The 71,698-nt window shown below is 44.2% G+C and overlaps 3 protein-coding genes across 5 annotated transcripts; 1 reads left to right on the top strand and 2 right to left on the bottom strand.

The window, feature by feature from the left end:
- Positions 1-41,432: 41,432 nt before the first annotated feature.
- On the top strand, positions 41,433-46,810 carry LOC112232710 (lens fiber major intrinsic protein-like). Its single transcript, XM_024399906.1, has 4 exons — positions 41,433-42,301; positions 43,500-43,664; positions 44,096-44,176; positions 45,243-46,810. Exons 1-4 carry the CDS (start codon positions 41,942-41,944, stop codon positions 45,426-45,428), a joined length of 792 nt encoding a protein of 263 aa, XP_024255674.1. The 5' UTR covers positions 41,433-41,941; the 3' UTR covers positions 45,429-46,810.
- Positions 46,811-48,816: 2,006 nt separating this feature from the next.
- LOC112232711 (prostaglandin E synthase 3) lies at positions 48,817-52,476 on the bottom strand. The gene is made up of 8 exons (XM_024399907.2): positions 52,296-52,476; positions 50,876-50,989; positions 50,563-50,632; positions 50,310-50,408; positions 50,000-50,089; positions 49,843-49,914; positions 49,653-49,671; positions 48,817-49,472 (listed from the first exon to the last, which is right to left on the bottom strand). Coding segments are annotated over exons 1-8 (486 nt in total). The 5' UTR covers positions 52,298-52,476; the 3' UTR covers positions 48,817-49,452.
- Positions 52,477-56,620: 4,144 nt separating this feature from the next.
- Positions 56,621-71,209, bottom strand: LOC112232712 (nascent polypeptide-associated complex subunit alpha). 3 transcript variants are annotated; one of them, XM_024399908.2, is made up of 10 exons: positions 71,117-71,209; positions 70,088-70,156; positions 68,195-68,665; positions 64,289-64,333; positions 62,964-63,043; positions 58,135-58,212; positions 57,717-57,863; positions 57,270-57,401; positions 57,011-57,133; positions 56,621-56,825 (listed from the first exon to the last, which is right to left on the bottom strand). In XM_024399908.2, the coding sequence occupies exons 2-10, from the start codon at positions 70,152-70,154 to the stop codon at positions 56,811-56,813; spliced, it is 1,158 nt and encodes a 385-aa protein (XP_024255676.1). In that variant the 5' UTR covers positions 70,155-70,156; positions 71,117-71,209; the 3' UTR covers positions 56,621-56,810. The 3 variants fall into 3 exon arrangements, with proteins under 3 accessions (XP_024255676.1, XP_024255677.1, XP_024255678.1); XM_024399909.2 differs by lacking the exon at positions 64,289-64,333; XM_024399910.2 differs by lacking the exons at positions 64,289-64,333; positions 68,195-68,665 and having other exon boundaries at positions 71,117-71,205.
- Positions 71,210-71,698: the final 489 nt, after the last annotated feature.

Here is a 71,698-nt window from a genome sequence, read left to right as displayed (position 1 = left end):
GTATTTTATTTATTATTTCTGTAATTTAGCAGAAGTTCTTATCCAGAGCAACATACAGGAGTAATTAGGGTTAAGTGTCATGCTCAAGAGCACATCGACAGATTTTTCACCTACTCGGCTCTGGGATTTGAATCAGCGACCTGATTATCTCAGATTTATGTTTGGTCTAGTCTATGAGACAAGGCTGCAATGTGTCCCCCAAACGTGACCGCACGCCAACAGCACTGTGTGGGCATGCCGGAGTCCTGATGGTCGAGACCCCGAAAACAATCGCCTCTTTACTGGAATGTATCATCTTAGTTAGTTAATAGGCAATACTTTCTTCAGCCCTCTGTCATAGCCATGGGAAGATGTTTGGGAGTGGGGGTGGGGGACATTTTTCCCTGCGCTGCAGATGGCTATGTAAAAACTGTTGGTCGCTAAATCCGGCAAAATTAAGGACCTTGTAAAAATGGCTAACCTGGAGCTCGTCTGAGCGGTTGTCCGTGAATGCCCTCACCCGCTAGTACTTAATGCTGATTGTTAAGTTCTAGCCTTATTAGCCTTTAAAATTAAATTATCTATGACAATAATTACATACTGTAAGTTCTTTCCTAACACAGGGGTGTTAGGAAACTCCTTGTTTGCAGACCACATCAGGCCTACAAGTCACATTGTGCTGGCTTGCAAAGTGATGTGTAAATCCTAGTGAAATCCAGACAGAGTTAACATATCCAACAAGTGGAATTTTTTATCACACCCAACCTGCATTTAGAATGACTACTAGGGTAGGGAAGATTGAATACTACCTCGATCTTCTAAACTGGATATAACCATCCCACAAATGAGTGCAATAAGTCCACCTACTTACAGACTGGATTAGTTTAGAAAAATGTATGTTATTTATCTTTATGTAGCATAAAATTCATTAACCAATCAATGGTCATGCAAAAATACAGATAATAAAACAAACAATTCAGAAAATCACCTTGCAATAGAGCATGCTGGGAAATAGGACATATGGCTCTATGTAGAATCCTTCTTGCCTTCCAAAGAACCCTTCTTGCCTTCCAAAGAACCCTTCTTGCCTTCCAAAGAATCTTTCTTGCCTTCCAAAGAATCCTTCTTGCCTTCCAAAGAATCCTTCTTGCCTTCCAAAGAATCCTTCTTAGGATGTCATTTGGAAAGCAGCCCTGGCATTGAAAGATGATGAACTATTGTCCCTCCTCTGCAGGGGGAACCTGGCGTTGGCCTAAACTCAGTTGATAGAGGAGCTGGATCATGCTAGAGGTCTGGCCTAAACTCAGTTGACAGAGGAGGTGGGTCGTGCTAGAGGTCTGGCCTAAACTCAGTTGATAGAGGAGCTGGATCGTGCTAGAGGTCTGGCCTAAACTCAGTTGACAGAGGAGGTGGGTCGTGCTAGAGGTCTGGCCTAAACTCAGTTGATAGAGGAGTTGGATCGTGCTAGAGGTCTGGCCTAAACTCAATTGATAGAGGAGCTGGATCGTGCTAGAGGTCTGGCCTAAACTCAGTTGACAGAGGAGCTGGATCGTGCTAGAGGTCTGGCCTAAACTCAGTTGATAGAGGAGCTGGATCGTGCTAGAGGTCTGGCCTAAACTCAGTTGATAGAGGAGCTGGATCGTGCTAGAGGTCTGGCCTAAACTCAGTTGACAGAGGAGGTGGGTCGTGCTAGAGGTCTGGCCTACACTCAGTCTGACAGAGGAGGGTGGGTCGTGCTAGAGGTCTGGCCTACACTGAGTTGACAAAGGAGCTGGGTGACAGAGGAGCTGGGTTGTGCTAGAAGTCTGGCCTACACTGAGTTGACAGAGGAGCTGGATCGTGCTAGAGGTCTGGCCTAAACTCAGTTGACAGAGGAGCTGGGTCGTGCTAGAGGTCTGGCCTACACTGAGTTGACAGAGGAGGTGGGTCGTGCTAGAGGTCTGGCCTACACTGAGTTGACAGAGGAGGTGGGTCGTGCTAGAGGTCTGGCCTACACTGAGTTGACAGAGGAGGTGGGTCGTGCTAGAGGTCTGGCTGTCAAACCCTGAGATCCTGAGGAAGGCGTTCCACCAGCAGACGGGTCAGTATGTCTCAACACATGATGCAAATATTAAAGATTGTGTGTGTGTGTGTGCGTGTGCGTGTCTGTGTGTGTGTGTGTGTGTGCGTGTGCGTGTGCCCACTTTGAGATCATTCTAAGGGGATTTAGCCAGTGGTTCAATTCCTGGGGAATTGGGCTTGTTTCTTCTTCTTCTTCTTCTTCTTCTTCTTCGATATAATGGCGGTCCACAAACAAAAGTTAAATGTGCATGCCGCCACCTACTGTGCTGGAGTGTGTGGTCAATCACGTTTTACAACATTTCTAAATCCTCCTACCTAATAAAAAGAACCCTAATAACTTCTAATAGACCTTCCCCCATCCCCCAAAATCCCTTCCACCCCCCCAACCACGTCCAACCTCAATGACCCTACACTTCAATCTTTCCCTCACTTCAACATCCTTACAACAATATAACAACACAAGCTCCACCGTTTCATGGACCATACCCTCCAGACACAAACCACTCACATGCTGCCAACCAGAAATAATAATGAGTTCAATGTAGAATGTCCTAAGTGCAATCTAGCAAACACCACCTCTTTCTTCCTAATCTGACCTTTGAATCTTGGTCCACTGACCTTTCTTTGGAGGGCATGTAAATGCCGGCCCTTGTGCTCCGAGTCCCATCTCTTCTGCCACACATCTATCAAAATGGCTCTGATCTTACATTTGGCTTCAACTCTACCCAGTGGAACATTAATATCAATTATATCTCATTTCAAAGCTCTTTTAGCTAACTGGTCTGCAATTTCATTCCTTGCCCCACCCGAATGTGCTGGGACCCAGCAGAATCTCACTACTACACCCATTCTCTCAATTCTCCATAATAATATTAATACCTCTAATAGTAGATCACTCCTATTAGATTTACCAGGTGATAAACTATTCAATACAGACAGAGAATCTGAGCATAGTATAATTCTAACAGGTTGTACGTCCTCCACCCACTGGAGGGCAACTACTATCGCCAACAGTTCAACTGTGTATACTGACAGTTCATCTGTTTTCTACATATCTGCACATCAAATTCAGGAAGGTAAACACCTGCTCCTGTGCTCCACTATCTGGGTCATTGGATCCATCTGTGAAAAGCGGTAGAAAAAGCATAAAAACTTCTACCAATGTAAATGTCAACCAGTTTCCCTTTATCACTGACTTCTGACCAATCTTTCCCTTTCTCTACCAAGGTTAGATCAACAACAGGATCTGGGAGAAACCACGGCGGAACATCCCTGATCACCACAGAAGGGCCAACCTCCAACTCCCTCAAACCACTCTCACCAGCAAGCTTTCCAACCGTCCAACCAAAACCACTGCCTTGTCTACTAGTATATTCCCAACAGTCATCTAGAACAGTAGCAGTGGGATGCTCAACCTCACAGCTTTTCAACCCAATAAACGAATTACAATGTTTTATGCCTTATATCCAAAGGCATCTCCACTGCCTCCACTAGTAAGGCACATACATATGTTGATTTAATTGCACTTGTCAGCACTGCAAATGGTTTGTTTACATTTCTAGAATTGTGTCTAGGACGGAGGCCTACAGCGCCTTCTAGTGCTTGTGACAGGGACAACAGCTAATCCTTTTCCTTTCTCCTAACCTGCTACGTTAATTCACCTAACCTGCTGCGTTAACTATCCTAACCTGCTATGTAATCAAACCATTGACAGCATCCTGTCGGGCTGTATCACCGCCTGGTACGGCAACTGCACCACCCACAACCACAGGGCTCTCCAGAGGGTGGTGCGGTCGGCCCAATGCATCACCGGGGGCAAACTACCTGCTCTCCAGGACACCTACAGCATCCGATGTCACAGGAAGTCCAAAAAGATCATCAAGGACATCAACCAACTGAGCCACGGCCTGTTCACGCAGCTATCATCCAGAAGGCGAGGTCAGTACAGGTGCATCAAAGCTGGGACCAAGAGACTGCTTCTTTCTCAAGGCCATCACTAGCCGGCTTCCACTCGGTTACGCAACCCTGCACCTTAGAGGCTGCTGCCCTATATACATAGACTATATACATCATCGGCCACTTTAATAATGGAACACTATAGTAACTTTAATCATGTTTAAATAATGTTTACAAACTGCTTTACTCATGACATATTGTATTCTAATCTACTGTATTTTAGTCAATGCCACTCTGACATTGCTTGATCTAATATTTATATATTTCTTAATTCCTTTCTTTTACTTTTAGATGTGTGTATTGCTGTGATTGTTTATAGATACAACTGCACTGTTACATACTACTGCACCGTTGGAGCTAGGACACAAGCATTTCGCTACACCTGCAATAACATCTGCTAAATATGTGTATGTGACCAATAAAATTTGATTTGATCAGTGGCAACAAATTATCAGTATCACCACACCTGTCAAATTTTGTCTGAGGTTGCAACAATACCCAAGGGGGGGCGGGGCTTACTGAAGGGTCAAAATGACCAGTCCTTTATCAACATTTGGTTGTTCTTGTATTTCCACAACATTTCGTTAATAATAAACAAAACAATGGTTGGGTTAAGATCCTACCTGTTAATATGTGTTGCCTTTTTTTTGTGAAGGTAACAACTGTAGGCAAGTGCAATGGTAGAATTGAAGGCTACAGTTGAAGTCGGAAGTTTACATACACCTTAGCCAACTACATTTAAACTCAATTTTTTCACAATTCCTGACATTTAATCCAAGTTAAAATTAGGTCAGTTAGGATCACCACTTTATTTTAACAATGTTAAATGTCAGAATAATGGAAGAGAGAATTAGTTATTTCAGATTTTAATTCTTCATTACATTCCCAGTGGGTCAGCAGTTCACATACACTCAATTAGTATTTGGTAGCATTGCCTTTAAATTGTTTAACTTGGGTCAAACATTTCGGGTAGCCTTCCACAAGATTCCCACAATAAGTTGGGTGAATTTCGGCCCATTCCTCCTGACAGAGCTGGTGTAACTGAGTCAGGTTTGTAGGCCTCCTTGCTCACATACGCCTTTTCAGTTCTGCCAACAAATGTTCTATGGGATTGAGGTCAGCGCTTTGTGATGGCCACTCCAATACTTTGACATTGTTGTCCTTAAGCCATTTTGCCACAACTTTGGAAGTATTCTTGAGATATTTTTCCATTTGGAAGACCCATTTGCGACCAAGCTTTAACTTCCTGACTGATGCCTTAAGATGTTGCTTCAATATGTCCACATAATTTCCCTTCCTCATGATGCCATCTAATTTGTGAAGTGCACCAGTCCCTCCTGCAGCAAAGCACCCCCACAACATGATGCTGCCACCCCCGTGCTTCACAGTTGGGATGGTGTTCTTCGGCTTGCAAGCCTCCCCCTTTTTCCTCCAAACATAACAATGGTCATTATGGCCAAACAGTTCTATTTTTGTTTCATCAGACCAGAGGACATTTCTCCAAAAAGTATGATCTTTGTCCCCATGTGCAGTTGCAAACCGTAGTCTGGATTTTTAATGGCAGTTTTGGAGCAGTGGCTTTTTCCTTGCTGAGTGGCCTTTCAGGTTATGTCGATATAGGACTTGTTTTACTGTGGATATAGATACTTTTGTACCTGTTTCCTCCAGCATCTTCAAAAGGTCATTTGCTGTTGTTCTGGGATTGATTTGCACTTTTTGCACCAAAGTACATTCATCTCTAGGAGACAGAACGCGTCTCCTTCCTGAGCGGTGTGACGGTTGCGTGGTACCATGGTGTTTATAGTTGCACGCTATTGTTTGTACAGATGAACGTGGTACCTTCAGGGGTTTGGAAATTGCTCCAAAGGATGAACAAGACTTGTGGAGGTCTACAAACATTTTTCTGAGGTCTTGGCTGATTTCTTTTGATTTTTCTATGTTGTCAAGCAAAGAGGCACTGAGTTTGAAGGTAGGCCTTGAAATACCTCCACAGGTACACCTCCAATTGACTCAAATGATGTCAATTAGCCTATCAGAAGCTTCTGAAGCCAAGACATCATTTTCTGAAATGTTCCATGCTGTTTAAAGGCACAGTCAACTTAGTGTTTGTAAACTTCTGACCCACTGGAATAGTGAGGTGTATTAAGCTATAGGCTAGGTGTATTAAGATATAAGCTAGGTGTATTAAGCTATAAGCTAGGTGTATTAAGCTATAGACTAGGTGTATTAAGCTATAGGCTAGGTGCATTAAGCTATAAGCTAGGTGTATTAAGCTATATGCTAGGTGTATTCAGCTATAAACTAGGTGTATTAAGCTATAGACTAGGTGTATTAAGCTATAAGCTAGGTGTATTAAGCTATAGGCTAGGTGTATTAACCTATAGGCTAGGTGTATTAAGCTATAGGCTAGGTGCATTAAGCTATAAGCTAGGTGTATTAATCTATATGCTAGGTGTATTCAGCTATAAGCTAGGTGTATTAAGCTATAGACTAGGTGTATTAAGCTATAAGCTAGGTGTATTAAGCTATAGGCTAGGTGTATTAAGCTATAGGCTAGGTGTATTAAGCTATAGGCTAGGTGTATTAAGCTATAAGCTAGGTGTATTAAGCTATAAGCTAGGTGTATTAAGCTTATAAGCTAGGTGTATTAAGCTATATGCTAGGTGTATTAAGCTATAAGCTAGGTGTATTAAGCTTATAAGCTAGGTGTATTAAGCTATATGCTAGGTGTATTAAGCTATAAACTAGGTGTATTAAGCTATTAACTAGGTGTATTAAGCTATAGGCTAGGTGTATTAAGCTATAAGCTAGGTGTATTAAGATATAAGCTAGGTGTATTAAGCTATAAGCTAGGTGTATTAAGCTTATAAGCTAGGTGTATTAAGCTATAGGCTAGGTGTATTAAGCTATAAACTAGGTGTATTAAGCTATTAACTAGGTGTATTAAGCTATAGGCTAGGTGTATTAAGCACACTACATGACCAAAAGTATGTGGATACCTGCTTGCCAACAAGCTCATTCCAAAATCATGGGCATTAATATGGAGTTGGTCCCCCGTTTGCTGCTATAACAGCCTCCACTCTTCTATGAAGGCTTTCCACTAGATGTTGGAACATTGCTGCAGGGACTTGCTTCAATTCAGCCACAAGAGCATTAGTGAGGTCGGGCACTGATGTTGGGCGATTAAGCCTGGCTCGCAGTCGGTGTTCAAATTCATCCCAAAGGTGTTCGATGGGGTTGAGGTCAGAGTTCTGTGCAGGCCAGTCAAGTTATTCCACACCAATCTCGACAAACCATTTCTGTATGGACCTTGCTTTGTGCACGGGGGCATTGTCATACTGAAACAGGAAAGGGCCTTCCCCAAACTGTTGCCACAAAGTTGGAAGCACAGAATCATCTAGAATGTCATTCTATGCTGTAGCATTATGATTTCCCTTCACTGGAACCTAGCCAAACCATAAAAAACATCCCAGACCATTATTCCTCCTCCACCAAACATTGCAGTTGGCACTATACATTGGGGCAGGTAGCGTTCCCCCTGGCATCCGCCAAAACCAGATTTGTCCGTCGGACTGCCAGATGGTGAAGCGTGATTCATCACTCCAGAGAATGCATTTCCACTGCTCCAGAGTCTAATGGCGGCGAGCTTTATACCACTCCAGCCGACTCTTGGCATTGCACCAGGTGACCTTAGGCTTGTGTGCGGCTAATTGGACATGGAAACCCATTTCATGAAGGTCCCTTCGAATAGTTCCGTGCTTCTGCACTTCCTTTCTGTGAGCTTGTGTGGCCTATCACTTTGCAGCTGAGCCGTTGCTGCTCCTAAACATTTCAACTTCACAATAACAGCACTTACAGTTGACCAGGGAACCTCTAGCAGGGCATAAATTTGACAAACTGATTTGTTGGAAAGGTGGCATCCTATGAGGGTGCCACGTTGAAAGTCACTGAGCTCTTCAGTAAAGCCATTCTACTGCCAATGTTTGTCTATGGAGATTGCATGGCTGTGTGCTCGATTGTACACACCTGTCAGCAATGGGTGTGGCTGAAATAGCCAAATCCACTAATTTGAAGGGGTGTCCACATACTTTTGTATATGTAGTGTAGATTGTCTCAACAGTTCTGTCTTGTTCTTGGCTCTATAACATATTCTTTACTTGGAAAATTGTCATTTGTTTTCTGCATGTCTGGCATTTGCACAGTATTTCTCCCATAGTTCTCATAGCAATGTTTTTGAATGCTGTTTTATGTTGTTGCTTTAATTTGTTTAGGGATGATGGCATTGCGTTACTAACATAACAATAGATGGAGAATGATTTAATTGTATTTTTATTTAACTAGGCAAGTCAATTAAGAACAAATTCTTATGTACAATGACAGCCTACCAAGAGGCAAAAGGCCTCTTGCGGGGACGGGAGCTAGGATAAAAAATATATTTTTAGGACAAAACACACATCACGACAAGAGAGATATTACAACACTACATAAAGAGAGACCTAAGACAGCAACACTGCATGGCAGCAACACATGACAACACAGCATGGTAGCAACACAACATGACAACAACAAGGTAGCAAATGATAACCTTTTTGTTTGTCTAAATCCCTCCACTGTCCTGTTGAGGACTTACATCTTTTATCTTATTCTCATTACTGAGTCAGGGTGTTCATTTACATGACCGGAAGTGATTGTAACACAGTGGACTAATGACTGTTCTGAGGGGTGTACTTCAAAGTAGGATCAAGGATTTAGCCAGCTAACTTTAATAAGCAACCAGAAATAACTATTGCTTTTCTGCTTCATTTTAAAAAAAAGCTAAACTTAGACATGTGTTTTAGTTAGTTGAATCAATGAGACCATACCCATTTCAAGCTTATCTTTCTAAAAAATAAAAAGTTATACCAGAAAATGTATTCAAGTTAGCTGACTAGCTCCTTGACCCTCCTTTGTGGTATAGACCTCTGGTGTTTGTCTCTGTGTGATGCAAGGAACTAACATTGACCTCCTGACAATCTGCTCTTACAAATAACCTCTTTATAAGGGATTTATATTCACAGATTTATCTCAAGTATTCCCTATTCAGGCCCCTTTGGCTTCGGCTGGAACTAAATCAAAGCAACATAGCTGACACATTAATTGAAAGCATCTGCCTGAGAGGTAGATGAACATGCACCTAACTGGCAACAGAAGGCTTTTACAGTAACCAAAACCAACTGTGATTTCCTCATTCAGCAATGTGTCTTTGATTGAATTTAGCGAGAAGCAGTACTCTATGTAGGGAATATGGAGCCATTTAGGTCGGCGTGTTTAGTTCTTCATCAGATGTCCTTTATTCCTGTCTCTTCCAGCTCTGCTTCACCATGGCACAGTGGATACAGATGAAACAGCTGATCGCTTATCTGGCCACACAGACCCTCAACCATCTCTATCCCCCCTCCTTCCCCTTGAGGTGCTACCTGGCCAACTGGATCGAAGACCAGAGATGGTATGAGACAGACGAGCATGCAGGAATACATGTAGGCACGCACCCAAGCAAGCACATACAATGTGAATTTGCACAAATAAAACTGGAAAAGTGGATGCACAAACACATCCCAATCATCTTTCTCTCCCACCCATCCTCTCTCTCTCTCTCCTCCCTCCCCCATCCCTCCCTCCCACTCTCTCACCCACCTTCTCTCTCTATTACCTCCCTCTCTCTCACCCACCCTCTCTCTCCCTCTCCTCCCTCTCTCTCTAACCCACCCACCGACCCTCTCTCTCTTTCTCTCCTCCCTCCCTCCCTCTCTCACCCACCCTCTCTCTCCCTCTCCTCCCTCTCCTCCCTCTCCTCCCTCTCTCTCTAACCCACCCACCCACCCCTCTCTCTTTCTCTCCTCCCTCCCTCCCTCCCTCTCTCACCCACCCTCTCTCTCCCTCTCCTCCCTCTTTCACCCACCCTCTCTCCCTCTCCTCCCTCTCCTCCCTCTCCTCCCTCTCTCTCTAACCCACCCACCCACCCACCCTCTCTTTCTCTCTCTCCTCCCTCCCTCCCTCTCTCACCCACCCTCTCTCTCCTTCTCCTCCCTCTTTCTCTAACCCACCCACCCACCCACCCTCCCTCCCTCCCTCCCTCCCTTCCCTCCCTCCCTCCCTCCCTCCCTCCCTCTCCCACCCTCCCTCCCTCTCCCTCCCTTCCCTCCCTCACCCACCCTCTCTTTCCTCCCTAACCCACCCACCCACCCACCCCTCTCTCTTTCTTCCCTCCCTCCCTCCCTCCCTCCCTCCCTCCCTCCCTCCCTCCCTCCCTCCCTCCCTCCCTCCCTCCCTCCCTCCCTCCCTCCCTCCCTCCCTCCCTCCCTCTCTCCCTCTCCTCCCTCTCTCTCTAACCCACCCACCCACCCACCATCTTTCTCTCTCCCTTCCCTCCCTCCCTCCCTCCCTCCCTCCCTCCCTCCCTCCCTCCCTCCCTCCCTCCCTCCCTCCCTCCCTCCCTCCCTCCCTCCCTCCCTCTCTCTCTAACCCACCCACCCGCCCACCTCTCTCTCCCCTCCCTCCCTCCCTCCCTCCCCCCTCCCTCCCTCCCTCCCTCCCTCTCTCCTCCCTCCCCTCTCTCTCTCTCTCTCTCTCTCACCCACCCTCTCTCTCCCTCTCCTCCCTCTCTCTCTAACCCACCCACCCACCCTCTCTCTCTCTCTCAATTATATTTCAATTTAAGGGCTTTATTGGCATGGGAAACATATGTTAACATTGCAAAAGCAAGTGAACTTGATAAAAGCATCCCCCCCCCCCCTGGAGATGCAGCACATCTCCAGGAACATGGTAGGCTACAGTACAGTAGGGATATAGTAGAGCCTAAAGGGATTCTAAAGCCTGTTGGTTCCTGTACAGGAGCAGTATGCTTACTGTAGGGCAGGGCGTACAGGGCCTAACCAGGACTGATACAGGGCCTAACGAGGACTGATACAGGGCCTAACCAGGACTGGTACAGGGCCTAACCAGGACTGGTACAGGGCCTAACCAGAACTGTTACAGGACCTAACCAGGACTGGTACAGGACCTAACCAGGACTGGTACAGGACCTAACCAGGACTGGTACAGGGCCTAACCAGGACTGGTACATGACCTAACCAGGACTGTTACAGGACCTAACCAGGACTGGTACAGGACCTAGCCAGGACTGGTACAGGACCTAGCCAGGACTGGTACAGGACTTAACCAGGACCGGTACAGGGCCTAACCAGGACCGGTACAGGACCTAACCAGGACTGTTACAGGACCTAACCAGGACTGGTACAGGACCTAGCCAGGACTGGTACAGGACCTAGCCAGGACTGGTACAGGACTTAACCAGGACCGGTACAGGGCCTAACCAGGACCGGTACAAGGCCGACCAGGACCGGTACAGGGCCTAACCAGGACTGTTACAGGACCTAACCAGGACTGGTACAGGGCCAAACCAGGACTGGTACAGGACCTAACCAGGACTGTTACAGACTGTTAAACAGCCATCACTAACATTGAGTCAACCCATGTTTAAATGGCCAAAGAAGAGTCTTTCGTCTCATAATCTGATTAGCACATTTCTGTGAGCAACTTCCTTTTAGCTATCTATAGTTGTACAGAAAGCAGTAGGAGTAATGTACAGCAGACACAGAGATCACTCACCATTAGACTGTAGGCCTTCAAGTGTTTAAATAACTGTTTTTGTTCTGACTATTCCAGTCATAATGTTGGCGTGTTGATCAATAAATAACACAGCCATTTTGGAACACACCTCCAGTAAGAGCACATGTGCCACCTTCCGGAATATGGTATGTACTGCAACCATGTTTTTACCACGTCTGTCAGGTTCCTGTAATGTCATAAACTCAGCAAAAAAGAAACGTCCTGTCACTGTCAACTGCGTTTATTTTCAGCAAACTTAACATGTGTAAATATTTGTATGAACATAACAAGATTCAACAACTGAGACATAAACTGAACAAGTTCCACAGACATGTGACTAACAGAGATGGAATCATGTGTCCCTGAACAAAGGGGGGGTCAAAATCAAAAGTAACAGTCAGTATCTGATGTGGCCACCAGCTGCATTAACCACTGCAGTGCATCTCCTCCTCGTGGACTGCACCAGATTTGCCAGTTCTTGCTGTGAGATGTTACCCCACTCTTCCACCAAGGCACCTGCAAGTTCCCGGACATTTCTGGGGGGAATGGCCCTAGCCCTCACCCTCCGATCCAACAGGTTCCAGACGTGCTCAATAGGATTGAGATCCGGGCTTTTCGCTGGACATGGCAGAACACTGACATTCCTATCTTGCAGGAAATCACGCACAGAACGAGTAGTATGGCTGGTGGCATTTTCATGCTCAAATCGAATCCAATCAAATCAAATCAAATTTTATTTGTCACATACACATGGTTAGCAGATGTTAATGCGAGTGTAGCGAAATGCTTGTGCTTCTAGTTCGGACAATGCAGTAATAACCAACAAGTAATCTAACTAACAATTCCAAAACTACTGTCTTATACACAGTGTAAGGGGATAAAGAATATGTACATAAGGATATATGAATGAGTGATGGTACAGAGCAGCATAGGCAAGATACAGTAGATGGTATCGAGTACAGTATATACATATGAGATGAGTATGTAAACAGTGGCATAGTTAAAGTGGCTAGTGATACATGTATTACATAAGGATGCAGTTGATGATATAGAGTACAGTATATACGCATGCATATGAGATGAATAATGTAGGGTAAGTAACATTATATAAGGTAGGATTGTTTAAAGTGGCTAGTGATATATTTACATCATTTCCCATCAATTCCCATTATTAAAGTGGCTGGAGTTGAGTCAGTGTCAGTGTCAGTGTGTTGGCAGCAGCCACTCAATGTTAGTGGTGGCTGTTTAACAGTCTGATGGCCTTGAGATAGAAGCTGTTTTTCAGTCTCACGGTCCCAGCTTTGATGCACCTGTACTGACCTCTCCTTCTGGATGATAGCGGGGTGAACAGGCAGTGGCTCGGGTGGTTGATGTCCTTGATGATCTTTATGGCCTTCCTGTAACATCGGGTGGTGTAGGTGTCCTGGAGGGCAGATAGTTTGTCCCCGGTGATGCGTTGTGCAGACCTCACTACCCTCTGGAGAGCCTTACGGTTGTGGGCGGAGCAGTTGCCGTACCAGGCGGTGATACAGCCCGCCAGGATGCTCTCGATTGTGCATATGTAGAAGTTTGTGAGTGCTTTTGGTGACAAGCCGAATTTCTTCAGCCTCCTGAGGTTGAAGAGGCGCTGCTGCGCCTTCTTCACGATGCTGTCTGTGTGAGTGGACCAATTCAGTTTGTCTGTGATGTGTATGCCAAGGAACTTAAAACTTGCTACCCTCTCCACTACTGTTCCATCGATGTGGATAGGGGGGTGTTCCCTCTGCTGTTTCCTGAAGTCCACAATCATCTCCTTAGTTTTGTTGACGTTGAATGTGAGGATATTTTCCTGACACCACACTCCGAGGGCCCTCACCTCCTCCCTGTAGGCCGTCTCGTCGTTGTTGGTAATCAAGCCTACCACTGTTGTGACGATAAACGTGAATCCAACCATCACCCCTGGTGAGACAAAACCATGACTCGTCAGTGAAGAGCACTTTTTGCCAGTCCTGTCTGGTCCAGCGACAGTGGGTTTGTGCCCATAGGCGACATTGTTGCCGGTGATGTCTGGTGAGGACCTGTCTTACAACAGGCCTACAAGCCCTCAGTCCAGGATCTCTCAGCCTATTGCGGACAGTCTGAGCACTGATGGAGGGATTGTGTGTTCCTGGTGTAACTCGGGCAGTTGTTGTTGCCATCCTGTACCTGTCCCGCAGGTGTGATGTTCGGATGTACCAATCCTGTGCAGATGTTGTTACACGTGGTCTGCCACTGCGAGGATGATCAGCTGTCCGTCCTTTCTCCCTGTAGCGCTGTCTTAGGCGTCTCACAGTACGGACATTGCAAATTATTGCCCTGGCCACATCTGTAGTCCTCATGCCTCATGCCATTTTTACGAATTATCTTTGAAAGACAGGGTCCTGAAAAATGGACATTTATTTTTTTGCTGAGTTTATGTGCATGGATGGTTTTTTTAACCAACCAGATTTGGGAGAGATGTCCTTATGTAAATCCTTCCATGAATTTTCAGGTGTCATAAGGAAATGTAAGAATAAAGGATGTCCAATTCTTATGTACAATTATGAATTTGTGCTGAAAAAAATAAATAATTATAGTCATCTATCTTGTTCGGTTGTTTCCTCCTGTCTATAGTCTTCATAAAGTCATCTATCTTGTTCTGTCATTTCCTCCTGTCTATAGTCTTCATAAAGTCAACTATCTTGTTCTGTTGTTTCCTCCTGTCTATAGTCTTCATAAAGTCATCTATCTTGTTCTGTGTTTCCTCCTAGTCTCATCTATAGTCTTCATAAAGTCATCTATCTTGTTCTGTCATTTCCTCCTGTCTATAGTCTTCATAAAGTCATCTGTTGTTTTATCCTGTCTACTAGTCTTCATAAAGTCATCTATCTTGTTCTGTCCTGTCAGTTTCCTCCTGTCTATAGTCTTCATAAAGTCATCTATCTTGTTCTGTCATTTCCTCCTGTCTTAGTCTTCATAAAGTCATCTATCTTGTTCTATTTCCTCTTCTATAGTCTTCATAAAGTCATCTATCTTGTTCTGTCATTTCCTCCTGTCTATAGTCTTCATAAAGTCATCTATCTTGTTCTGTTGTTTCCTCCTGTCTATAGTCTTCATAAATCTATCTTGTTCATTTCCTCCTGTCTATAGTCTTTGTATCTTGTCATTTCCTCCTCATCTATAGTCTTCATAAAGTCATCTATCTTGTTCTGTCATTTCCTCCTGTCTATAGTCTTCATAAAGTCATCTATCTTGTTCTGTCATTTCCTCCTGTCTATAGTCTTCATAAAGTCATCTATCTTGTTCTGTCATCTTCTCATCTATCTTGTTCTGTCATTTCCTCCTAGTCTTCATAAAGTCATCTATCTTGTTCTGTCATTTCCTCCTGTCTATAGTCTTCATAAAGTCATCTATCTTGTTCTGTCTCCTGTATAGTCTTCATAAAGTCATCTATCTTGTTCTGTCATTTCCTCCTGTCTATAGTCTTCATAAAGTCATCTATCTTGTTCTGTCATTTCCTCCTGTCTATAGTCTTCATAAAGTCATCTATCTTGTTCTGTCATTTCCTCCTAGTCTATAGTCTTCAGTCTTCAAAGTCATCTATCTTGTTCTGTCATTTCCTCCTGTCTATAGTCTTCATAAAAGTCATCTATCTTGTTCTGTCATTTCCTCCTGTCTATAGTCTTCATAAAGTCATCTATCTTGTTCTGTTGTTTCCTCCTATCTAGTCTTCATAAAATCATCTATCTTGTTCTGTTATTTCCTCCTGTCTATAGTCTTCATAAAGTCATCTATCTTGTTCTGTCATTTCCTCCTATCTATACTCTTCATAAAGTCATCTATCTTGTTCTGTCATTTCCTCCTGTCTATAGTCTTCATAAAGTCATCTATCTTGTTCTGTCATTTCCTCCTGTCTATAGTCTTCATAAAGTCATCTATCTTGTTCTGTCATTTCCTCCTGTCTATAGTCTTCATAAAGTCATCTATCTTGTTCTGTCATTTTCCTTCTGTCATCTATCTTGTTCTGTCATTTCCTCCTGTCTATAGTCTTCATAAAGTCATCTATCTTGTTCTGTCATTTCCTCCTGTCTATAGTCTTCATCAAGTCATCTATCTTGTTCTGTCATTTCCTCCTATCTATAGTCTTCATCAAGTCATCTATCTTGTTCTGTCATTTCCTCCTATCTATACTCTTCATAAAGTCATCTATCTTGTTCTGTCATTTCCTCCTGTCTATAGTCTTCATAAAGTCATCTATCTTGTTCTGTCATTTCCTCCTGTCTATAGTCTTCATAAAGTCATCTATCTTGTTCTGTCATTTCCTCCTGTCTATAGTCTTCATAAAGTCATCTATCTTGTTCTGTCATTTCCTCCTGTCTATAGTCTTCATAAAGTCATCTATCTTGTTCTGTCATTTCCTCCTGTCTATAGTCTTCATAAAGTCATCTATCTTGTTCTGTCATTTCCTCCTATCTATAGTCTTCATAAAGTCATCTATCTTGTTCTGTCATTTCCTCCTATCTATAGTCTTCATAAAGTCATCTATCTTGTTCTGTCATTTCCTCCTGTCTATAGTCTTCATAAAGTCATCTATCTTGTTCTGTCATTTCCTCCTGTCTATAGTCTTCATAAAGTCATCTATCTTGTTCTGTCATTTCCTCCTGTCTATAGTCTTCATCAAGTCATCTATCTTGTTCTGTCGTTTCCTACAGTCTTCATAAAGTCATCTATCTTGTTCTGTCATTTCCTCCTATCTATAGTCTTCATAAAATCATCTATCTTGTTCTGTAATTTCCTCCTGTCTATAGTCTTCATAAAGTCATCTATCTTGTTCTGTCATTTCCTCCTGTCTATAGTCTTCATCAAGTCATCTATCTTGTTCTGTCGTTTCCTACAGTCTTCATAAAGTCATCTATCTTGTTCTGTCGTTTCCTACAGTCTTCATAAAGTCATCTATCTTGTTCTGTCATTTCCTCCTGTCTATAGTCTTCATAAAGTCATCTATCTTGTTCTGTTGTTTCCTCCTGTCTATAGTCTTCATAAAGTCATCTATCTTGTTCTGTTGTTTCCTCCTGTCTATAGTCTTCATAAAGTCATCTATCTTGTTCTGTTGTTTCCTCCTGTCTATAGTCTTCATAAAGTCATCTATCTTGTTCTGTTGTTTCCTCCTGTCTATAGTCTTCATAAAGTCATCTATCTTGTTCTGTCATTTCCTCCTATCTATACTCTTCATCAAGTCATCTATCTTGTTCTGTCATTTCCTCCTGTCTATAGTCTTCATAAAGTCATCTATCTTGTTCTGTCATTTCCTCCTGTCTATAGTCTTCATAAAGTCATCTATCTTGTTCTGTTGTTTCCTCCTGTCTATAGTCTTCATAAAGTCATCTATCTTGTTCTGTTGTTTCCTCCTGTCTATAGTCTTCATAAAGTCATCTATCTTGTTCTGTCATTTCCTCCTATCTATAGTCTTCATAAAGTCATCTATCTTGTTCTGTCGTTTCCTCCTGTCTATAGTCTTCATAAAGTCATCTATCTTGTTCTGTCATTTCCTCCTGTCTATAGTCTTCATAAAGTCATCTATCTTGTTCTGTCATTTCCTCCTGTCTATAGTCTTCATCAAGTCATCTATCTTGTTCTGTCGTTTCCTACAGTCTTCATCAAGTCATCTATCTTGTTCTGTCATTTCCTCCTGTCTATAGTCTTCATAAAGTCATCTATCTTGTTCTGTCATTTCCTCCTATCTATAGTCTTCATAAAGTCATCTATCTTGTTCTGTAATTTCCTCCTGTCTATAGTCTTCATAAAGTCATCTATCTTGTTCTGTCATTTCCTCCTGTCTATAGTCTTCATAAAGTCAACTATCTTGTTCTGTCATTTCCTCCTGTCTATAGTCTTCATAAAGTCAACTATCTTGTTCTGTCGTTTCCTACAGTCTTCATCAAGTCATCTATCTTGTTCTGTCATTTCCTCCTGTCTATAGTCTTCATAAAGTCATCTATCTTGTTCTGTCATTTCCTCCTGTCTATAGTCTTCATAAAGTCATCTATCTTGTTCTGTTGTTTCCTCCTATCTATAGTCTTCATAAAGTCATCTATCTTGTTCTGTTGTTTCCTCCTATCTATAGTCTTCATAAAATCATCTATCTTGTTCTGTTATTTCCTCCTGTCTATAGTCTTCATAAAGTCATCTATCTTGTTCTGTTGTTTCCTCCTATCTATAGTCTTCATAAAATCATCTATCTTGTTCTGTTATTTCCTCCTGTCTATAGTCTTCATAAAGTCATCTATCTTGTTCTGTCATTTCCTCCTATCTATACTCTTCATAAAGTCATCTATCTTGTTCTGTCATTTCCTCCTGTCTATAGTCTTCATAAAGTCATCTATCTTGTTCTGTCATTTCCTCCTGTCTATAGTCTTCATAAAGTCATCTATCTTGTTCTGTCATTTCCTCCTGTCTGTAGTCTTCATAAAGTCATCTATCTTGTTCTGTCATTTCCTCCTGTCTATAGTCTTCATAAAGTCATCTATCTTGTTCTGTCATTTCCTCCTGTCTGTTCTGTCATTTCCTCTTCAGTCTTCAAGTCATCTATCTTGTTCTGTCATTTCCTCCTATCTATAGTCTTCATAAAGTCATCTATCTTGTTCTGTCATTTCCTCCTATCTATAGTCTTCATAAAGTCATCTATCTTGTTCTGTCATTTCCTCCTGTCTATAGTCTTCATAAAGTCATCTATCTTGTTCTGTCATTTCCTCCTGTCTATAGTCTTCATAAAGTCATCTATCTTGTTCTGTCATTTCCTCCTGTCTATAGTCTTCATAAAGTCATCTATCTTGTTCTGTCATTTCCTCCTGTCTATAGTCTTCATAAAGTCATCTATCTTGTTCTGTCATTTCCTCCTGTCTATAGTCTTCATAAAGTCATCTATCTTGTTCTGTCGTTTCCTACAGTCTTCATAAAGTCATCTATCTTGTTCTGTCATTTCCTCCTGTCTATAGTCTTCATAAAGTCCTCTATCTTGTTCTGTCATTTCCTCCTATCTATAGTCTTCATAAAGTCCTCTATCTTGTTCTGTCATTTCCTCCTATCTATAGTCTTCATAAAGTCATCTATCTTGTTCTGTTGTTTCCTCCTATCTATAGTCTTCATAAAGTCCTCTATCTTGTTCTGTCATTTCCTCCTGTCTATAGTCTTCATAAAGTCCTCTATCTTGTTCTGTTATTTCCTCCTGTCTATAGTCTTCATCAAGTCATCTATCTTGTTCTGTCGTTTCCTACAGTCTTCATAAAGTCATCTATCTTGTTCTGTCATTTCCTCCTATCTATAGTCTTCATCAAGTCATCTATCTTGTTCTGTCATTTCCTCCTAGTCTTATAAAGTCTTCATCATTTCCTCCTATCTATAGTCTTCATAAAGTCATCTATCTTGTTCTGTTGTTTCCTCCTATCTATAGTCTTCATAAAGTCCTCTATCTTGTTCTGTCATTTCCTCCTGTCTATAGTCTTCATAAAGTCCTCTATCTTGTTCTGTTATTTCCTCCTGTCTATAGTCTTCATCAAGTCATCTATCTTGTTCTGTCGTTTCCTACAGTCTTCATAAAGTCATCTATCTTGTTCTGTCGTTTCCTACAGTCTTCATAAAGTCATCTATCTTGTTCTGTCATTTCCTCCTGTCTATAGTCTTCATAAAGTCATCTATCTTGTTCTGTCATTTCCTCCTGTCTATAGTCTTCATAAAGTCATCTATCTTGTTCTGTTGTTTCCTCCTGTCTATAGTCTTCATAAAGTCATCTATCTTGTTCTGTTGTTTCCTCCTGTCTATAGTCTTCATAAAGTCATCTATCTTGTTCTGTTGTTTCCTCCTGTCTATAGTCTTCATAAAGTCATCTATCTTGTTCTGTCATTTCCTCCTATCTATACTCTTCATCAAGTCATCTATCTTGTTCTGTCATTTCCTCCTGTCTATAGTCTTCATAAAGTCATCTATCTTGTTCTGTTGTTTCCTCCTGTCTATAGTCTTCATAAAGTCATCTATCTTGTTCTGTCGTTTCCTACAGTCTTCATAAAGTCATCTATCTTGTTCTGTCATTTCCTACAGTCTTCATAAAGTCATCTATCTTGTTCTGTTGTTTCCTCCTGTCTATAGTCTTCATAAAGTCATCTATCTTGTTCTGTCGTTTCCTACAGTCTTCATAAAGTCATCTATCTTGTTCTGTCATTTCCTCCTGTCTATAGTCTTCATAAAGTCATCTATCTTGTTCTGTCATTTCCTCCTATCTATAGTCTTCATAAAGTCATCTATCTTGTTCTGTCATTTCCTCCTGTCTATAGTCTTCATCAAGTCATCTATCTTGTTCTGTCATTTCCTCCTGTCTATAGTCTTCATAAAGTCATCTATCTTGTTCTGTTGTTTCCTCCTATCTATAGTCTTCATAAAGTCATCTATCTTGTTCTGTCATTTCCTCCTATCTATAGTCTTCATAAAGTCATCTATCTTGTTCTGTAATTTCCTCCTGTCTATAGTCTTCATAAAGTCATCTATCTTGTTCTGTAATTTCCTCCTATCTATAGTCTTCATAAAGTCATCTATCTTGTTCTGTCATTTCCTCCTGTCTATAGTCTTCATAAAGTCATCTATCTTGTTCTGTTGTTTCCTCCTGTCTATAGTCTTCATCAAGTCATCTATCTTGTTCTGTCATTTCCTCCTGTCTATAGTCTTCATAAAGTCAACTATCTTGTTCTGTCATTTCCTCCTATCTATAGTCTTCATAAAGTCATCTATCTTGTTCTGTCATTTCCTCCTGTCTATAGTCTTCATAAAGTCATCTATCTTGTTCTGTTGTTTCCTCCTATCTATAGTCTTCATAAAGTCATCTATCTTGTTCTGTCATTTCCTCCTGTCTATAGTCTTCATAAAGTCATCTATCTTGTTCTGTTGTTTCCTCCTATCTATAGTCTTCATAAAGTCATCTATCTTGTTCTGTCATTTCCTCCTATCTATAGTCTTCATAAAGTCATCTATCTTGTTCTGTAATTTCCTCCAGTCTGACCAAGAGGTACCTGAAGAGCTATTGGAGTGACGGGTGAGTCATGTCTGACAGTCACAATCAGAGCTAGGTTGTGTTCACCTGGAACCACCCGGAAGAAAACAGACTGGAACAGGGAAGGACTATGCTTGTTTTAGTTTTCGTGAATTTCTTTTTTGCTTCGGTGTGCCCAAATGAACTGTCTACCAGTCAGACACAGAGCAGACCTGGGTTCAAATAGTGTTTGAAAGTCTTGAGTGTCAGACAGACAGGGTTTATACCTTTGGGACTATTCCATTGGTTCCATTGCGCTAGACAAGCTCAATCGAGCACAGCTAAAGTATTTGAAAGAGTTAATATGTAGAGTCACAGTAGAGACACACACACACACACAGAGAGACATATAAGGGTGTGTACTGGTGTCTTCCTTCCTCTAGGTTGATATTGATCCTAAAGGACCGCCCACAACAGAACCTTCCTACTGTGCTTCAGTGACTCTGAGATAGTAGGCATCACCATCGCATATGTGGCTCCCTCAGAGAGTAAGTCTGCCACACACACACAATCATATAGTTAGCTTTTATTGCAACTACATCATGTTAGCTAAAGGACAGTTTCATCTTCGGAGAAAGGAGTACTATAATATCTGCGTCCCAAGTAGCAACCTTTCTCCTTCTTAGTGTACTAGTGTCTATTGTAATTGATCATACTCTGTTTTTCCACTCTGACTGCTTGCCTCTGGTCTTGAATGCTGGATGCCAGAGACACAGAACTATATATTAGAACTCATATTCTACTAACTGACAATATTTTCCCTATTTTCCTTTACCTGGTCTGTCTCTCTCTCTCTCTCTCTGGTCCTCTCTCTTCCTCTTACTCCCTCCCTCTCTCTAGACGGGGGCCAGAAGATCCAGAATATTCTATTGTCTACCAAAAGAGACTTGGAGGAAGACATTAAGAACACCTTCCTAATATTGAGTTGCACCCACTTTTTGCCCGCAGATCCGCCTCAGTTCGTCGGGGCATTTATTCTACAAGGTGTCTAAAGCGTTCCACAGGGATGCTGGCCCATGTTGACTCCAACGCTTCCCACAGTTGTGTCAAATTGGCTGGATGTCCTTTGGATGGTGGACCATTCTTGATACACACGGGAAACTGTTGAGTGTGAAAAACCCAGCAGCTTTGCAGTTCTTAACACAAACCCGTGTACATGGCACCTACTACAATACCCCGTTCAAAAGCACTTAAATCTTTTGTCTTGCCCATTCACCCACTGAATGGCACACATACACAATCCATGTCTCAATTGTCTCAAGGCTTAAAATTCCTTCTTTAACCTGTCTCCTCCCCTTCATCTACACTGATTGAAGTGGATTTAACAAGTGACATCAATAAGGGATCATAGCTTCCACCTGGATTCACCCGGTCAGTCTGTCATGGGAAGATGTTTTGTACATTCAGTGTATTTATTTTATCAAGGAGTACTACTGAGTTCACGGTCTCTTTAACAGATGAGCCCTGAATTACAGAAATGACAGAAAATACACACATCGAAATATAAATACAAAGTGCAAGCAGAAAGAACAACACGGTCATAAAGAACAAGCACATTCATCAGTAGTAATGTCCTCAATCAACCTTCTGAATCGCCCCATAGACACCAGAACATCACATTCATCAGTAGTAATGTCCTCAATCAACCTTCTGAATCGCCCCATAGACACCAGAACATCACATTCATCAGTAGTAAGGTCCTCAATCAGCCTTCTGAATCGTCCTCAATCAGCCTTCTGAATCAGTAATGGAGTCCCCAGAGACACCAGAACATCACATTCATCAGTAGTAAGGTCCTCAATCAACCTTCTGAATCGCCCCATAGACACCAGAACATCACATTCATCAGTAGTAATGTCCTCAATCAACCTTCTGAATCGCCCCATAGACACCAGAACATCACATTCATCAGTAGTAAGGTCCTCAATCAGCCTTCTGAATCGCCCCAGAGACACCAGAACATCACATTCATCAGTAGTAAGGTCCTCAATCAGCCTTCTGAATCGCCCCAGAGACACCAGAACATCACATTCATCAGTAGTAAGGTCCTCAATCAGCCTTCTGAATCGCCCCAGAGACACCAGAACATCACATTCATCAGTAGTAATGTCCTCAATCAACCTTCTGAATCGCCCCAGAGACACCAGAACATCACATTCATCAGTAGTAAGGTCCTCAATCAGCCTTCTGAATCGCCCCAGAGACACCAGAACATCACATTCATCAGTAGTAATGTCCTCAATCAGCCTTCTGAATCGCCCCAGAGACACCAGAACATCACATTCATCAGTAGTAATGTCCTCAATCAGCCTTCTGAATCGCCCCAGAGACACCAGAACATCACATTCATCAGTAGTAATGTCCTCAATCAGCCTTCTGAATCGCCCCAGAGACACCAGAACATCACATTCATCAGTAGTAAGGTCCTCAATCAGCCTTCTGAATCGCCCCAGAGACACCAGAACATCACATTCATCAGTAGTAAGGTCCTCAATCAACCTTCTGAATCGCCCCAGAGACACCAGAACATCACATTCATCAGTAGTCAAGGTCCTCAATCAACCATTCTCAGTAGTAATCAATCAGCCTTCTGAATCCCCAGAGACACCAGAACATCACATTCATCAGTAGTAAGGTCCTCAATCAGCCTTCTGAATCGCCCCAGAGACACCAGAACATCACATTCATCAGTAGTAAGGTCCTCAATCAACCTTCTGAATCGCCCCAGAGACTCCAGAACATCACATTCATCAGTAGTAAGGTCCTCAATCAGCCTTCTGAATCGCCCCAGAGACACCAGAACATCACATTCAGTAGTAATGTCCTCTTCTGAATCGCCCCAGAGACACCAGAACATCACATTCATCAGTAGTAATGTCCTCAATCAACCTTCTGAATCGCCCCAGAGACACCAGAACATCACATTCATCAGTAGTAAGGTCCTCAATCAACCTTCTGAATCGCCCCAGAGACACCAGAACATCACATTCATCAGTAGTAAGGTCCTCAATCAGCCTTCTGAATCGCCCCAGAGACACCAGAACATCACATTCATCAGTAGTAAGGTCCTCAATCAACCTTCTGAATCGCCCCAGAGACACCAGAACATCACATTCATCAGTAGTAAGGTCCTCAATCAAACTTCTGAATCTCCCCAGAGACACCAGAACATCACATTCATCAGTAGTAAGGTCCTCAATCAGCCTTCTGAATCGCCCCAGAGACACCAGAACATCACATTCATCAGTAGTAAGGTCCTCAATCACCTTCTGAATCGCCCCAGAGACACCAGAACATCACATTCATCAGTAGTAAGGTCCTCAATCAACCTTCTGAATCGCCCCAGAGACACCAGAACATCACATTCATCAGTAGTAAGGTCCTCAATCAGCCTTCTGAATCGCCCCAGAGACACCAGAACATCACATTCATCAGTAGTAAGGTCCTCAATCAACCTTCTGAATCGCCCCAGAGACACCAGAACATCACATTCATCAGTAGTAAGGTCCTCAATCAGCCTTCTGAATCGCCCCAGAGACACCAGAACATCACATTCATCAGTAGTAAGGTCCTCAATCAGCCTTCTGAATCGAACATCACATTCATCCCCAGAGACACCAGAACATCACATTCATCAGTAGTAATGTCCTCAATCAGCCTTCTGAATCGCCCCAGAGACACCAGAACATCACATTCATCAGTAGTAATGTCCTCAATCAGCCTTCTGAATCGCCCCAGAGACACCAGAACATCACATTCATCAGTAGTAATGTCCTCAATCAGCCTTCTGAATCGCCCCAGAGACACCAGAACATCACATTCATCAGTAGTAATGTCCTCAATCAGCCTTCTGAATCGCCCCAGAGACACCAGAACATCACATTCATCAGTAGTAAGGTCCTCAATCAACCTTCTGAATCGCCCCAGAGACACCAGAACATCACATTCATCAGTAGGTCCTCAATCAGCCTTCTGAATCGCCCCAGAGACACCAGAACATCACATTCATCAGTAGTAAGGTCCTCAATCAGCCTTCTGAATCGCCCCAGAGACACCAGAACATCACATTCATCAGTAGTAAGGTCCTCAATCAGCCTTCTGAATCGCCCCAGAGACTCCAGAACATCACATTCATCAGTAGTAAGGTCCTCAATCAGCCTTCCAGAGAATCAGAACATCCCCAGAGACACCAGAACATCACATTCATCAGTAGTAATGTCCTCAATCAGCCTTCTGAATCGCCCCAGAGACACCAGAACATCACATTCATCAGTAGTAAGGTCCTCAATCAGCCTTCTGAATCGCCCCAGAGACTCCAGAACATCACATTCATCAGTAGTAAGGTCCTCAATCAACCTTCTGAATCGCCCCAGAGACACCAGAACATCACATTCACCAGTAGTAAGGTCCTCAATCAACCTTCTGAATCGCCCCAGAGACACCAGAACATCACATTCATCAGTAGTAAGGTCCTCAATCAGCCTTCTGAATCGCCCCAGAGACACCAGAACATCACATTCATCAGTAGTAATGTCCTCAATCAGCCTTCTGAATCGCCCCAGAGACACCCAGAACATCACATTCATCAGTAGTAATGTCCTCAATCAGCCTTCTGAATCGCCCCAGAGACACCAGAACATCACATTCATCAGTAGTAATGTCCTCAATCAGCCTTCTGAATCGCCCCAGAGACACCAGAACATCACATTCATCAGTAGTAATGTCCTCAATCAGCCTTCTGAATCGCCCCAGAGACTCCAGAACATCACATTCATCAGTAGTAATGTCCTCAATCAGCCTTCTGAATCGCCCCAGAGACTCCAGAACATCACATTCATCTGTAGTAATGTCCTCAATCAGCCTTCTGAATCGCCCCCAGAGACTCCAGAACATCACATTCATCAGTAGTAATGTCCTCAATCAGCCTTCTGAATCGCCCCAGAGACTCCAGAACATCACATTCATCAGTAGTAATGTCCTCAATCAGCCTTCTGAATCGCCCCAGAGACACCAGAACATCACATTCATCAGTAGTAATGTCCTCAATCAGCCTTCTGAATCGCCCCAGAGACACCAGAACATCACATTCATCAGTAGTAATGTCCTCAATCAGCCTTCTGAATCGCCCCAGAGACACCAGAACATCACATTCATCAGTAGTAATGTCCTCAATCAGCCTTCTGAATCGCCCCAGAGACACCAGAACATCACATTCATCAGTAGTAATGTCCTCAATCAGCCTTCTGAATCGCCCCAGAGACACCAGAACATCACATTCATCAGTAGTAAGGTCCTCAATCAGCCTTCTGAATCGCCCCAGAGACACCAGAACATCACATTCATCAGTAGTAATGTCCTCAATCAGCCTTCTGAATCGCCCCAGAGACACCAGAACATCACATTCATCAGTAGTAATGTCCTCAATCAGCCTTCTGAATCGCCCCAGAGACTCCAGAACATCACATTCATCAGTAGTAAGGTCCTCAATCAGCCTTCTGAATCGCCCCAGAGACACCAGAACATCACATTCATCAGTAGTAATGTCCTCAATCAGCCTTCTGAATCGCCCCAGAGACACCAGAACATCACATTCATCAGTAGTAATGTCCTCAATCAGCCTTCTGAATCGCCCCAGAGACTCCAGAACATCACATTCATCAGTAGTAAGGTCCTCAATCAGCCTTCTGAATCGCCCCAGAGACACCAGAACATCACATTCATCAGTAGTAATGTCCTCAATCAGCCTTCTGAATCGCCCCAGAGACACCAGAACATCACATTCATCAGTAGTAATGTCCTCAATCAGCCTTCTGAATCGCCCCAGAGACTCCAGAACATCACATTCATCAGTAGTAATGTCCTCAATCAGCCTTCTGAATCGCCCCAGAGACACCAGAACATCACATTCATCAGTAGTAAGGTCCTCAATCAGCCTTCTGAATCGCCCCAGAGACTCCAGAACATCACATTCATCAGTAGTAAGGTCCTCAATCAGCCTTCTGAATCGCCCCAGAGACACCAGAACATCACATTCATCAGTAGTAAGGTCCTCAATCAACCTTCTGAATCGCCCCAGAGACACCAGAACATCACATTCATCAGTAGTAAGGTCCTCAATCAGCCTTCTGAATCGCCCCAGAGACACCAGAACATCACATTCATCAGTAGTAAGGTCCTCAATCAGCCTTCTGAATCGCCCCAGAGACACCAGAACATCACATTCATCAGTAGTAAGGTCCTCAATCAGCCTTCTGAATCGCCCCAGAGACACCAGAACATCACATTCATCAGTAGTAAGGTCCTCAATCAGCCTTCTGAATCGCCCCAGAGACACCAGAACATCACATTCATCAGTAGTAAGGTCCTCAATCAGCCTTCTGAATCGCCCCAGAGACACCAGAACATCACATTCATCAGTAGTAATGTCCTCAATCAGCCTTCTGAATCGCCCCAGAGACACCAGAACATCACATTCATCAGTAGTAATGTCCTCAATCAGCCTTCTGAATCGCCCCAGAGACACCAGAACATCACATTCATCAGTAGTAAGGTCCTCAATCAGCCTTCTGAATCGCCCCAGAGACACCAGAACATCACATTCATCAGTAGTAAGGTCCTCAATCAGCCTTCTGAATCGCCCCAGAGACTCCAGAACATCACATTCATCAGTAGTAATGTCCTCAATCAGCCTTCTGAATCGCCCCAGAGACACCAGAACATCACATTCATCAGTAGTAATGTCCTCAATCAGCCTTCTGAATCGCCCCAGAGACACCAGAACATCACATTCATCAGTAGTAATGTCCTCAATCAGCCTTCTGAATCGCCCCAGAGACTCCAGAACATCACATTCATCAGTAGTAATGTCCTCAATCAGCCTTCTGAATCGCCCCAGAGACACCAGAACATCACATTCATCAGTAGTAATGTCCTCAATCAGCCTTCTGAATCGCCCCAGAGACACCAGAACATCACATTCATCAGTAGTAAGGTCCTCAATCAGCCTTCTGAATCGCCCCAGAGACACCAGAACATCACATTCATCAGTAGTAAGGTCCTCAATCAGCCTTCTGAATCGCCCCAGAGACACCAGAACATCACATTCATCAGTAGTAATGTCCTCAATCAGCCTTCTGAATCGCCCCAGAGACTCCAGAACATCACATTCATCAGTAGTAATGTCCTCAATCAGCCTTCTGAATCGCCCCAGAGACACCAGAACATCACATTCATCAGTAGTAATGTCCTCAATCAGCCTTCTGAATCGCCCCAGAGACACCAGAACATCACATTCATCAGTAGTAAGGTCCTCAATCAGCCTTCTGAATCGCCCCAGAGACACCAGAACATCACATTCATCAGTAGTAAGGTCCTCAATCAGCCTTCTGAATCGCCCCAGAGACACCAGAACATCACATTCATCAGTAGTAAGGTCCTCAATCAGCCTTCTGAATCGCCCCAGAGACACCAGAACATCACATTCATCAGTAGTAAGGTCCTCAATCAGCCTTCTGAATCGCCCCAGAGACACCAGAACATCACATTCATCAGTAGTAATGTCCTCAATCAGCCTTCTGAATCGCCCCAGAGACACCAGAACATCACATTCATCAGTAGTAATGTCCTCAATCAGCCTTCTGAATCGCCCCAGAGACTCCAGAACATCACATTCATCAGTAGTAATGTCCTCAATCAGCCTTCTGAATCGCCCCAGAGACACCAGAACATCACATTCATCAGTAGTAATGTCCTCAATCAGCCTTCTGAATCGCCCCAGAGACACCAGAACATCACATTCATCAGTAGTAATGTCCTCAATCAGCCTTCTGAATCGCCCCAGAGACTCCAGAACATCACATTCATCAGTAGTAAGGTCCTCAATCAGCCTTCTGAATCGCCCCAGAGACTCCAGAACATCACATTCATCAGTAGTAATGTCCTCAATCAGCCTTCTGAATCGCCCCAGAGACTCCAGAACATCACATTCATCAGTAGTAATGTCCTCAATCAGCCTTCTGAATCGCCCCAGAGACACCAGAACATCACATTCATCAGTAGTAAGGTCCTCAATCAGCCTTCTGAATCGCCCCAGAGACACCAGAACATCACATTCATCAGTAGTAATGTCCTCAATCAACCTTCTGAATCGCCCCAGAGACACCAGAACATCACATCACAAGAACATTTTGAAGATTGTTCCACAAATAAGCTGCAAGAAAACAAAAACTTGCTACCTTACTTCAGTGGATGTTGAACACATTTTGAACTGAAAATGAACACATTTCTAGCAGTAAATGTGTTAAATTATAGCCATGGTATAAAAGAGATAATCAACAGGGCTCTATGCGTTCTCTAGAACAAAAATGCAACTTCCACATCGTTCATTATTTCGTCGTTCATACACGAAACCAAAGAAATCAACTATGAGGAAAATTTCTGACACAGCAAATATACAAACCTTTAGTGTCTACACGTCATTTAAAAAAATATATTTTATTTAACTAGGCCAATCAGTTAAGAACAAATAATTTTTTCCCAATGAGGGCCTACCCCTGCCAAACCCTCCGCTAGCCCGGACGATGCTGGGCCAACTGTGCGCTGCTCTATGGGACCCCCGATCACGGCCGGTTGTGATACAGCCCGGGATCAAACCAGGGTCTGTAGTGACACCTCTAGCACTGAGATGCAGTGCCTTAGACCACTGCGCCACTCGGGAGCCCTAAGTGCTGAATTCAAATTCATAGATCCAACAATGACGTTGGGGGATTCCCGAAATCAAGACGTGATAGGCAGAAAATCCGGAATCCTCCAACCAGGATTTCTGGAAAGTTCCTGGAATTTTGCAACCCTCGTTGTAATGAGTGTTTCTACCACTGTGTAGTGCCTGTGAGTTAGCTCGGAGCTGGTATTGAGGAGAGAAGGAGATGGTCTAGGCTTCTGTATGCTGTAGTGTGTGATTCTACCACACAGTAGCAGGGCTGGGTTGGATTTAGTACTTATTAGGATCCCCTATTAGCTGTTGCCAAGGCAATGGCTACTCTTCCTGGGGTCCAAACAGGAAACAACATAACATGATATACACAGCACTAGATTACAATTCCATTACAATTCAGCCATTCAGCAGACGCTCACATCCAGAGCGACCCACAGCTAGTGCATTAATCTTAAGATAGCCAGGCAAAACAGTATTAGATAGATGGTAGCGAGCTATATGGCTTGGATGGTAGAAAGAGGGGCTGTGGAGTGATTGGTTGTGTTGGGGTCAGCAGTCTGAAGCAAAGAGGCAGGTGATAGAAAATAAATTCCCCACGCTAGCAGGTTTTAACCCCATCCCTGTAAAACAGGCTTACACCCACAATAGAGGGCTTACCAATGCAGGACTGGTCAGGAGGGGGGCAGAATGCACAGACCACAATAGAGATACAACAACACACCACCCAACGAGTTCATTCTGAGCTTGGCCTGCCTCATCCTTATTAAGGCCTACAGCCATACAGGCTAAGCTTGATTTTTACACATTTGGTCGACTCAGACTTTGAGATAATACAGAACTCTGTGTTCTTCGGTTATTTCAGTTGTTTGTCAACTTACTAAAATTGTTGGTGATAACATCAACATGCACAGATCAATTTCCTCCATTTCTCCATGTAAGAGTGGGCTTGGAAATTACATTGAAGTGTGCAGCTGACTGGTATGAGAGAATAGCTTAAAGTTACGCTGATCTTTATCATAAAAATTAAACATCCCTTTCCTTTTATTACACATGATCATTTATTACAGTCTGTGTCCTGGGATCAGTCGTTAATAAATGGTGTCTTGTGTGATCTTAGGTATGCTCCATATAATTCTGCCATCTCTCTTGCTCTCTCTATCCTCCTGGAGGACCTGGCTTCAGGACAACATGGCCTGATGACTCCTGGTCTCAGGACAACCTGGCCTGATGACTCCCACCCTCAGGACAACCTGGCCTGATGACTCCCACCCTCAGGACAACCTGGCCTGATGACTCCCACCCTCAGGACAACCTGGCCTGATGACTCCCACCCTCAGGACCACCTGGCCTGATGACTCCCACCCTCAGGACAACCTGGCCTGATGACTCCCACCCTCAAGACAACCCTGGCCTGATGACTCCCACCCTCAAGACAACCTGGCCTGATGACTCCCAACCTCAGGACAACCTGGCCTGATGACTCCTGGCCTGATGACTCCCACCCTCAGGACAACCTGGCCTGATGACTCCTGGTTTCAGGACAACCTGGCTTGATGACTCTCACCCTCAGGACAACCTGGCCTGATGACTCCCACCCTCAGGACAACCTGGCCTGATGACTCCCACCCTCAGGACAACCTGGCCTGATGACTCCTGGTCTCAGGACAACCTGGCGTGATGACTCCTGGTCTCAGGACAACCTGGCGTGATGACTCCTGGTCTCAGGACAACCTGGTCTGATGACTCCTGGTCTCAGGACAACCTGGCCTGATGACTCCTGGTCTCAGGACAACCTGGCCTGATGACTCCTGGTCTCAGGACAACCTGGCCTGATGACCTCTGGCCTCAGGACAGCCTGGCCTGATGACTCCCACCCCCAGGACAACCTGGCCTGGTGACTCCTGGTCTCAGGACACCCTGGCCTGATGACTCCCACCATCAGGCAACCTGGCCTGATGACTCCCACCCTCAGGACAACCTGGCCTGATGACTTCTGGCCTCAGGACAATCTGGCCTGATGACTCCTGGTCTCGGGACAACCTGGCCTGATGACTCCTGGCCTGATATCTCCTGGCCTCAGGACAACCTGGCATAATGACTCCTGGCCTCAGCCCCCCCCCCCTCCCATGCACATGCTGTCTCGACCTCTGAATGCTCGGCTATGAAAAGCCTACTGACATTTACTCCTGATGTGCTGACCTGTTGCACCCTCTACAACCCCTGTGATTATTATTTGACCCTGCTGGTCATCTATGAACGTTTGAACATCTTGAAGAATGATCTGGCCTTATTGGCCATGTACTCTCTAATCTCCACCCGGCACAGCCAGAATAGGGCTAGCCACGTCACAGAGACTGGTTTCCTCTAGGTTTCCTCCTAGGTTCCAGCCTAGGTTCCCTCTAGGTTCCAGCCTAGGTTCCCTCTAGGTTCCAGCATAGGTTCCTCTAGGTTTCCTCTAGGTTGAAGCCTAGGTTCCTGTAGGTTTCTTCTAGGTTCCAGCCTAGGTTCCTCTAGGTTTCCTCCTAGGTTCCAGCCTAGGTTCCTCTAGGTTTCCTCCTAGGTTCCAGCCTAGGTCCTCTAGGTTTCCTCTAGGTTCCAGCCTAGGTTCCTCTAGGTTTCTTCCTAGGTTCCAGCCTTTCAAAGGGAATTTTTCCTAGCCATGGTGCTTCTACATCTGCATTGCTTGCTCTTTGGGGTTTTAGGATGGTTATCTGTATAAGACCTTTATGACATCTGCTGATGTCATACAAAGGGCTTTATAAATACATTTGATTGATTTAAATGAATGTGATTGTTAACAGACATGGCTCACCATCAATGTATTCTTATGGAATTTCTGTCCCATGGTACTACAGTATAAGCACTCTGGTAAAGGGTATGCTACACAGTGAGTGCATATAGATATGGGGTGGAAAGAGTAGGCTATCTGAGTAGCTACTGCTCCACCATGGATAAAGGCAGCTATATGAGCAGCTACTGCTCCACCATGGATAAGGGCAGCTAAATGAGTAGCTACTGCTCCACCACGGATAAGGGCAGCTATATGAGTAGCTACTGCTCCACCATGGATAAGGGCAGCTATATGAGTAGCTACTGCTCCACCACAGATAAGGGCAGCTATATGAGTAGCTACTGCTCCACCACGGATAAGGGCAGCTATATGAGTAGCTACTGCTCCACCATGGATAAGGGCAGCTATATGAGTAGCTACTGCTCCACCATGGATAAGGGCAGCTATATGAGTAGCTACTGCTCCACCACAGATAAGGGCAACTATATGATTAGCTACTGCTCCAACACAGATAAGGGCAGCTATGAGTAGCTACTGCTCAACCATGGACAAGGGCAGCTATATGAGTAGCTACTGCTCCACCATGGATAAGGGCAGCTATATGAGTAGCTACTGCTCCACCATGGATAAGGGCAGCTATATGAGTAGCTACTGCTCCACCACAGATAAGGGCAACTATATGAGTAGCTACTGCTCCACCATGGATAAGGGCAGCTATATGAGTAGCTACTGCTCCACCACAGATAAGGGCAGCTATATGAGTAGCTACTGCTCCACCATGGATAAGGGCAGCTATATGAGTAGCTACTGCTCCACCATGGATAAGGGCAGCTATATGAGTAGCTACTGCTCCACCATGGATAAGGGCAGCTATGAGTAGCTACCTCCACCACAGATAAGGGCAACTATATGAGTAGCTACTGCTCCACCATGGATAAGGGCAGCTATATGAGTAGCTACTGCTCCACCACAGATAAGGGCAGCTATATGAGTAGCTACTTCCACCATGGATAAGGGCAGCTATATGAGTAGCTACTGCTCCACCACAGATAAGGGCAGCTATATGAGTAGCTACTGCTCCACCACAGATAAGGGCAGCTATATGAGTAGCTACTGCTCCACCACAGATAGGGCAGCTATTAGCTACTGCTCCACCACAGATAAGGGCAGCTATATGAGTAGCTACTGCTCCACCATGGATAAGGGCAGCTATATGAGTAGCTACTGCTCCACCATGGATAAGGGCAGCTATATGAGTAGCTACTGCTCCACCATGGATAAGGGCAGCTATATGAGTAGCTACTGCTCCACCACAGATAAGGGCAACTATATGAGTAGCTACTGCTCCACCATGGATAAGGGCAGCCTGAGTAGCTTGCTCCACCACAGATAAGGGCAGCTATATGAGTAGCTACTGCTCCACCATGGATAAGGGCAGTTCCAGCTACTGCTCCACCACAGATAAGGGCAGCTATATGAGTAGCTACTGCTCCACCACAGATAAGGGCAGCTATATGAGTAGCTACTGCTCCACCACAGATAAGGGCAGCTATATGAGTAGCTACTGCTCCACCACAGATAAGGGCAGCTATTTAGCTACTGCTCCACCATGGATAAGGGCAGCTATATGAGTAGCTACTGCTCCACCATGGATAAGGGCAGCTATATGAGTAGCTACTGCTCCACCATGGATAAGGGCAGCTATATGAGTAGCTACTGCTCCACCACAGATAAGGGCAGCTATATGAGTAGCTACTGCTCCACCACAGATAAGGGCAGCTATATGAGTAGATACTGCTCCACCACGGATAAGGGCAGCTATATGAGTAGCTACTGCTCCACCACAGATAAGGGCAGCTATATGAGTAGCTACTGCTCCACCATGGATAAGGGCAGCTATATGAGTAGCTACTGCTCCACCATGGATAAGGGCAGCTATATGAGTAGCTACTGCTCCACCATGGATAAGGGCAGCTATATGAGTAGCTACTGCTCCACCATGGATAAGGGCAGCTATATGAGTAGCTACTGCTCCACCATGGATAAGGGCAGCTATATGAGTAGCTACTGCTCCACCATGGATAAGGGCAGCTATATGAGTAGCTACTGCTCCACCACAGATAAGGGCAGCTATATGAGTAGCTACTGCTCCACCACAGATAAGGGCAGCTATATGAGTAGATACTGCTCCACCACGGATAAGGGCAGCTATATGAGTAGCTACTGCTCCACCACAGATAAGGGCAGCTATATGAGTAGCTACTGCTCCACCACGGATAAGGGCAGCTATATGAGTAGCTACTGCTCCACCACAGATAAGGGCAGCTATATGAGTAGCTACTGCTCCACCACGGATAAGGGCAGCTATATGAGTAGCTACTGCTCCACCCACGGATAAGGGCAGCTATATGAGTAGCTACTGCTCCACCACGGATAAGGGCAGCTATATGAGTAGCTACTGCTCCACCACAGATAAGGGCAGCTATATGAGTAGCTACTGCTCCACCATGGATAAGGGCAGCTATATGAGTAGCTACTGCTCCACCACAGATAAGGGCAGCTATATGAGTAGCTACTGCTCCACCATGGATAAGGGCAGCTATATGAGTAGCTACTGCTCCACCACGGATAAGGGCAGCTATATGAGTAGCTACTGCTCCACCACGGATAAGGGCAGCTATATGAGTAGCTACTGCTCCACCACAGATAAGGGCAGCTATATGAGTAGCTACTGCTCCACCATGGATAAGGGCAGCTATATGAGTAGCTACTGCTCCACCACGGATAAGGGCAGCTATATGAGTAGCTACTGCTCCACCACAGATAAGGGCAGCTATATGAGTAGCTACTGCTCCACCACAGATAAGGGCAGCTATATGAGTAGCTACTGCTCCACCACGGATAAGGGCAGCTATATGAGTAGCTACTGCTCCACCACAGATAAGGGCAGCTATATGAGTAGCTACTGCTCCACCACAGATAAGGGCAGCTATATGAGTAGCTACTGCTCCACCATGGATAAGGGCAGCTATATGAGTAGCTACTGCTCCACCATGGATAAGGGCAGCTATATGAGTAGCTACTGCTCCACCACAGATAAGGGCAGCTATATGAGTAGCTACTGCTCCACCACAGATAAGGGCAGCTATATGAGTAGCTACTGCTCCACCATGGATAAGGGCAGCTATATGAGTAGCTACTGCTCCACCACAGATAAGGGCAGCTATATGAGTAGCTACTGCTCCACCACAGATAAGGGCAACTAGCTGCTCCACCATGGATAAGGGCATGAGTAGCTACTGCTCCACCACAGATAAGGGCAGCTATATGAGTAGCTACTGCTCCACCACAGATAAGGGCAGCTATATGAGTAGCTACTGCTCCACCACAGATAAGGGCAGCTATATGAGTAGCTACTGCTCCACCACAGATAAGGGCAGCTATATGAGTAGCTACTGCTCCACCACAGATAAGGGCAGCTATATGAGTAGCTACTGCTCCACCACAGATAAGGGCAGCTATATGAGTAGCTACTGCTCCACCACAGATAAGGGCAGCTATATGAGTAGCTACTGCTCCACCACAGATAAGGGCAGCTATATGAGTAGCTACTGCTCCACCACAGATAAGGGCAGCTATATGAGTAGCTACTGCTCCACCATGGATAAGGGCAGCTATATGAGTAGCTACTGCTCCACCATGGATAAGGGCAGCTATATGAGTAGCTACTGCTCCACCACAGATAAGGGCAGCTATATGAGTAGCTACTGCTCCACCACAGATAAGGGCAGCTATATGAGTAGCTACTGCTCCACCATGGATAAGGGCAGCTATATGAGTAGCTACTGCTCCACCACGGATAAGGGCAGCTATATGAGTAGCTACTGCTCCACCACAGATAAGGGCAACTATATGATTAGCTACTGCTCCAACACAGATAAGGGCAACTATATGAGTAGCTACTGCTCCACCACAGATAAGGGCAGCTATATGAGTAGCTACTGCTCCACCACAGATAAGGGCAGCTATATGAGTAGCTACTGCTCCACCACAGATAAGGGCAGCTATATGAGTACCTACTGCTCCACCACAGATAAGGGCAGCTATATGAGTACCTACTGCTCCACCACAGATAAGGGCAGCTCTTATACATTCGACAGCAAGACAAACAGATCATAGAAAGCAACAGAATCTGTGACTGGGAGCCTTTTGTTTCTAGCGTATGAAAGGAAGGGAGGAAAATGTCCCTGAGCACAGCATTATCCTTTCATCCATCTGTCCTCTCTAGCGGGCTAGCCTGATCAGCGCGATGCTGGACGCTCCCGTGCAGAAGCTCAATAACAAACCCCCTGTAGTCCGCTCACCCCCCCCACCCCTCTCCTCCTCCTCTGTTGCTTTATCTGTCCTGAGCCCGAGCCTCTCCGCTCAGCCCCCCCACCCCTCTCCTCCTCCTCTGTTGCTTTATCTGTCCTGAGCCCGAGCCTCTCCGCTCACCCCCACCCCTCTCCTCCTCCTCTGTTGCTTTATCTGTCCTGAGCCCGAGCCTCTCCGCTCAGCCCCCCACCCACCCCTCTCCTCCTCCTCTGTTGCTTTATCTGTCCTGAGCCCGAGCCTCTCCGCTCACCCCCCACCCCTCTCCTCCTCCTCTGTTGCTTTATCTGTCCTGAGCCCGAGCCTCTCCGCTCAGCCCCCCACCCCTCTCCTCCTCCTCTGTTGCTTTATCTGTCCTGAGCCCGAGCCTCTCCGCTCAGCCCCCCACCCCTCTCCTCCTCCTCTGTTGCTTTATCTGTCCTGAGCCCGAGCCTCTCCGCTCACCCCCCACCCCTCTCCTCCTCCTCTGTTGCTTTATCTGTCCTGAGCCCGAGCCTCTCCGCTCACCCCCCCCACCCCTCTCCTCCTCCTCTGTTGCTTTATCTGTCCTGAGCCCGAGCCTCTCCGCTCACCCCCCCCCACCCCTCTCCTCCTCCTCTGTTGCTTTATCTGTCCTGAGCCCGAGCCTCTCCGCTCACCCCCCCCCACCCCTCTCCTCCTCCTCTGTTGCTTTATCTGTCCTGAGCCCGAGCCTCTCCGCTCACCCCCACCCCTCTCCTCCTCCTCTGTTGCTTTATCTGTCCTGAGCCCGAGCCTCTCCGCTCAGCCCCCCACCCCTCTCCTCCTCCTCTGTTGCTTTATCTGTCCTGAGCCCGAGCCTCTCCGCTCACCCCCCACCCCTCTCCTCCTCCTCTGTTGCTTTATCTGTCCTGAGCCCGAGAGCCTCTCCGCTCAGCCCCCCACCCCTCTCCTCCTCCTCTGTTGCTTTATCTGTCCTGAGCCCGAGCCTCTCCGCTCACCCCCCCCACCCCTCTCCTCCTCCTCTGTTGCTTTATCTGTCCTGAGCCCGAGCCTCTCCGCTCACCCCCCACCCCTCTCCTCCTCCTCTGTTGCTTTATCTGTCCTGAGCCCGAGCCTCTCCGCTCCCCCCCCACCCCTCTCCTCCTCCTCTGTTGCTTTATCTGTCCTGAGCCCGAGCCTCTCCGCTCAGCCCCCCACCCCTCTCCTCCTCCTCTGTTGCTTTATCTGTCCTGAGCCCGAGCCTCTCCGCTCAGCCCCCCACCCCTCTCCTCCTCCTCTGTTGCTTTATCTGTCCTGAGCCCGAGCCTCTCCGCTCAGCCCCCCCCCCCCTCTCCTCCTCCTCTGTTGCTTTATCTGTCCTGAGCCCGAGCCTCTCCGCTCCTCCCCCCCACCCCCCCCACCCCTCCCTCCTCCTCCTCTGTTGCTTTATCTGTCCTGAGAGCCCGAGCCCTCTCCAGCCCCCACCCCACCCCTCTCCTCCTCCTCTGTTGCTTTATCTGTCCTGAGCCCGAGCCTCTCCGCCCACCCCTCTCCTCCTCCTCTGTTGCTTTATCTGTCCTGAGCCCGAGCCTCTCCGCTCAGCCCCCCCCACCCCTCTCCTCCTCCTCTGTTGCTTTATCTGTCCTGAGCCCGAGCCTCTCCGCTCCCCCCCACCCCTCTCCTCCTCCTCTGTTGCTTTATCTGTCCTGAGCCCGAGCCTCTCCGCTCCAGCCCCCCCCCCACCCCCTCCTCCTCCTCTGTTGCTTTATCTGTCCTGAGCCCGAGCCTCTCCGCTCAGCCCCCCACCCCTCTCCTCCTCCTCTGTTGCTTTATCTGTCCTGAGCCCGAGCCTCTCCGCTCACCCCCCACCCCTCTCCTCCTCCTCTGTTGCTTTATCTGTCCTGAGCCCGAGCCTCTCCGCTCAGCCCCCCCCCCCCCCCTCCTCCTCCTCTGTTGCTTTATCTGTCCTGAGCCCGAGCCTCTCCGCTCACCCCCCACCCCTCTCCTCCTCCTCTGTTGCTTTATCTGTCCTGAGCCCGAGCCTCTCCGCTCACCCCCCACCCCTCTCCTCCTCCTCTGTTGCTTTATCTGTCCTGAGCCCGAGCCTCTCCGCTCAGCCCCCCACCCCTCTCCTCCTCTGTTGCTTTATCTGTCCTGAGCCCGAGCCTCCGAGCCCGAGCCTCTCTCAGCCCCCCACCCCTCTCCTCTGCTTTATCTGTCCTGAGCCCGAGCCTCTCCCAGCCCCCCACCCCTCTCCTCCTCCTCTGTTGCTTTATCTGTCCTGAGCCCGAGCCTCTCCGCTCACCCCCCCCCCACCCCTCTCCTCCTCCTCTGTTGCTTTATCTGTCCTGAGCCCGAGCCTCTCCGCTCACCCCCCCCCACCCCTCTCCTCCTCCTCTGTTGCTTTATCTGTCCTGAGCCCGAGCCTCTCCGCTCACCCCCCCACCCCTCTCCTCCTCCTCTGTTGCTTTATCTGTCCTGAGCCCGAGCCTCTCCGCTCAGCCCCCCACCCCTCTCCTCCTCCTCTGTTGCTTTATCTGTCCTGAGCCCGAGCCTCTCCGCTCAGCCCCCCACCCCTCTCCTCCTCCTCTGTTGCTTTATCTGTCCTGAGCCCGAGCCTCAGCCCCCCACCCCTCTCCTCCTCTGTTGCTTTATCTGTCCTGAGCCCGAGCCTCTCCCCAGCCCCCCACCCCCCTCTCCTCCTCCTCTGTTGCTTTATCTGTCCTGAGCCCGAGCCTCTCCGCTCACCCCCCACCCCTCTCCTCCTCCTCTGTTGCTTTATCTGTCCTGAGCCCGAGCCTCTCCGCTCAGCCCCCCACCCCTCTCCTCCTCCTCTGTTGCTTTATCTGTCCTGAGCCCGAGCCTCTCCGCTCAGCCCCCCCCCCTCCTCCTCCTCTGTTGCTTTATCTGTCCTGAGCCTCCGAGCCCTCCTCCTCAGCTTTATCTGTCCCCCCTCCGCTCAGCCCCCCTCTCCTCCTCCTCTGTTGCTTTATCTGTCCTGAGCCCGAGCCTCTCCGCTCACCCCCCCCACCCCTCTCCTCCTCCTCTGTTGCTTTATCTGTCCTGAGCCCGAGCCTCTCCGCTCAGCCCCCCACCCTCTCCTCCTCCTCTGTTGCTTTATCTGTCCTGAGCCCGAGCCTCTCCGCTCAGCCCCCCACCCCTCTCCTCCTCCTCTGTTGCTTTATCTGTCCTGAGCCCAGCCTCTCCGCTCCCCCACCCCTCTCCTCCTCCTCTGTTGCTTTATCTGTCCTGAGCCCGAGCCTCTCCGCTCAGCCCCCCACCCCTCTCCTCCTCCTCTGTTGCTTTATCTGTCCTGAGCCCGAGCCTCTCCGCTCAGCCCCCCACCCCTCTCCTCCTCCTCTGTTGCTTTATCTGTCCTGAGCCCGAGCCTCTCCGCTCAGCCGCCCCATACAATGTAAACGTCTGCCTAATCAAATATGGGGCTGAGCAGAACCAACTTGAATTGCATTGCACCCATCCAGAATACTAGGGAGAGAGCTACCTATGGAGAATAAAGCAATACATGTATTGCAATCAATGTAATGATCGTTCACTAGGAGTTTCCATTGAAGGGTTTCATAGAGTGGATGTGTGAGAATGAGAATCGCTTAGCGTGTGGAGACAATCAGAAGACTATTGAGAAAGACCGGTTGATAATGAGGCACCCCTCTGGATGCAGTGTTGCCAACTGAGGGGGTTAAAGGTTGAGGGTAAGGTTGAAGGTTCAAAACCCAGTTACATATTCAAGGCAGTGTTATAGATCAACTTTGGAAAATACTAACAGTTGAGAACACCATTGTAGAGGCAAACTGGCTTCTTAATATGGATATAGTTCATATCACTGATTTGCATTGATATAAAGCAACACATATTATAAACCCTCAATAATCAAATAATATTGTCAGAGTTACATTGATGTTGTCATAACACACAGTAAGTCAATCAATCTCCTGAACTCGTCCTGTCTTTCAGGTCAGGTCTTTCTGTTGGCAGCAGGTTGTGAGTTCAGGCTGGTTTCTGTTATGGGGCCTCCCTTGCTCTATGGTGTTATGAATACTGGGATTGTCCTCTGGTGTCTGTCAGCACTTGAAGCATGTTGAGAGAGGAGGACAGACCCTTTTTACCCCACTGGAGAGATGAGATGGGCCCAATAGGACTCTGGAAAGGCTAACTGGGAACCACCAGACCATAGGTCTTATATATATCGATTCAGTACTGGTACTCCCTGTATATAGGCAAGTCATTTTTACTCGTTATTGTTTTTCACTGTGTATTTATTCACTATTCATATATATATATATATACATATATATACATATGTATATATATATATATACATATATATATATATATGTGTATATATATTTTTTTCTTGTTGGAAAAGGACCCGTAAGTAAGCATTTCACTGTTGTTTTCGAAGCATGTGACGAATAAAATGTGATTTGCTATTTGTCTAAAGCGATCCACTACTGGTAGTAGTAGAATGTCAAGTATCTGACCTTACCGACCTCAACGTCTAACATTACCAATATTAACAGTTAGGAATACCACCCAAACTACTGGTACCTGTTCTATAGGATTTTCCTGAGTTTACACATGATCAAAGTAAAATATGTCTATTCAAACCTATAGCCTTTCAAAAATCTCCTCCTTCAACCTTTTATCTGTGTCCTGGACTATATGAACTATATGAACCTCAGAGTTCAGGTTTAGGGTTAGGATGATGATCCCTGGCATGGGCACTGGGCAGCGAGAGGTCAGGGTGAGAGAAGGGTTAAGTATTTTTGTTGTGTTGATCTGTTGTGTTGTACGGTGAACCCTCCCAGCCCCTTCCACCGGGGGCCCGTGGCCCTGGGCTGTTATAAATAGTCCCATGGGCTCTCCCTGCTCTGACAGAGAGGCTGAATGTCTGCAGGACATCCTTTTCTCTACTAACCACCAGCAGGGTTGGCATACCAACACTCCGCTCCACACAGACAGGACGAGCAGGGTTGGCATATAGACGCACAGAGACCCACGCTCCGCTCCGCTCCACACAGACATGACGAGCAGGGTTGGCATATAGACGCACAGAGACCCACGCTCCGCTCCGCTCCACACAGACAGGACGCGGTTTTCTATAACTGGACTGAAAACAGCTTACAGAAAGCAACATTGCAGATCATTGGAAGTCAGTAAAGTTAGTGACTCCTAGAGAGTTGCATGTGGAACTGTTGTTTACGTGCGGAAGCATCTTTAGGTTTAGGGGCCAATTTTGCTTTGACGTTTGCTCTCTTTTAAAAAAAATCTTACCTTGAAGGCATCACTGAGATAAGTCATTATTGATACGGTGAGCAGAGCTAGCTCACTCTAAAGGAGAATACACATTTGGGGTAGCCATTTGGGCTAGCCTCTTGACTTTTTGGCCACCATGTGGGAGTTTCGTTCCATGTCGTTCTGGCGGGCGGTGTTCGCTGAGTTCTATGGCACCATGTTCTTTGTGTTCTTCGGTCTGGGGGCGGCTCTGCGCTGGACCACCGGGTCCCACAACGTTCTCCACGTGGCTTTCTGCTTCGGCCTGGCCGCTGCCACCCTCATCCAGTCCATCGGTCACATCAGTGGTGGACACATCAACCCGGCTGTCACCTTCGCCTACTTGATTGGCTCCCAGATGTCCCTGTTCCGCGCTGTCTTCTACATCGTGGCCCAGTGTCTGGGGGCGCTGGCTGGGGCCGCTGTGCTCTACTCGGTCACCCCCAACAACATGAGGGGCAACCTGGCACTCAACATGGTAAGATTAGCCAGAGAGAAAGAGGCAAAGCGAGAAGTTTTACTCCGACCAAAATGTATCCACGAAAATAAGCCCACAAAGTGAGGTAAATGAGAGTGTCGAATTTGGTCAACACAAAAATGTTTTGCTAATTTGCTACGTGACAGTAGTAATGGTTAGGTTGTTACGAATGCACTGATATATACGTGGACGCATGAGGCATGAGGCAATTTTTATTTTTTATGACTATCAGAGTAGTGTCTGTTGTCATAGAGACAGATAGAGGGCTTTTCCATTAAGGGATTCCACCATTTTAAAGTAGTCAACTGGGTGGGGATTCCTATGAGTTGGGAGCAATCAGTCAAAGACGAAGAAAATAGAGTACTTTAAAATGGAGATGAGCCTATGCTGACACTATGATGGCAGAGATACAAAGATGAGTCCTCTATCTTAATGGCATGTTGTTCACACGTGTATCTGCTCTCTCATTGGCTAGAATTGTCCCACCTTATCTCGCCTCCTCCCGCCTGCCTTCCATCTTTGAGGACAGTATTTCCATTGTTAGAGCAGTCAGTTGACTATCTTGTCAATATAATAGACAATCTTTGGACTACTTGACCCATGACAGGTGAATTCAGTTAAATTGAAATGGAATTGATCCCAACCCTGATAGGAAAGTATTTATCACACATTTCAGAGTTCCATTTTCATCTGCCATTTGAATGAATGAAATGAACTTGACAGGGGATAAAGAACATCTGTGTGTGTAACCACAATTAGGTGGTCTATTAGAATTTCCAATTCAGTCTTTCTAACATTGTGAGTATCAGACAATATAGCAACTCAGTTTAAAGGTCCTAATAGAAGGCCTGTGGCAGATGTGTTGGTTATATAACAGTCTAACAGTCTTTAATAAAACATGGTTAGTGTTGTGGATACATTTAGTATTTTCTTTTACAATGTTAAACGTTATGAATAGGTTATTATACAAAAACACCACTCTTTAGAATGCATGGACAATGTAAGATTTGCTAATGATCTTTTCTCCGTGAGCCATTTTGATGTGTTTAAGGTTCAACCTGTTGATTGATTGATTGATTGATTGATTGATTGACTGACTGCTGAAGTTATTCACATCGGCCAGTGGAGCCGATATGACTTCCAAAAGTGAACTGGAACCATTCACTAAGCCGTGTTCGATCTCTGACCCCTTGTCCAGCTGCAGCCAGGTATCAGCCTGGGCATGGCCACAACCGTGGAGGTGTTCCTCACCCTGCAGCTGGTTGTCTGCATCTTCGCTGTGACCGACGAGAGGCGTAACGGACGCCTGGGCTCTGCCGCCCTGGCCATCGGCTTCTCTGTTCTCATAGGACATCTGTTGGGGGTAAGACATATTACAAATATATCAAATATATATTTATAGACCATGGATTATATAGGGAATTGTATCGGGGTGAAAACGAGCTTAGACACAGGGTCAACTGGGATGAAGGTGGGGTAAGAGACATAGTCTTGGAGAGAGAGGCCATTATGACTCAACAATACGATCACAACAGCATATATAATAGACAAAAGCTGGCGATTTAGGTTTCGGTCAATTTAAATGATGAATGATTAGATGACAATGACAGAAGCAGTAAAACCTGATTAATCCATCCCTGTGACTACAAGGGAGAAGGAGTGTGTAATCCATTGTTTTGATGTGGTTGGTCAGGACACGAGAGAGAGCAATTATGATGCAGGGAGGTTTTTGACCACTGCATATTCTACACACTGTTACCTAAACATAACCCTGATCCACTGTCCTTCCTGTAGATGTACTATACTGGTACTGGAATGAACCCTGCCAGGTCCTTCGCCCCCGCTGTGCTGGTCAGAAAATTTGTCAACCACTGGGTAAGACCTTTTGTTCACACCTTATAAAGCCACAACATTTACAGCAAGTTAAAAACAAGTTACAATGTGTTTAGAGTTTAGAACTGTGTAATGTGACATGTAGCTAGATGAACTCACCAACATATCCCCCCTCTCTCTCCCTCTCTCCCTCCCTATCTCTCTCTCACTCCCTCTCTCTATCTCTCCCTCCCTATCTCTCTCTCCCTCCCTCTCTCTCTCCCTCCCTCTCTCTCTCTCTCTCTCTCCCTCCCTCCCTCCCTATCTCTCTCTCCCTCCCTATCTCTCTCTCACTCTCTTCCTCCCTATCTCTCTCTCCCTCCCTCTCTCGCTCTCTCTCCTCCCTCCCTATCTCTCTCTCCCTCCCTCTCTCACTCTCTCCCTCCCTATCTCTCTCTCACTCCCTCTCTCTCTCTCCCTCCCTATCTCTCTCTCCCTCCCTATCTCTCTCTCACTCTCTCCCTCCCTATCTCTCTCTCCCTCCCCTCTCTCTCTCTCCCTCCCTATCTCTCTCTCCCTCCCCTCTCACTCTCTCCCTCCCTATCTCTCTCTCACTCCCTCTCTCTCTCTCCCTCCATATCTCTCTCTCACTCCCTCTGTGTGTGTGTCTCTGTCTTCCTCTCTCCCTCTCTCTCTTTCTCCCTCCCTATCTCTCTCTCACTCACTCTCTCTCTCTCTCCCTCCCTATCTCTCTCTCACTCCCTCTCTCTCTCTCTCCCTCCCTATCTCTCTCCCTCCCTCCCTATCTCTCCCTCACTCACTCTGTGTGTCTCTCTCCCTCTCTCCCTCCCTCTCTCACTCTCTCTCTCTCTCCCTCCCTATCTCTCTCTCTCCCTCCCTATCTCTCTCTCACTCCCTCTCTCTCTCTCTCCCTCCCTATCTCTCTCCCTCCCTCCCTATCTCTCCCTCACTCACTCTGTGTGTCTCTCTCCCTCTCTCCCTCCCTCTCTCACTCTCTCTCTCTCTCTCCCTCCCTATCTCTCTCTCTCCCTCCCTATCTCTCTCTCACTCCCTCTGTGTGTGTCTCTGTCTTCCTCTCTTCCCTCTGTTTGTTCTGGTCCTGTGGCAGGTGTACTGGGTGGGTCCGATGATTGGCGGTGCTATGGGAGCTATTATCTATGATTTCATGCTGTTCCCCCGCATGCGCAGTCTCTCTGAGAGGATGGCCATCCTGAAGGGTACCAGGCCCCCAGAGACTGAGAGCCAGCAAGACGCCAGAGGAGAGCCCATCGAGCTCAAGACTCAGGCCCTATAAGCCTGGTGAAGAAGGTTGGCTTTCTGAACTCCATATTCCCCTATTCTGTACACAAACCTCCTCCGAACCCTCAACCCTACCCAACACACATACACACACATTACTCTTCCTCTCTAACCCACACACCCACATAGTACACACAGACCATCACGACAACTCCACCTTACTCACCCTCCTCATCCATACTCTGCTGATCCAGAAACAGTACATGCTGAATTACTGGTCAGCCAAAGCTTTAACCCTCCTCCGACCTGTGAACTATGACCCCCTCCCCCCTTGGACTGCAGGACAAAGATGGAGGGTAAGAAGAGGACTTAGTGGCCACTGAAGAAAGCACCCTGCTGCGGCCTGTTGTGTAGGGAGTGGGTCAGTCCTGGCTGACCAGGTGGCTGTAACTGCTCAGGACAGGGGCATCTCTCTCTCTTCCCTATCTATCTATATTTTGTAGTCTGCTAGGAGTGTAACAGTAGAGCAGTGAACTTCATGCTTTTTCCATTTTGTTATGAAACTTCTGGTACCTGATGTGTATGTTATTATTATGCCCTTGAAGAATTTCTAGGGATTTTTTTCAACTCTAGTTATATTTACAAGTCATGCGTTGTGTTGTTTGTGCGTGTTTTAGGAGACCATTGTTATTTTTATTTTTATTTTTTTCATTAATTATTCCTTTGTTCGTCATCATGCTGTTTTACAGTACGTAGTTTACCTTTATTTAACTAGGCAAGTCAGTTAAGAACAAATTCTTATTTACAATGACAGCCTACGGGGGAACAGTGGGTTGACTGTTCAGTGACAGAACAACAGATTTGTACCTTGTTCGACTGCAGCCTATTCTACTGGAAAGAAGCATCTTTTGTCCCCCTCTTCCTTCAATGAAAGTTCTGATTCATTACTAGCAACATATTTAGAGTGCTCCCCTTTTGTCCAAAAGCCCTTCAATTTTTAGCTGTCTTTTTAAAAATGGTTCTGTCTAATTGTAGACTGTCTCTTCTAGGGGAGCACAAACAGTCAGATTTATATGAAAATTAACACACACACACACAAACTCAATCTCCATTTCTATTTAAACACATTATCTTGAAATTGTATATTATTTTTCATTTAGTATTACAAAACTCCACTTCTTTGACCTGATGTCTCTCGTCAACTTTGACTTTTTACAGCCATGAAGTGCCTGAAGACATAAAATGGTTTCTTCTGTATGCAGTTCAGTACCAGTATTATCTGTGCCAGACTGTTATGTTTTACTCTGTTTCTGGAATGCTGCTTTTTTTTCATTAAAGGTTTTGCTGTTACAGCGGTTTCATGTACAGGCGTGTGATAGCTGGATTGGCTTTTATTTTGTGTCATTTTACTTAATTACAAAAAAAAATCTAACTGGCTTTGTCGTGTGGATCAAGCTTATTTTATTAGTTGATTGTAGATTCTTTCTTATACATATCCTTTAAATCTCTCTTCTGTCTAGGCCGGGGAGAGATTCTCTTCTCTCTCTAGGAGAGGTTCTCTTCTCTCTCTAGGTGGAGAGGTTCTCATCTCGCTCTAGGAGGAGAGGTTCTCTTCTCTCTCTAGAAGGAGAGGTTCTCTTCTCTCTCTAGGAGGAGAGGTTCTCTTCTCTCTCTAGGAGGAGAGGTTCTCATCTCGCTCTAGGAGGAGAGGTTCTCTTCTCTCTCTAGGAGGAGAGGTTCTCTTCTCTCTCTAGGAGGAGAGGTTCTCGTCTCTCTCTAGGAGGAGAGATTCCCGTCTCTCTAGGAGGAGAGGTTCTCGTCTCTCTTTAGGAGAGGTTCTCATCTCTCTCTAGGAGGAGAGATTATCTTCTCTCTCTAGGGGGAGAGGTTCTCGTCTCTCTCTAGGAGGAGAGATTCTCGTCTCTCTAGGAGGAGAGGTTCTCATCTCTCTCTAGCAGGAGAGATACTCGTCTCTCTAGGAGGAGAGATTCTCATCTCTCTCTAGGGGGAGAGGTTCTCGTATCTCTCTAGGAGGAGAGGTTCTCTTCTCTCTCTAGGGGGAGAGGTTCTCTTCTCTCTCTAGGAGGAGAGGTTCTCATCTCTCTCTAGGAGGAGAGTTTCTCTTCTCTCTCTAGGAGGAGAGGTTCTCTACTCTTTCTAGGAGAAGAGGTTCTCACCTGTCTCTAGGAGGAGAGGTTCTCTTCTCTCTCTAGGGGGAGAGGTTCTCATCTCTCTCTAGGGGGAGGGGTGTCAGTTTAAGGTCTGTTTTTCCCTCCAAACTCAGGTTCTTATAACCTGGTTGCAGATCTGTTTGTGCTATGTTGCCATTAAGTTAGCAAGACATCACAAATAGATCTGAAACCAGGCTATGGTTCTTGTACCTGAGGGGTAAAAACAGAGGCGAAAAAGAGAGAGGATCGTGTTAACTGAGGCGACTAAATGCTTTAGCTTTGTGTTACTGTCTGGGTGAGGATGTGAGGTAAACTAAACGTGCACGTGCATTCTAGTCCGTGAATGGTGAGCAGTGCTGACATTCAGCATGCTCCTAAACTGAACCAACAATAATTTTGTTTAGAGGAAATGAAAACTTCAAGTGGGACTGTCCAAAAGGTACATTATCTGGCAGAACATAATGCATAATGCTATGATGCTCTCAGTACCCTACTCCTGTGTAATATCCAATGATGCATCAATGGTTATATCTGGGTATGAAGCCATGGTATATAGACCATCAACACCACCTGGTGGTCATAGCATGTACTAGCATTCAACAGACTAATTCTCACACGCTGTAATAACAGATGACCCTTGTTTATGTTGTCATGCCCTTTATATCCCTTTAATCTGTTTAGGTCAAAGATATATTATTCTCACTACGTGCCAAGACACTTTTTAAACTGGACAACAACAACTTAGTCAGAGACAGTTTATTAGAAATATGTGGAGAAATTCCCACCGCATTTAAACTGATATTTCATCAACATGATCTACGATACAGGTTGGCGAAACCTAGTAGTGCATCTGTTTTAACACGTGCATTTATTTTTTTTGTACTGTGAGTGCAAATTAAACTTGGTAATTTAATGACAAGTTCTTTTTGTTGCGTTTCTGCACCCCTTTGAATGTGGAAGAAATAATTTGCTGCTTGTTTTATACAAAACAGCATGCAAATCGAGTTAACCCAATGGTATATACTTTTAAAATGTTCTGTATGTACGATGTTAACTAAAGCAAAAGCATCCTTGCAAAATGTGATTGAAAGGTTTTTCAATTATAACTTGCAATTTATGCTATACTGTAAAATAAGTTGAACATGCATATTTCATTCATTAATTTCTAATACCTTTCCAGATGTTAACGTACATTGAGAAAATATTTGTTCCGAGCTAAAACTTGTTTCAATATATTAAGAAAAATAAAACAAAATGTACAGTACGAACAAAAGGGGTCATTTCTCACTAAAAAAAAGAAACAACTTTATTGAAAATAGGCAGTTGTTTGAAAACATGTTTTTTCTTCGGTTAGAATTTACAATTATGTTGATATTCAATACGTAACCTCACTGACGTTATTAAATAAAAAGGTGGAGAGTAACTTTCAGACTATCCCATCAGAGCAGGGCCACATTCAGTAGGAAAACATTGTCAAACGTTGCAGATTGAAATACGATGAGCCGACACGATTCCTTCATTCTACATGTCAGTGGCACCTTAGTTCTACATGACGTAATTCTATCTGAACGTTCCATAACACTGTTCCTTGCTGAAGGCACCCCTGGTTGTTAAGTTAAAGCACGGTATAACTGAACCCCACAGCACATCATGGAAACAACTGAATTGTCCATGCAGAATTAGAACAGCAAAGCACAGCACTAAGACATTGGCTGGAGAATGCTCTGCTGCGATGCCGTGACGACAGATACAGTCTCTCCTCAGTGAGGTTCCTCTGACGTGTTTGGAAAACTGCTGATATTTCCTCATTTTTCAAATATGGCTACCAACTCAACTCGTCTCTCTCTTCAACCGACCTTTGAGGCTTTCATTTCTTGTCGTCATCGGTTACAGACTTTATATGCACCATTACTCCAGGTCTGGCATCTCTGAAAAAATTACAAATATTAAAATGTAAAAAAGATTAAAAGCTAATCTACCAAGTCTACAACATGGCTCATGTGTGGATGGTATGAGACTTATGAACAACTTTCAAATGAAATGCACCAAATGCTATAGCAATTGGCTGCTTGCTTTTAACCATGTGCTAAAATGATATCACAACTTACTTTCATCATCGCTGTCGTGCTGGAAATAAAAACAATATGAGATTCAGTGTCAAAACTGGAAAACTCAACAGAGCAAGAAAGCAAGTAGTTTCTCGTGCAGCCACCGTATATAGTACACTGGTAAATGTTTGCATTTGCCTTGATATATTTGCTGTAAAATGAATTTAGATGACAGAAAATAAACACAGACCTCTTCGAGACCCTCCATACCACCCATGCCCAGATCTGGCATGCCGTCTTCTCCTCCCATCGTATTCATCATCTGAAAATAAGCAACAATCATTGTTTCAACATAAAAAATATATATCATTTAACACATGACACTTTGTGCAACGTGACATGCTTGCCTCTGAGAACTTGTCGAAACTGGACAGATCCTCATCAGAATCATCTTCCCAGTCTTTCCAGTTGTTGAAGTCGACACCCAGCCATTGGAACTGTGAGAAAAAAAACAAGACATCCCAAATCAAAATGATTTTAACCAACATTAAAGACAAAATGCCCTTATGTGATCTGAGCCTATTCAAAGCGTCTCAGGGTAGGGGTGCTAATCAGTTTGGCCTTTTAGGAATAAGATACATGGACAGGATGCCTAGAAATACAGGGCAGAAAAAGTAAGGTAGAATACATAGTATTGCGCATTGAAACAGTTCCTACTTTTGCCTTGTCTTTTGTTAACCGTGGCCATGCTCTTCCTGCCTCTGCTTTCTTCAGACAACACAACACTGATCTGTCTGTACGTTTGTGCTTCGATGCCTGTAACGAGAGGAAGAGAGATAATCGGTATATTACAAGTCATTTTGGATGAGGGATCTTCTTTGTCAGCCGATTTAACATCCAGGTCATTTGCAGCGGTTTTTCTGGGTCATTGCAGATAGTGATTCTGCAGCTAAATGAAAAACATACTTACATTGGGATCAATTGAGTCGAAAAGGTCCAATTCATTATGGTGTTTGAGGGTTTCAATCCCACCAACACAACTGAAAAGACAAAGTAAAATAGATGGTTTTGTTCATTCAGACAGTAAGGGCCAATAAGATTGATCTAATTCATGGGCTAAAAGGAAGATGATGGTTTTTAGTCCAGGATTAGGTTTAAATCTGTGTCCAGGAAACTGCCCTCCCCAAGTGTCTCTGCAGTAGGCCTAATTTATAGACAGCTCACAATTTAGCCTAAAATCAGTCTCACTTAAACTACAGTGTGTACCGGGTGAAGCAGCTTACCGGAAATCAAGTTTTGATTTTTCAAACTTCACTTGTAGATCTTTGCTGTCTTCTACCAGGAACTCAATAAAGACGGAGTCCCTTCTGTCATACCACTTCGCTGTTGCTGGCTGCCTATAGGACGATAGAGAAGACTGATTAGTCCGATACAAAGCAGTGATCAATGTCTTCTAGTTTTTGATTATGAAATCCATCCATATTTTGGAAACTGCACCCCATCATTATAGCCTGGGTACCAGTTTGTTAAGCCAACATTCCACTCTATGTACTCTGTGTCATTATGCCAAATGTTTTGCATGACAGGGAGTGGCGAGGGGAATGATAGTTTAACAGACAGTTACCAAGACTACCATCATTAGGGAATAGGGGATACATTTATGAAGGGATAACATGTGGGAAGGATAGGGGCTTGTTCCATCCATCTATATATATATATATATATATATATATATCACTCTGGTTCCAGCCATTCATTATAGATGCAAAACAGAATAATGTGCCACTTAGAAAGCTGTCTACTCATCTGCTACATGCATGGTGAAACAGAAAGCATACACATTTGCTTTAAGCATTGATTAGCTAGCTAAGGTAATACATTGTTTGGTTCATTCAGACACTATACATCAGGAACATTAACTTATCAGCTGGAGTGTAGCTCCACCCATCAACTTTATTTAATCCAAGGTCATACTTGTCAGGTGGCTCACTGTCACTTGTCTCAAGGGATAAGGCTTCCTTGAATTCAGTGGTTTGATGGCCAAGCCTTATAGGTATTATTGGCTAACCAGCTCAGACACCCTTCCATATATCAATGAATGAGCTAGCTAGCAGGCCACATAGAATGTCATGAAACTCCAACTAACAAGCCAGTAGCTAAAAGCCACTTCGCAAGGAAATGGCTCGCTAATACCAATTTATATGGCTCTAGCTAAAACTAGCTAGTCCGCGTGAATAAAGGAATAACTTGAATAACTAGCTAGCTATGAAGCCAAGACTCCGCCTTGTATTATTATTAAAGTATCACTATGGCTCGTAATGATATGGACGAGTATCATTGCGCGAGTGTAAAGCCGACATTTCGACTAGTGTAAACTGACAAGCGCGCCATTCATTCCCACTAATCGTCCCCATGCATGAAGGAGCATAGAGCAGGCCTAGCTAGTTAGTTAGCTACATTTGGCACCCGCTAGCAAGCTATAACATTAACGTTGCATTTCTGTGTCCCATGGACAATATGGAAACTATCATTGCAGCGTTGCTATACACGTATAAAGGTTTGGGCATGCCAGACACAGCCAGCCCTAGTTAAACGCTGATTAAGCTTGGAGCTAGCTAGCAAGCTACCCCGCATTTCTAAGAATATGCATCCCATGCATCGCACGCTAACGTTAGCTCCCTCCTACCCCCGTTCCACACGTACATCTCTTGCTATCTATTTCTTCCCACTCCAGACCGCAGTATTAACCACGATGTGTTGTTGGAAATTCTCTTCTGTAGCGAAAAACAACAGGGTAAAATGTAAATATCAATCCTAGACCAGTAACTGCTTTTCCTCGTTGTGCGCAATGACGCATCTAGAATCAAGTCACCGTGGACTCGCTCGCGCGCAGTCCCAAAGAAGTTTCTGGATCTTTCGCTCGTGCAGGGACAAGTCTCTTGCACGCGCTTTACCTGAAGTAAGCTACGCTGTTACCGTGGCAACACACACACACACACACACACACACACACACACACACACACACACACACACACACAGAGTTGATCTGTATAATAATAATAATTTTAAAAAAAGAGTTGAACTGTATCACATAATGTCAACTATTTCCCCTGTATAACACAAGTATAAACAGGCGTTACTGGCAGGGTTGTAGTGCTGCTGGAGCGCAAGGAGTGGCGCACCCTTACTTTTTTCAATTTAAGAATACACTGAGCTGGTAAAACTATTTCTGGAAAATTATTTCTGATAAATAATTATAAATAAATGTAATTACCACTAAAATCCCATGAAAAACGATAGAATGACAAACCAAATAAGTATGTATAGCAGCCTAGAGGTACAGTGCCTTCAGAAAGTATTCATACCCCTTGACTTATTCCACACGTTGTTGTGTTACAGCCTGAATTCAAAATGGATGAAATACAATTAAAAAAAGCTCACCCATCTACAGTCGTGGCCAAAGGTTTTGAGAATGACACAAATATTAATTTCCACAAAGTTTGCTGCTTCAGTGTTTTTAGATATTTTTTGTCAGATGTTACTATGGAATACTGAAGTATAATTACAAGCATTTCATAAGTGTCAAAGGCTTTTATTGACAATTACATGAGGTTGATGCAAAGAGTCAATATTTGCAGTGTTGACTCTTCTTTTTTCAAGACCTCTGCAATCCGACCTGGCATGCTGTCAATTAACTTCTGGGCCACATCCTGACTGATGGTAACCCATTCTTGCATAATCAATGCTTGGAGTTAGTCAGAATTTGTGGGGTTTTGTTTGTCTACCCGACTCTTGAGGATTGACCACAAGTTCTCAATGGGATTAAGGTCTGGGGAGTTTCCTGGCCATGGACCCAAAATATCTATGTTTCGTTCCCCGAGCCACTTAGTTTTCACTTTTGTCTTTTGGCAAGGTGGTCCATCATGCTGGAAAAGGCATTGTTCGTCACCAAACTGTTCCTGGATGGTTGGGAGAAGTTGCTCTCTGAGGATGTGTTGGTACCATTCTTTATTCATGGCTGTGTTCTTAGGCAAAATTGTGAGTGAGCCCACTCCCTTGGTTGAGAAGCAGCCCCAAACATGAATGGTCTCAGGATGCTTTACTGTTGGCATGACACAGGACTGATGGTAGTGCTCACCACCTTTTTTTCCGGATTCTCCAAAAAATCGGAAAGATGATTCATCAGAGAAAATGACTTTACCCCAGTCCTCAGCAATCCAATCCCTGTACCTTTTGCAGAATATCAGTCTGTCCCTGATGTTTTTCCTGGAGAAGTGGCTTCTTTGCTGCCCTTCTTGACACCAGGCCATCCTCCAAAAGTCTTCTCCTCACTGTGCGTGCAGATGCACTCACACCTGCCTGCTGCCATTCCTGAGCAAGCTCTGTACTGGTGGTGCCCCGATCCCGCAGCTGAATCAACTTTAGGAGACGGTCCTGGTGCTTGCTGGAATTTATTGGGCGCCCTGAAGCCTTCTTCACAACAATTGAACTGCTCTCCTTAATTAAAGTTCTTGATGATCCGATAAATAGTTAATTTAGGTGCAATTGTACTGGCTGCAATATCCTTGCCTGTGAAGCCCTTTTTGTGTAAAGCAATGATGATGGCACATGTTTCCTTGCAGGTAACCATGGTTGACAGAGGAAGAACAATGATTCCAAGCACCACACTCCTTTTGAAGCTTCTAGTCTGTTATTCTAACTCAATCAGCCTGACAGAGTGATCTCCAGCCTTGTCCTCGTCAACACTCACACCAATGTGTTAACGAGAGAATCACTGACATGTCAGCTGGTCCTTTTGTGGCAGGGCTGAAATGCAGTGCAAATGTTTTTTGGGGATTCAGTTCATTTGCATGGCAAAGAGGGACTTTTCAATTAATTGCAATTCATCTGATCACTCTTCATAACATTCTGGAGTATATGCAAATTTCCATCGTACAAACTGAGGCAGCAGACTTTGTGAAATTGTATATTTGTGTCATTCTCAAAACTTTTGGCCACGACTGTACACACAATACCCCATAATGACAAATCTATTGAAAATGAAATACAGAAATGTCTCATTTACATAGGTATTCATGACCCCTGAGTCAAAACTTTGTAGAGGCACCTTTGGCAGCTATTACTGTGAGTCTTTCTGGGTAAGTCTTTAAGAGTTTTCCACACCTGGAACGTTTGCTCATTATTCTTTTTAAAATTCTTCAATCTCTGTCAAATTGGTTGTTGATCATTGCTAGACAACCATTTTCAGATCTTGCCATAGATGTTTAAGTCAGCCACTCAGGAATATTCACTGTCTTCTTGGTAAGCCACTCCAGTGTAGACCAGGTACTGACTGTTACTTGTGATTTTGACCACCCCTTTGTTCAGGGGCACATTATTCCATTTCTGATAGTCACATGTCTGTGGAACTTGTTCAGTTTATGTCTCAGTTGTTGAATCTTATGCTCATACAAATATTTACACATGTTAAATTTGCTGAAAATAAACGTAGTTGACAGTGAGAGGACGTTTCTTTTTTTGCTGAGTTTGTATGCAAATAAATATGAATTGATAGTTCACCGCTTGGTTTTCTTTTATTCTGTAATAGGGTTTATTGTAACCATGTGTTCAAACTCATGAAATGGAAGTTGAATGATACACCGTAGTGTAAGCTACAATGAAATGCCTACTCGCATCTAAAGCTCTCCTCGTGCAATGATAAACTATATGTATTTGTATTTACATTAGGCTGCAGCCTAGAAATAGATATATACCACGTAGTCATAGTACTATTAGGCTATACTGCAAATGGTTTGTTCCTGAAATGGCCGAAAGGCAGCGCTATCCTTCAGCACTACAAGCTGGTTCAGCTTTTAACATCGTTGCACGACACTGGCGCTATCCTTCAGCACCACAAGCTGGTTCAGCTTTTAACATCATTGCACGACACCAGCGGTGTCCTTTCAGCACCACGAAGGGGGCTCCAATCGCTTAAAACACTTGAATATCTGTATGATAGTCCCACATCATTTCTTACTACAAATAGAAAATTCTCACAATTGTGCTCGTTTAGTAAAGTTACAACCAAGCTGAATCAATGTCACGCAAGATCACATAACTAATCATTTTCATTTTTACATAAAACACAACCGCATAGCACAGTAGGCCTAGAACTTTACTATTACACCAAAAACACCTAATTTATGATATTTTAAGATGGTTAGTTGAGGCAGAATTGTAGCTTTTTTTCCTTCTTCTCATGCACCAGGGCTGGATATAAACTTTAATTGAAACAAAATACAAGGCTAATAGTTTAACACCATCTGCTGTAATTCACTCACAGAACAGTAATTAAAGGACATTAAATTCATATTTCCATGAAACTCCCGAGCGGCGCAGCCGTCTAAGGCACCGCATCTCAGTGCTAGAGGCATCACTATAGACCCTGGCTCGATTCCGGGCTGTATCACAACTGGCCAATGATTGCGAGTCCCATAGGGAAGCGCACAATTGTCCCAGCGTTGTCTGTGTTAGGGGAGGGGTTTGGCTGGGGTAGGCAGTCATTTTAAATAAGAATTTGTTCTTAACTGACTTGCCTGGTTAAAACTTTTTTAAATTTTTTATGATTAGATCAGTCAGATGATTGGCATGCAGAGGCAGTTTGGACATTTCACTGGTATAACGAATAATGATCATTCAAGGTTGACAGTGATGATGGCCTATTTTGTAATTAAGTATGTCTAACTTTGTGATTGAAGGTATTAAAATAAATAACATTGAGAAAATACGTGTGGGTATAGAGGCAGACGGAGGATCCATTTTATATTCAAGGATGAGGCATTCAATTGGAGGATGCATTATGCATATTTATAACGACATAGAATTATATTGTCTAGAATGATGTATTCCACAGGCTACATCTGTTGATACAAACTTTGATTGAGGAAATGATAACGTCTATTACATTTTTATTTTGTGTTTCCTTGCCTATAAATGGTACTACACCCACCGTTGCTCATTAGTGAAGCACAACCTTACAAACAGAAATAATGTGAGGAAAACATTTTATTTACCAACAAATGGGAAAACATAAATACACAACAGTAACCAGAAGAAGAAATATTCCATCCCCTTTTAATCCACAACTTTTATTTTTATCCTTGGAATTAATTGAATAGACCACATCTACTCGTGTTTAATGATGGACTGGACCCGGGTCCTCATGGTTCTTGGGCATCTACATGGTCAGCTCCTGCAAAAAAAATAAAAAGTGGTTTGTATTTTAGGAGGTGTCAACATTGAATAGAATCTACAACTTTATTGTACAGATGGAAATGTGCCTGTCATCACCTCAGAACATAGCAAGCAACGGTGAAATGTCAATTACACCTGATATTACATTCACAACACAAGTGACGACCAATGAAATCTACTTACCATGATGGCATTAACAATATCGGTGTTGTTGTTCTTGAGCGCTCGTATAGCCTTCACTCGAGACACGTTGGCTTGTGACATCACCAGCTCAATGTCCTTCACCTCCACGCCAGTCTCATCAACCTGCAAAGCATGATGGAACACACAAGTGAATTGGGAGAAATAGCCAAATCCACATACTTGTGTGTATGTATATAAGTAGCTAGGTGAGACAATCACACATCAGTCATTGTAAATAAATGCTTTCCTTGACCCTCACCTCTTCCTCTTCACTCTCCTCCTGTACTGTGGGTGTCTGTGTGTTCTCCTGGATGCTAGACATTCTGTCTTCTCCCTGGACCTTGAACTTCTCTGCTGCTGCCAGTTGAGCTTGTTGGGACAGGTCCTCAATCTGGAACAAACGGAAATTCACTTTCAGAAAACAGAGCTGCAAGAATATTTCAAGCATATCTTGGTGTAATTCATAGAGAACTTAACATACTTGTGAAATAAATGGCTTTACAACAGCTTTAAAAAGGCATTTATAAACTATTAGAAAGTATAGCAGGTCCCATCTGAAATGAAAATCTGCACTGTCAGAGCCAACCAAGATGAAATTGATGAATGATTCTTCTAGCATTTCTGGTTACCACTTAAAATAGCATCACGTGCCTTGGATTCCCCAAAGACAATGCACATGTCTGATTTAAAAGGCGTAGATTCCAACCTTAGCCTCTCCGAAAACGATGTATGTGTCGGAGGCGGAGCTCTTGTAGACATCTGGCTTGGGGATGACAAACAGGATGTTCTTGGACTTCCTGATGGTAACCCTGGTTACGCCCATCACCTGACGGAGGCCCAGCTTGGACATGGCCTGGTGTTGACAGAGAAGATTACTACTTTTTTGTCCACAGAAAACTATAGTAGCTAATCAACATATTGGTCTGTAGGAAACACTGTCCAAAGGAAACTGAACTGAAAGTCGTTACAACAAAAAAAAAAAAGTTTTTACACTGGGTAAAAAAATAATATCCCATAGACTTAAGAAATAATGACCTAATAACTTTGTTTGGGGAATGATGCTTTCATTATGATGCTACTTCAAAACAATGTACTCTAGGAACATGTGAATGAACATAACTGACCTTTCTGGCTTTCTTTTCACTTCTACTTTGCTTGGCTTTGCTGACTGGCTCCTCGTCGATCTCAGCTGCTGCAGCAAGCTGAGGAGAGAACAACAGGTTTGTAAAAATCACTTATTCTGTAAGTTGGACACATTTATCAGTAGGTTGTCATTTATCGTCATGACTCATATACTAGAGGCACCTCTGCAGAGGGGTCACTAGCTGGCACAACCACAAAGTCATAAAATCTGATTTTAAACCTAACCTTAACCACACTAAACCCTAATGCCTAACCCTAAATTAAGACCAAAAAGCAAAAAACATTACTTTTACGGGGGGGCCAATTTTGACTTTGAAGCTGGCTTATCTAGCGGAAATCGCTCAGTTCAAATCAAATGTTGTTATTTGTCGTCACATACACAACAGGTGGTGTAGACCTTACAGTGAAATGCTTACTTACAAGCCCTTAACCAACAATACAGTTAAGCAAATACATAAAAAAAAAAAAAATTATACAAAAATACAAGATAAGAATGACAAATAATTAAAGAGCAGCAGTAAAATAACAATAGCGAGGCTGTTTACAGTAGGTACCGGTACAGAGTCGATGTGCAGGGGCACCGGCGTCAAGGTCATATGTACATGTAGGTAGAGTTATTAAAGTGACGATGCATACATAACAACAGAGAGAAGCAGCAGTGTTCTGGGGTGGGGCAATGCAAATAGTCTGGGAAGCCATTTGATTAGCTGTTCAGGAGTCTTATGGCTTGGGGATAGAAGCTGTAGTGAAATGCCAAATGGATCTCCCCCTTGCCCCATTGTCCCCTTTACCAATAACCCAAACCCAATCTGTAAAAATGGAACTACCGGATTGGACTCAATCACCAGAAGATGGCGCCATCCAACCATCCACCCCACTAGACTGGTATCAATAAACACCAACCCCGCCCACTGAGGACACTCCTGACGAATGGGAGAAACTGTTAGAAACACTGCTATTAGAGTAAAGCTCTGCCTTAAGCAGAAGCGCTTGTATGGACTGTTGTGATACGTTTCCTGCAAATTATTATCTAGTGTAAACGCTGCAGTGATGTGTCATTGATGTCTTGTGTCTGACAGAGGGAACACTGACGCGATCTGGAGCAGAATCAAAAGGTATATAAAGAGACATTTGGCATTACTTTGGCGCTGACTTGTTGAATTCTGAATTCATTTAGACAACCATTTGACTTCGGGTAATTGCCACCTGACTCAAATGACTTAAAGATTCTAACTTGCTGGAACTTGGGCTCTTACCGTTTAGCTATTGAACAGTTGTTCTAGTCGCCATCTGACCCGTTGCTTGGTTTATCTTGATGCAATAATATCTTAACCGATTGAGCTCAACATTCCGGCCGGGACTTATAGCCACTGACACTGCGGTAGCTCAGCGGAGAATCTCTCGTCCCTCCAGACTAACTTGAATCTCAAAATTTAGTTGAATCACTCAAATTATCTATAAATTCTAACTTGCTGGAACTCAGGTTCATGCCGCTTGCCTATTGAACAGTTGCTCTTGTCGTCATTTGACTTGCGCCCGGCTTATCTTGATGCAATAATATCTTAACCGATTGAGCTCAACATTCCGGCCAAGGCTTATTGCCACAGACACTGCGATAGACCAACGGTGAACCACTCGCCTAGGAACCAGGAGATTATCATAGACTGATCCTGCCGCCAGTTGACCCGGAGCCTGTTTTGTCTTGTACGCCAAGCACAATACTACAGCCCGGGCGAGTGCCGCAGCCAGCCTCGGATATATCCTCTGGGGCGAGAAGGGTCTCTCCAGACTAACTTGAATCTCGAAATTTAAGTGAACCATCGATCTCTCATAGGAGGAATCGATACCGAAACTAAATTCTCAGAACTCTGACCGATTGAAACTCTGCTCCTGATCTCGTGGGTCTTCCTGTCAACTATTAAAGGTAATTAAGTTAACACTTATTTCTAATAAACTGTAATAGTTTATCATTGTACCAGGCATGATAGAGCATTAAGGCATTTGCATGTTTTTGATTAACGCTGTGTGTGACCAAGTAACAAATTGTGTATTTTGAAGTGTGTTTGATTGTAAAAGACAAAAAACAGAGTGTTTCCAAAAATAAACGGTAGTCTTGCTTTGTCGCGAGTACACGCCCTCCCAAGACAGTTAACGGCAAGGGAGATAACAACTTTGACACTCCCCTCTACCGGGACACTGGAAACGGAGACCAATACTCTGTGATTGAGCGAGTTACCATTATCGATCTAAGTTTTATTTTCCAAGCGATACATAGCCGACGGGCAGAGTAGTGAGACTAAGTTGACTAAAGGTCTTCACACTTTAAACTAGATACATCACAGAAGGGAAATACTCAACCTGTGGGAAATCATATAGAGACTGGTAGGACTAGTGCTTAATAACAACTCAAGGATCAATGAGTGGTGAAACAAAGAGTCTAGAGGATAAAGGTGGGGTTCACACATCCCACCTAGAGACCGTTGAGAGTGACAAGGCAAAAGACCTCTCTACGCGGACAACGTATCGATATAGAAAGAGAGGCAGGGCTACGCGAGCGGTCCTGGTTATACCAAGATAACCTGAAGTATCTATAGTGCCCTGTCCAGGGAACGGGACGTTAACCACCTCTTGCACCCCGCTGCCGGCCAAGGGGCGGGGCTGAAGGTTTCGTATCGCGACAAAGCAATAAAGGAGCCTCTTGGACCTAGACTTGGCACTCCAGTACCGATTGCCATTTGGTAGCATAGAGAACAGTCCATGACTGGGGTGGCTGGAGTCAAATACATTTTTGACGCCTTCCTCTGACACAGCCTGGTATAGAGGTCCTGGATGGCAGGAAGCTTGGCCCAGGTGATGTACTGGGCCGTACACACTGCCCTCTGTAGTGCCTTGGGGTCGGAGGCCAAGCAGTTGCCATAACAGGCAGTGATGCAACCCATCAGGATGTTCGATGGTGCAGCTAGAAAACCTTTTGAGGATCTGAGTACCCATCTTTTCAGTGCGTCGTGTGTGGTGGTATGTAGACAGCTATGAAAAATACAGATAAACTCTAGGTAGATAGTGTGGTCTACAGCTCATCCTGAGATACTCTACCTCAGGCGAGCAAAACCTCAAGACTTCCTTATATATCGCGCACCAGCTGTTGTTCACATACAGTTGAAGTCAGAAGTTAACATACACTTAAGTTGGAGTCATTAAAACTTGTTTGTCAACCACTTCACAAATTTCTTCACAAAACTATAGTTTTGGCAAGTCGGTTAGGACATCTACTTTGTGCATGACAAGTAATTTTTCCAACAATTGTTTACAGACAGATTATTTGACTTATAGATCACTGTTTCACAATTCCAGTGGGTCAGAAGTTCACATACACCAAGTTGACTGTGCCTTTAAAAAGCATGGAAAATTTCCAAACACCGGAAGGTACCACGTTCATCTGTACAAACAATAGTATGCAAATATATACACACCATGGGACCACACAGCCTGGGGCGGCAGGGTCGCCTAGTGGTTAGAGCATTGGACTAGTAACCGAAAGGTTGCACGATCGAATCCCCGAGCTGACAAGGTAGAAATCTGTCGTTTTGCCCCTGAACAAGGCAGTTAGCCTAGGAACGGTGGGTTGTCATTGAAAATAAGAAATTGTTCTTAACTGACTTGCCTAGTTAAATAAAGGTTAAAAAAATATATTTAAAAAAAATTCCGCTCAGGAAGAAGACGCGTTCTGTCTCCTAGAGATGAACGTACTTTGGTGCCATTTTCACCTTGTGAAAATGCTGGAGGAAACAGGTACAAAAGTATCTATATCCACAGTAAAACAATTCCTATATCGACATAACCTGAAAGGCCGCTCAGCAAGGAAGCCATTGTCCCAAAACCGCCATAAAAAGAGCCAGGCTACAGTGTGCAACTGCACATGGGGACAAAAATCTAACTTCTTGGAGAAATGTCCTCTGGTCTGATGAAACAAAAATAGAACTGTTTGGCCATAATGACCATCGTTATGTTTGGAGGAAAAAGAGGGAGGCTTGCAAGCCGAAGAACACCATCCCAACCGTGAAGCACGGGGGTGGCAGCATCATGTTGTGGGGGTGCTTTGCTGCAGGAGGGAACTCGTGCACTTCACAAAATAGATGGCAGGACAATTGTGAATAATGAAGCAACATCTCAAGACATCAGTCAGGAAGTTAAAGCTTGGTTGCAAATGGGTCTTCCAAATTTGACAATGACCCCAAGCATACTTCCAAAGTTGTGGCAAAATGGCTTAAGGACAAAGTCAAGGTATTGGAGTGGCCATCAAAGCCCTGACCTCAATCCTATAGAAAAAGCATGTGTGAGCAAGGAGGCCAACAATCCTGACACAGGCCCATTCCTCATGACAGAGCTGGTGTAACTATGTTCACCCAACTTATTGTGGGAAGCTTGGGGAAGGCTACCCAAAACGTTTGACCCAAGTTAAACAATTTAAAGGCAATGCTACCAAATACTAATTGAGTGTGTGTAAACTTCTGACCCACTGGGAATGTGATGAAAGAAATGAAAGCTGAAATAAATCATTCTCTCTACTATTATTCTGACATTTCACAGTCGTAAAATAATGTAGTGATCCTAACTGACCTAAGACAGGGAATTTTTACTTAACAGGAGGACGTTAACAGGAGGATGGTGGTTGCGTTAAGTATATTATGGTCAAAATCAAGTTAATAAAAAGTGGATAAACAATCTATTTATTTACAAGAGGGATTCCCCCCTCAACTTGACTTGGGTGTAGGGGCTCAGCACTCTCTGGTGGCCCATGGCCATACTGTACCTGTGCCTGCTGTGTCTGTGTTGAGTCCTGCTCCTCCAAGTCTGGTACGGAGTCATCACTGTCAGAATCTGTGCCAGACCCTAGACACCACCAGATACATTCCATTAGAACACGTCACAACATATCACAGAATCAGTTCTTTAGTATAACATAAACAAAACTATGTACGTAAGCAGAAAAGGATAAGGGAACGTAATTATGTGGTAATATATGGAGTCAACTTGGTTACAAACACATCAAAATACATTCATACACTTCCCTGGGACAGTTGCAGGAGATTAGTTCGGGAAAAGCTGCACAAATACAGAGGTCTCACTGATTTGAAAAGGAGGTGGTGAGAGAAATTAAAATAAAATACATTACGCTTGGTTCCATAGGACCACGGGTACGTTAGTAACCGCTGATAGCCACTAGACATGGTTGTAATAAACAGAGCATTTTCTGCTTTCTTCAGAAAAATATGGCTCTGTTTTGAACGGTTTAAGCTACAAAAATACTATGACCCCATCAATGAAAGAAGACTCTCAGCAACCCTCTTCTGTTTCTACAATGCCCAAAAGCAGCAGGACACAGAACAGAGTGGACAAGACCAGGCACTTAGACTGGGGGGGGAACCATCAATGACATTTTCTACACCAATCATTAAAAAAACTTCGTACTTCCTTTCTGATGCATTTCACTTCAAACCGAACTTCCTTCAAATACTGTCAATAATTCTAAATCAGACTGATTTGTAATAAAACGGTCATAGCCACAATAAAATTAAATTATATAAAAATGGGTTTGCTGGACCAAAAAAACAGTTTGAGGTTGGCCCCTGGGTGTAGTAGAACACCACCCCCTGGTGGCCCCTGGGTGTAGAGAAACAAGTCAAATACACATTTTGCCATTGGTCAGGTTTTGGTCAGCACTAAACGGTTGCTACTACAGAAGCCAAGCAAAGGGTGGATTTTCTAGAGTGAGGATGAACCAAAACAGACTGTAGGTATAAAGGTAGTTAAGACAACCATTCACATAAGCATTAATACATCCCACTGCGACAGAAAGTGTGGTCTGAGGAAAAATATATTTTTTAAATATATATTAAAAAAATCGAATAATTCAGCATAAGAGACTCACAAAGTCAGAATTGTCTATATTTTACCTGATGTAAAACATTTAAAAAATTGTTAGTACTGAACAGTGACTTGAACAAAGTCTTACATTTTACCCCAATGAAGAAACTTCACCTTTAGAAATGACCGGACCCTAAATGATGCATACTAATATTGTTAGTGTCATTTTAAAATTGCCATGCGAAGCAGGCCAATGTGGATTCATCATACCCTTCTTGTTGTTGACCACTGGCTTTACCACAATGGGCTCTGGATCTGGTGGGGGAAATCAGTAGGGCTGGGTGATATGGCCAAAATAATATATCACGGTATTTATAAACATTTTAAATTGACAGTATTTTTAGTTTTTGAATAATAAAAGTTGTACATGTGCTTTGAGTAGTGAGTGACCCTAGGGTGCTTTATGAGTAGTGAGTGATCCCATGGTGCTTTTTGAGTAGTGAGTGATCCTAAAAAGTGGCAACACATACATTAAGTGATTTCGATGAGTCTTTCTCCATTCTGATTAATTTATACTGTTCAATTCAACTTCAACCAAAACAAATTTCAGCACTTAAAAGTTTTGCATTTCCTGCACTCAATTGCAGCGGTGGAAAAAGTACCCAATTGTCATACTTGAGTAAAAGTAAAGATAATTACTCAAGTGAAAGTCACCCAGTAAAATACTACTTGAGTTAGTCTAAAAAGTATGGTTTAAAATATACTTAAGTATCAAAAGTAAAATTGATCAAATGTAATTAATTTCAAATTCCTTATATTAAGCAAACCATTTTCTTGTTTATTTATTTATGGATAGCCAGGGGCACACTCCAACACAATTTACAAACAAAGCATGTGTTTAGTGAGTCCTCCAGATCAGAGGCAATCGATGACCAGGAATGCTCTCTTGACAAGTGCGTAATTGGACTATTTTACTGTCCTGCTATGCATTCAAACGAGTACTTTTAGGTATCAGGGAAAATGTATGGAGTAAAAAATACAGTTTCTTTAGGAATGTAGTGAAGTAAAAGTTGTCAAAAATAAAAAATAATAAAGATACCAAAATCAACTTAAGTAGTACTTTAAAGTATTTTTACATAAGTTATTCACACCTCTGCTCAATTGAGAATTTCCACACTACCACGTAGGGCTGCACAACATGGGCAAATAATCTAGGACTTATTTTTAACCAAATGTTGCAATTGCGATTTTACTTTGCGAATTAGAGCAAAACTGTTGGAATCATGGAAATAGATTGACTATTCTAATTGTATAGTTAGAATATAATAGTGGGCACTTTGAATACAGTGTTTGAGATGACAATGAATTAAAATGCCAGGGAGGAGTTATTGTGACAGGGTAGGAACTAAAGAGTTGATAAGTGTTTCCTAGGGGACCCTATAAGCTCTGGCTACATTGCATGTTCTCTCTTAGCTACTTCCTGTAGCTAACATATTCTTGCTTTGCATTTTCCTATTTGATTTAGAAGATAATGTTGCACAAAAATGCTGAATCAGGTCTACACCATCACTGGTATTAATCAGGCTGTATTAGCTAGCTACGTTTGCTCTTACTCAGTACATTTAATAGCTAGCTAGCTATTAGTGGCTAACAATTAGCGTCTCACAAGATTCAGAGCAAGTCGCTAAGAAAATAAACTTGCTGATGTAAGAAACACAAACTAATAGTGTCATTATAGAACTCTAGTGGATTTATATTAAGAAGCAAATAGAAAACAGCATTGTTGCATGTGCTGCATTGACCATGCAGACTAAAGTGTCCCGTGGTTGAGGAACATCAAATGCGCCCCTTGAGTGACAGGGGTGTGGCTAGGTCTATGTGGAAAGTGGCACGGAGAGAAAGAGCAGAGAGATGACTCTAAAACTATAAAAATTGACATTACACATGGCGTATCACATTAAACAAACAAAAACATTCAAATACCAGTATAGAAGGTAAGTATATCATAAAATACAGTATACCACCCAGCCCCAAGGTTCAGTGAGAAAGATGGAGGTGACGGGAGGGGGAGACTCCACTGGTGTGAGGTGACGGGAGAGGGAGACTCCACTGGGTCAACGGGGGAATACGGGTGAGCCGCCGTCAGGTTCGTCTAGTGGAATCAGAGAGGTGACATGGACAGGGGACAGCCTGGGAAAATACGCTCGAGGTGCTGGTGGTTTAGGAGACAAATACCTCCACACCAGCGGGGGCAGTAAGGAGTTACCTTATCAAATGGAGAAAACTGGTGTAGAGTGGTGGGAATATTTTCAACAGCAGGAGGCTCAGTAGCAGAAGCTTGGAGAGAGGCAACAGAGGCAGCAGCAGGCATATCAACCTGCTTCTCAGCTGGTTCTTCAGCAGCCACGTCTACGGACACCTCTTCAGCTCTGTCGTCAACTGCTGCAGACTCACAGGGCAGTTCCTTCTTCACAACAGAAGCCTCAGCAGATACAGCTGTAGCCTTATGCAGCTGGTGCTTTGCTTGACCTTCCGTAGCTCTCAGAGGGGGCAAAGCAGTGGAGAATGACATAGGTGCAATAGCAGCATGTTCGCAAAACACTTTAAAAAGAGAAAGGGCAGGCTTTAACAGGCGACATAGCCAATGGAACAGCCGTCACTTCTGCCAATGAGACCTGAACTGGAAAGGCAGTAGGTTGTGGAATTCTCTGGATGGACAACATCAGCCTTGGAGGCTACTACAGCTATGGCAGGAGGTGCTGGGGAAAAGAGGACAGCGTCTTCCGTTAGGAGGGTGGCGGCAGTGACATCCACTTGCTGAACGTACGAGGCAGAGGATAGTTTCGGTGAGCATAGGAATAGCAGGGGGTTTGTGAATGTGTGAAGCTGCACCAGTGGTGTCTGGGGCACTCTCAGACATGGTGGGAGGCAATGGTCTGGCATTAACTGGGGCAGTGGGGTTAGAGTTGGCTGGTAGTAGAGCTTCAGGTAACAGCGCAATATTGTTAGATTCAGTTGGCAGCGTCAGCCAGAGGGACAGGTTTAGAAGAACATTAGGCCTAGTAAACCTCTCAGTATTCCCTGGCTCCCCAGATTTTATTACCGTGGGTTGTGGGGTGGCCTGGTCCTTACCACCAAAATGAGAGCCGACAGGGGGCGAAGCAAAGGGTGAAGAGGGGGTAGTGGAGGAGCAGTGAAGAGTGGCGAGGGACTTAGGAGCGGAGGTAGGGTTGGTTGGAGATGGGCACTTGGTGTCAAAAGAAGGCACAGCTTTGGGAGAAGAGGAGGAGGCGTGGTCCCACTTAAAGTCTTGTCAGTTTAGGGGGCAAGGGGGTCTGGTAGAAGAGCACAGGGTAAAGGAATAGAGCACCTTGGAAGCAGAGTAAAGGGAAGACAGGATGTCAGTTGGATTTGGACGACAGTGACAATGTCATAAGAGAATGTTGAATGTTCGCCCCAGTAGACTAACAGGGATCCATAATCAATACAAATGTCAAGGACAAAATCCGACTAGTCGGTGCAAAAACATTGTCACACTATACAGCGATTGAACATTCTCTTATGATGTTGTCAATCTCAAGAACTACAATATTCACATTTAGTAGATGTAGAGTCAGAGCTAGTAGGGGGGGGGGTTAAGTGTGAGTGTTAGTTCACAAAAGGCTTTTGGGGTAGGAGTGGCAAAGGGAGTGGTTTCTGTGGCAACGCATATTAGATGCACTTAACTCACATACAACAGTGTAAAAAAAAAAAGCACAGGCAAAAAACATGGAGGTACATACAGATTGTTGTGCACTGCAACACAAACTACTCAGGAAACTACTAGCAAGGACAACCAGCTTCTAAAAGGTGTTATACATTTCCTAAAAGACAGACCCACAGCAGCCACAGTACAGTAGTCAAAACTACCCTGTGCCAGACCTGCAAAAACCTGACTGATGGTTCAGGTGATTTACAAAGGGGGACAGTGTCATTCAATACATTTAGAAATTCTATAGTTTGTGATCATTGAAAGTCCCAAGTTTAGACCAAAAAAGGTGACCCTTTCAGAAAGAACATTGCTGATTCCTTAGTGCTAAAGGGGAAACACCACTTAAACATTTTAACCAAACAAATTGGCAAAAGAAAAGCACCTAGAGGAACAGTTTTCATTAAGTTGTAATAAATATAACCCACCTGAATGAATAGCAAATGACCTGGAATGACCATTAACATCATTAGTCTGGACCTTCACCTTGGGTTCCTCGCTCTGACTGGCCTTTTCGTTTTGTTGGACTGCAACGCTCACAACCTCAGGGGCTTCAACCACTTCAGGTGGTGTCAGATATTCTGAAGCAGTTTCTTGCTCTTCCGTGGTGGCTTCAGGAACTGGCACTACTTGCCTAGCTTGTTCTTCAACAGCAACCTTTGGCACATCTTCCTCAGCGGTCCCTCGGTCTTCCTCTGGCACAGCAGTAGGTTGGTCTTGGGTTGTTGGTTCTTCTTTAACAGGGCTTACAATCTCTTCTTCATTCTGCTTGTCCTTAACCTTCTCAGTGTAATCTTGAACTGCTTCGGCAGCTACAGTGGGGTTTGGATCAGCCATTTCCTTGGTAACCTCAAGTAGTGAAACTGGTTTGTCGATACAACTCCCATCAAATCTCAACACTGGGAATCCAGGAAAAGAGTAGGAGTAGAAAGGGGAAGTAGACAGAGTAGGGGGGAGTCACAGCGACATTAAAAGCTGCAACCCTTGTTGGGAAACTTTAAAAAAAAAAATTAAATGTAAAGTGGGATACTGTTCCAAACGATGGAGTGAGAGTCTCTCTCCTTAAAAATAACCATATGCGAATCAAAACTGGGGCTGAATTTAGTCCAAATTCATCTTAACAAGAAATTGGAGAAACCAATACTCCTGTTGAGAAACAACAACTCCTAAAACACGTACTAATGGAACCACAATACATGTACTGTTTCTACACACAGAAGAAGGGTCAAATGTAGACCACCAAGTTGTGCATGATGAGCCCAATGTGAGTAATCGGTGACAGTATAAACCATGAGTCTTTGTGAGAGTGTTTGTGACAGAGATAATGAATATTTGTATTCCCCTACCAGTCTTATCATGCAGTGCCCCGCATTCAAGCGAAACACCTTGGGACCCATCACCTTTCAGTACACAGACTGAAGAAACAAGCACTAAATACCGGGTCAATTAGGCTTATCATTCAAAAGATGTGATAACTACTCATCATAAGGGAAGAAAGTGATGGAGGAAATTAAACGAACATGCTTTACCTTGTGTACTATTTCAGCTAGATCAGCCAGAAAACGTACAGAAAGTAAGATTGATGAATGATGTAGCTGAATGTAGAGCAGTTGAGGAACCTTTGAGTTGAGCATTTTCATTTAGCATGAACAGGTCCAGTAGATTGGTGATTCACAAGCCATTTTACAATAAATTTTACAGATTATATTTAACATTAGGCCTACACTATTGTGAATGGATAATGACCACTGGTAATCCAAGCACATAGCACATTGTCCATTGAAAATAAAAATAATCCAGTAATTTAGCAAATATTTCTTCCCGGTAAATTTAATAGCTCAGATTCTGAAAACTGTAATTCGCAAGGACATCACTATGCTTTCTCATTGCCTTTTTGAATAGGTATTCGCCAGACATTTTGCAGTCTGTTTTTTGGAGACAGATTATGTTCCATGCAAGACACCACAAGAAAAAGTATCATGGCATATTAGTTTGTCCATTACACCCCAGTCCCAAGACAAAACTCATACAGTGCAGGTAAGAAACCTCATAAAGTATAGGTGAGTATAGTAATGAGTCCAGGAAACCAAAACAAACCCTGTTGGATTCTATGTTAGAGGTTACATGAGATTACACACACAAGGTTTGGTCCAGTATGATCAGAGTAAAGAAATGCCAGATTGAGAAAAGAGAAACCGATTGTTTAGTAATTTTGCTGTTGAGTTCCTGAACCCCATATGTGGAAAAACATATCATGCCAGGTCAAGACACAGCCTCGAGGACTGTCCAGACACATTGAGAAATATAAATAAGATACTAACCGGTCTCTGCCTGGGACTGTTGCAGCTCCATTGCTGGGGCTGTCTCTGTGGTGGTTTCACCTGGCATGTCTGTCAACAAAAACATTTGGAGTCAATTTGGTTGTGTAGTTTCACAAAAAACAAGAATCAACAGAAATATGATCAGTCAAGTCTGTAGTCTTGTGAGCAACAGTAGGAATTGCCCTACTTGTAAAATGTGTGGTCGACCACTACCAACCCTTCTAGTCAAGACAAAAACCTAGCATCCACACAAAATTATTGGTCAATTTAAACAAACATTAGCAATTTAGAGGTTTTTAGCTAGTATTGCAAAGACAGCTATGTGGAAAGCCAGGCAGGTAACGTTATTCATTCAATAGCAAAACCTCTGGTCAGAGTAAAGGGTGTAATAATATCTAAATGTGACTGAAATGGGTAACAGGTTTGGCTAAGATGTGTTTGGATGGGCCAAGACATGACAAGCTATGAAATATGAAACTACTAAACGGTGTAACTTGAGCTACAGTACAAGTAACTGTGTCGTACATGAACACGATATGACACTGCAGTACAGTAACTTGAGGTCTTCCAAATTAAAACTGTTAGAACTGCCTGGAATATAACCTAGAATTACATGATGCAATACAAGGTATGGGGCAAACTACTGATTTAGCTAGCTAGCTATCCAACTGGCTGGCTTGTTAACAAGTTGACTTGTTTGTTTGCTAGTTAGCCATCTCACTTTATTCACACACTCTTGTTGCACATTTAAGTAGATGGCCATCTCACACCGTATGGAATTTTTAGTGTATTATGTACAAATGATATTTGGAAACTAGCTAAAAGAAACATAGCTAGCTCACGTTGGTTTCGAGACAAGAGACTGGCGCTGTTAGTTAGCTTGCTAGCGAAATCATACGAGATGATAACCATAAAATGTGAATTCCTCAGTAATACCAAACAATAGAATAGCTATTTACTATAACTAACACATATAATGGCACACAATTCTAAGTTAGATGTGGACAGATTGTCACGAGAAATACTTACTGTGATAGGAGTGTAGATCTAAGATGGGCGTAAAAAAGAACTACAAGTACCAGAACGCCTGGCTGCAACAAATAACTGACTCAACTTCCGGATTTATGCAAATAACACTCTTGGAATTAGAATACAGCGACAAACTACGGGTGGGTATAGTTTGTGGAACGTTCCAATAGGAATCTGTTCCAAAAACTTTGTAAATAACAAGGTTGTCAACAAATAACGCATATAAAGTTGTATAGCGGCAGAATAAGATACCAGGTAGGGAGTGGGCTATTTCATTAAGTTTTTCACTTACCACTTTATTCTGGAAAATGTCTGTCCTCACTATGGTAGCCTATGGACAAACATTAAGAACAAGCTACGTGGTGAGTTGATGCCTATTCGTCAGCTAGTTAAATTGATCATGCTACTTTGTATGCTTTTGTAACAGTATAATTTTAAAAAGTCCCCTCGCCCATACCCGGGCGCGAACCAGGGACTCTCTGCACACATCAACAGTCACCCTCGAAGCATCGTTACCCATCGCTCCACAAAAGCCACGGCCCTTGCAGAGCAAGGGGAACTACTACTTCAAGGTCTCAGAGC

The sequence above is a fragment of the Oncorhynchus tshawytscha genome, linkage group LG16, assembly GCF_018296145.1.
Source record: "Oncorhynchus tshawytscha isolate Ot180627B linkage group LG16, Otsh_v2.0, whole genome shotgun sequence".
Taxonomy (NCBI): Eukaryota; Metazoa; Chordata; class Actinopteri; order Salmoniformes; family Salmonidae; genus Oncorhynchus; species Oncorhynchus tshawytscha.
Note: the sequence above shows the minus strand (reverse complement) of the source record. Positions and strands in the feature narration are given on the sequence as shown.

Excerpts from the sequence above, each read along its gene's own strand:
- LOC112232712 (XM_024399908.2), bottom strand. The coding sequence starts at position 70,154 with ATGCCAGGTGAAACCACCACAGAGACAGCCCCAGCAATGGAGCTGCAA. Across the intron at positions 68,666-70,087 it reads ACAGTCCCAGGCAGAGACCG|TGTTGAGATTTGATGGGAGT; the intron begins GTTAGTATCTTA and ends CTGGATTCCCAG. Across the intron at positions 58,213-62,963 it reads CACAGACACAGCAGGCACAG|CTTGCTGCAGCAGCTGAGAT; the intron begins GTACAGTATGGC and ends TTCTCTCCTCAG.
- LOC112232710 (XM_024399906.1), top strand. The coding sequence starts at position 41,942 with ATGTGGGAGTTTCGTTCCATGTCGTTCTGGCGGGCGGTGTTCGCTGAG. Across the intron at positions 42,302-43,499 it reads GCAACCTGGCACTCAACATG|CTGCAGCCAGGTATCAGCCT; the intron begins GTAAGATTAGCC and ends CCCCTTGTCCAG. Across the intron at positions 44,177-45,242 it reads GAAAATTTGTCAACCACTGG|GTGTACTGGGTGGGTCCGAT; the intron begins GTAAGACCTTTT and ends GTCCTGTGGCAG.
- LOC112232711 (XM_024399907.2), bottom strand. Across the intron at positions 50,633-50,875 it reads AAATCAAAACTTGATTTCCG|TTGTGTTGGTGGGATTGAAA; the intron begins GTAAGCTGCTTC and ends TTGTCTTTTCAG. Across the intron at positions 50,090-50,309 it reads TAACAAAAGACAAGGCAAAA|TTCCAATGGCTGGGTGTCGA; the intron begins GTAGGAACTGTT and ends TTTTTCTCACAG.